Here is a 71,068-nt window from a genome sequence, read left to right on the forward strand (position 1 = left end):
ACTTTCAGCCCCTGGTTCATGTTACACTTTTCTCTGCTAGACTGAAGAATCCATTTTCAAATATGTGTTCCTCACGTAGGTACTTATCGATTGTAATCAAGTCACCCCACTAACTTTCTCTTTAAGCTAAATGGATTGAGTTCCTTGAGGCTTTCACTATAAGGCATGTTTTCTAATCCTTCTCATGGCTCTTCTCTGAACCCTCTCCAATTTGCCAACATCCTTCCTAAATTGGGGGTACCAGAACTGGACACAGGATTCCATCAGCGGTCGCACCAGTGCCAAATACAGAGGTAAAATAACCCCTACTTGAGATTCCCCTGTTTATGCATCCGAGGATTGCTTTTGGCTACAGCGTTGCACTGGGAGCTCATGTTCCTCCCAAATCTTTTTCAGAGTCGCTGCTTCCCAGGATAGAGTCCTCCATCCTGTAAGTATGGCCGACATTCTTTATTCCCCAAATTGACTTACATGTATAATCTGTCTCTTACACATCACTGAGGATTTCCTAAATGGGATCAGAATCAAGCCCGTGGTTTGCAGCTGGCAGTGGGCCTTGGATTTCCCATTCTAACCAGAGGCTCAAGTGATGTAATAGAGGGAGTTATCATAAATCCCTTGTCTAAATTCCACCACCAGATTAAAGGGAGGTTTGGGGCTGATTGCCCTGTCTCTGTTAGCATTCAGCCCTTCTCTGGGTACAACTAAATCATCCCAGCTAGGTGTGATTCGTATCCACAGGGCTCATTTAAAAAAATAGTCTCTGAAAAGCAATTTTGTTGCCTTTGGCCTGCACCGGTGTCAGGGATTTTAGAAAAAACAATGCCCTTGGGAAGGTTATCCCAGGATTCCTCTGCAAGGTCTTCACCCTCTGTTTCATATTGCACAGCTTCAGTGGGGTGCTCTGTGGGTGTGAACATGTATGAATGAAGAATGAAGTTTAAGCGTTTCCAGCACATGGCACTTAAATCAAGTGTCTTTGCCAAGTGGTTAGGCCTCCCTTCTTGGCTAGGGTTAAGAGAGCGTGTTTGGATTTTAAGTGGCAAAACCAGTTAATAGATTCCTTCCTGCATCCTCCCTTGTCTTTGCAGGGCGCGCACACACAGACCCCAGGGGTTATCATAAAGGTAAAGGGAGAGGAGGAGAGACACATCTGGGGAGTTCCTTGTTAAAATACAGGTGACCTATCACTAGGGCCTCTTGTAATTCTGGAGGCAAAATGTCACGTGACACAGATGCTGCCCCACATACCATGCGACAAGATGGGGCACTGCCCCATTTGCCACCTGTAAACTCAGTGTTACTCTCGTTGGTGCCAGCGCTGGCTTAACGCTAGTGTGATTCTCCATTGACTTCAGTGGAGTAACTCCTGGCTTACAGAGGTGCAGTGACATCAGAATCAAGCCCATGGATTTCAGCCAGTGATGGGCCTCCCCGACTTGTGACTCTAGAGGGCAGCAGGGAGCTGCTGTATGGCTACATCTGGGGGGATTGTCTGCTGCTGATGGAGATGAAGATCAGTGACCTGAAGCTGGATTTCTTTATGGTGAATTACTGAAAATGTGCTATGCCACCAGGGATGCCCCCCCCTTTTTTGGGGGGTGGGGGTGGATTTTGTTTTGGTGGCCAAAAACTATTTCAGAAACATGGTATTGTGTATGGCCTGTAGCAACTAAAGGTCCCATAGCATTTTTTTTAAACAGGAAAGGAATGTTTATGTTGGTATCCTGGCAAAATTCCCATATGGGTAACTACATTCTATCTACCCCAAAATTCCCCATGCAGCATCAGCGGGATGTAGCACTGATTTGTTGTGTAGAGTGGTTATGCACTGTTATAACAGTTGCCACGTTCCACTCCAGAGACAGCTGCATTGTTTGTTCTGGTAGATACATAATTGACAAAGTGCTTTGGAATGGAGGTAAATTTAAGGTATTAATCTAGTCAAGAGAATGATTTGCTATGCTGGAGAATGTTTTTCAATTATTTCTCCCCAGGGGTTCCTCCCCAAATTGGCTTGTTTGATAATCTTGGTCCAAGAAAACTCTAGAGAGAAGAGACTTCTTGCTTCTGCTCCAAGGTGGTTGTGGATCTGACTTCTCTTTCATCAAGAGCAAGGACTCTAGGAAAAGCCCCTTCTCCCCCACATCTCCATGCCTGGAGGCTTCCCAGCTCTGATCTGAAGGGACTTACATTTCACCTCCATACTGAGGGAATGATGTCTCTAATTTCACCTCCCTTCCTCTGCCGAGGCTGAGTATCATTTCATAAAAATAACACAGAAAGCAACTAGACTCTGGGAAAAAAAAATAATTATGGGAAAAACAAATCAGTGCCAAAGGGGCTTTTGTGAAAATATCAGGTTTGGAGAGAAGGCTGCTGAGTTTGGGACATGCGCCCTTCTGTCCTTTCGCTGGGCAGGTTAGGTCTGCAATACAATCTCAAGCATGTTTATTTCCTTTCAAACCTCTGGCTTCCCATGGAAATGCTACCCTCCCCCATTTATTAGGAAGTGTTTGGGTATCTTTTCCCTCTTTGTGTTCAGTGTGTGTGGGGGGGAAACACATTATTATGCTTTATTTTCTCAAGAGTTTTCTCTCTCAGCCCTGTTTTTTTTTATGTGCTCCCAAACGTCATCACTTGAGCCGTCTGCCTCTGCTAGCCCCTTTATCCCACTCTTAATCTCATCTGTAGACTGCAGAATTTGCAGGGCAAGTTTGTTTGATCATTTATTTGTAAATTCCTCCATGCAGGGCCTCATGTCTGTCTGTCTCTCTTGTAAAGCGGTGTGTGTACATTGATGGCACTAACAATAAATCTGTAGGAGAGGGAATTTTGATCTTACTCGGTCAATCTTTGGTCTCTCTGTGGAGATAGTGCCATTTGTGATGGGAGTTCATGTGATGTGGATGTGCATTCATTAGGAATTGGACAGCAACTCACCAGCTGACTTCATGGGGGGTAATAACTTTTGGTTAGGAGGCCAGATTTGAACCACCAAACTAGAGAGGAAAGGGTTCATGTTTTATTAGCAATCTACCATAGTCACGCCTCCGTAATGATTAGCGCTGATCAGAAATGTTCGGATGAAACCGTTTAGTTTGAAAATGCCAATTCATAGAACCCCCAGGGTTTCTTGGAACCATGTTGGATTCAATGGACTTTCAGCAAATCAAGGGCAGGGTTCAATGGGAAATTTGCGTGGTTTCCTGCCAACTCACTGGGTGGGCTGCTGGGGGAGCTTCCTCTTCCAGTTTCCAGGCTCTCTGCCATGGAGTAGGAAGTGTGGAAGTCCTGGGATGAGCTCACACAGTCCATGGGTGTGGGACTCAGGGGCCAGCTAGGAGTCCAGCAGCTGCTGAGTGAAATTGACATTTATTACTGAGACAAGATGGATGAAGTAATCTCTTTTGCTGGACCAACTTCTGATGGTGAGAGAGACAAGCTTTCATTCCTGCGAATACAGAACAAAACCACATTTTGAAATAACAAAATTTCCCGTGAACCGGAAATCCCACATTTCAGCCAGCTCTAACAAAGATGCAAGGTAAGCATGCACTGATGCAATCTAATGGCCCCAAGATGTAAAGTTTGCAGATATCAGCATTTCTTATGCACCTCCTGTAGTAATAACGATGTTAATGCAAAAAATTAAATTGGACTTACCAGTCAAACAGGATGACACTTTTGTTGGGGAGGATTAAAGGCTTGTCTGCGTTTTCCTGGAACTGGACAAGAAAGGTCAGTTTCTTGGAGGGCAAAGAGGGATCAGTGCCAGTTTAGTCTGGAAGGGTAAGAGGCTGGAATCTCTACAGATAGCTGCTAATAAATAAATTTGATCGGGAGTGAAAGGCTGGGAATAAGAAGGTCTCTAACCATGAGAGGAGGGAGGTTTTTGGAACAGCCTCCCAATAGGAATAGAAGGGGCAAGAAACCTACCTAGTTCTACGATGGAGCTGGCTAAATTTATGAATGGGTTTATATGATGTGGATGCCTTCAATAGCAAGGGACTGGACTCTATGACTCAGGAGGTCCTTGCCAGTCCTATGTTCTTATGGATGGAAAAACACCTAGCAGTGAACCTCAAAGAGTTGAAGGCTTATTTGGGCCCCAGAAGTTTGGATGAATCTCTGCATACTGCGGTGTCAGGATGGAGGTTTCAGAGGGACAGCCTTTCTCAGGACAACTTGAAATGTATGTGAGGAAGCTAACTAAACACTTCTGAACCTGAACATCAAACCAGTTCTAGTATGGGGAGTAAAGGTCCAATACGTTTTCTCTGATGTAACCAGCTCATGTATCTGTCTCTTTCATTGTACTGGGATTGCAGAATCTTACTTGCTAGAGATGGAGAAGACCAATAAGATTCCATTCAGCCCAGTTCCCAGAGGGCCAGTGCAGGTATGTTATTTTTTTCAAGTGAGTAGTCTGGTCTGGTTTTATGTCTCTTGCATGCAGGGCTTCTACCACTTCCCTTAGGAGACTGTTCCGCACCCTCCTCGCGCTCATTATTAGGGAGAATACTTTCCCTAATATTCATTCGTTATCCCCCCCTTCTTAATTTCATCCTAGTTACATATTAGTTTCTAAATAAGGTCAAGCAGCACCAGCCAAAACTAGTTGAATTGCATAAAATAGGGCGAGGCTTGGGGTTTATTGCAGATCTCACGCCAGGTAATGTTCTCTTTAAAGCTCCAGCTGCTGGAGTCAAGTGACTATGTTAGAATCTCAGCTTTCGTTAAAAAAAGTATTGAATTCTCCTGGTTGCAGAGAGAGGCCTGAACGTGCGGTCAAGTGCACCCGAGAGGTTTGGAAACTAGAAGTCAAACAAAAAACCCCAAATGTACAATTATTTTGGTAAGTCTCATGATTTTTAAGCCAATCTCCTGACTTTTTGGGGGGCCTGACTCAAAATAGTTGAATGTGGGGGTTGGTAATCCTGGGGCTGTCAGAGGGGGGGCGGGAAGAAGTGATCCTAAAATCGAGGGTATGTCTAGACTGCAATCAGAGGTATGACTGCTGCTCCAGGTAGGCACCCGCTCTAGCTAGCCTGGCTTAATTATAGCGGTCAAGATGCAGCAGTGAAGGTTTCCCTATGGATTGCACAAGCCCACCTGGAAACTTACTTGCTTTGCTAGCCCATACTGGGGTCCATGCTGCTGTGTTTTCACTGCCATTTTTAGCCATGTTGGCTAGATCAAAGTTAGCGCAGGTATGCCTGTAAGAGCTGCAGTTTGCACTTCCGATTGCAGTGTAGACGTCCTCTCATAGAAATAATAGAATATCAGGGTTGGAAGGGACCTCAGGAGGTATCTAGTCCAACCCCCTGCTCAAAGCAGGACCAATCCCCAGACAGATTTTTGCCCCAGATCCCTAAATGGCCCCCTCAAGGATTGAACTCACAACCCTGGGTTTAGCAGGCCAATGCGCAAACCACTGAGCTATCCCTCCCCCCTGAGTGTAGCAATCCTCCGCCCTGCAAATGATGGCTCTGTGTGGTACTCAGCACCATGTTGAGGCAGGTCAAACCGCAGCTGAGATGGTATAGCCTTGCCCTAGCTGGAGGCTGCAGTGAGAAATACCCACTCCTCCCCTCTCTGCTCCTTCCCTTTCCCCTGGGGCTGACAGCTGAAGCTAAACTGTCAATATTTGTTTACAGCTCTCTCTTCCCCATACCTAGCAGGTCCCGTCAGCCCAGGGAGTGCCACTGTTGTCAGTGAAGCGCAGCGGAAACTGTCCATCTGTCTGAATTAAACAGCGCGGACGTGCTGATCCATGGAGGGCTAGATTCTGCATCTCCAGCCTCCTGGTTGAGCTGGTCCAGGCGGGGGATTGTTTTCTGAACAAACACATTAGCGTGTCTTTGTTTCTCTTAGCCAGAAGGTGACCTCAAGAAAGTCAGCTTCACACTCTCAGCCATTAGATAAGCGGAGAAAGGGTGGGTTTTTGCTGCCTTCCTTTCATTAATCTCCTTTCTTTGTCTCCCCATCAATCCCTGCCTTTCTCTCTGTCTCTTTTCAGTCTCAGCTGCCATGTCAGTCCTTGGTGTTCCCATCCCTCCCTGAGCTGGCTGCAAAATGAAGATAAGCGCTGGACCGGAAGCCATATAATAATAATACTTCGTGCTAGAGTGGGTCAGAAATGGGTGTCCCTCCCGCACCCCCACGACAGGAAAATTTAGACTTTTTGTTGAAACATCAAAAACCGCAAAAGAGAATGTGGCTGAAAACTGCTTAAAAAAAAAATGAGGGCGAGAAATGGGGATTTGTGTTCATTTTTCCAACCAACCAAATAAATAAATCCACATTTTTTTTTCTGTAGAGACTTCCATTTAGTCAAAAACCCAATTTCCCATCCAAAGACGTTCCAGCTGAAAACTTTCACCCACCCCTGCACAGCTCTTACAAATCACCTTTTATCCCTGGATCTCGGAGTGCTGCCTCTGAGAATTAGTTTGCCCAGTCCAGTGCATCCTATGCATCTTCATTCCTATGCTGTTCAATCCATGAGCAAATCTGTTTATTTGTGATTACATTTGCATTCCAGTAGGAGTTAGAGGCCCCAGCCTCACGTACCAGGTGTTGCACACAGGTAATCCCTCCTCTGTTTGCTTTTTCTGCTCTCTGTTAATGTCCGTCTTCATTTGACCCTGCAAGTCAGTGGAAGTGAATAAGCCAGAGGATTGACTACATGGTGTCAGTTTACTCATGGATAAAACTGAACTGAGGCTCTGAACTGAACCTGCGTTCTAATCCTAGCTCTGACTTTAGGAAAGCCTCCCTGGTCCTCAGTTTCCTCATCTTTAAAATCAGGTAATGATTCTGCTCTCCTTTGTAAAGTGCTTTGAGATCTATGGGCGTGGAGAAAGTAAATAAGGAAGTGTTATTTACTCCTTCTCATAACCCAAGAACTAGGTGTCAACCAATGAAATTAATAAACAGCAGGTTTAAAACAAACCAAAGGAAGTATTTCTTCACACAACGCACAGTCAACCTGTGGAACTCCTTGCCAGAGGATGTTGTGAAGGCCAAGTTTCAAAAAAGAACTAGATGAAGGTCCTGGAGAATAGGTCCATCAATGGCCATTAGCCAGGATGGACAGGGGATGGTGTCCCCAGCCTCTGTAAGCTGGGAATGGGTAACAGGAGATGGATCACTTGATGATTACCTGTTCTGTTCACTCCCTCTAAAGCATCTGGCACTGGCCACTGTTGGAAGACAGGACACTGGGCTATATGGACCTTTGGTCTGACACGGTATGGCCATTCTAATGTTCTATCTAAGAGCTAGGTATTACTACTATTTCCTTGTGCTTCTCTGACTCTCTCTCTCTCTCTCTCTCTGCATCCACCTGTTATCTCTTGTCCTACTTAGAGTTTAAGCTCTTTGGGGCAGACGTGGTTTTTGTTCTGTGTTTGTACAGCACCTAGCACACTGGGGTCCTGGTCTGTGACTGGAGCTCCTACACGCTACGGCAATACAAATAAATAATAATAATAAATCCAGGTAGGCTTCTTGCTCGGATCTGGTGCTAGTGATGGCGGGAGAGGGGAAGATGGGTGTTGAGGGGTAGTGGTGTTAAGGGAGTTAGGGTTGGTGAGATTGCATGGCTGGGTGGTTAGAAGTGCTGGGAAGAAAATGAACAGACAGTGAAAGTGGAGACACCCACCCATTAGAACTTGGTTTTACAGATTAACTTCTGAACTCCCAGCCTCCCAAAGCACACTGCACTGCATTGGATTAGATGTTGGTGATTATTTTTGATATACCATGAGACAAGGTTCAGGCCAGGGAAGAACAATAACTTCTGACCCCAGTAAGCAATTCCTCCTGTGGCTTGAGCTGTTTGGGGGGATTTTGCAGACAGGGTCGCGATAATAGTGCTGCCTGTATTGTCCCATTCCTTGTTTTTGCACACGGGGATGCTAGAACACTTCGTGCTCATGGGATCCTTTGGCATGCCTAGTTTGCAGAATTCCAGATTGAATTTTTCTGTGGCATTGAGGCTCCGAGGTGTCCCTAGCTTCTGTTTGCCAGAAGCTGGCAATGGGCAACCGGGGATGGCTCACTTGATGATGACCCGTTCTGTTCATTCCTTCTGAACCACCTGGCATTGGCCACTGTCGGAAGCCAGGATGCTGGGCTCGATGGACAATTGGTCTGACCCAATCTGGCCATTCTTATGTTGGTATCATCCAGGGCTCCAGCAGTACGGCTATCCCGGACCCTGGCTTAACTTTCAAGTGCTTTCCATTATCTTTCTAGCAACAGAGCTGTTCATGGGGCAAGCCTCATTATGCCTCCTGCAATTCCAATTTCCCCATGGCCTAGTCCAGGGGTAGGCAACCTATGGTATGCCTGCCGAAGGCGGCCCGCGAGCGGATTTTCAGTGGCACTCCCCCGCCACTGCCCGGGTCCTGGCCACTGGTCCGGGGGGGCTCTGCATTTTAATTTAATTTTCAATGAAGCTTCTTAAACGTTTTAAAAACCTTCTTTGCTTTACATACAACAATAGTTTATTTATATATTATAGACTTTTAGAAAGAGACCTTCTAAAAAAAGTTAAAATGTGTGACTGGCCCGCGAAACCTTAAATTAGAGTGAATAAATGAAGACTCGGCACACCACTTCTGAAAGGCTGCCGACCCCTGGCCTACTTTCTTCTCACTGCTGGGAAACATTGAATCTAGAGGACTGACAGCTTCCTGGAAAGCAGATTCCCCTTTACTCCCTGTTGAGACGACACTGCTACAGACTAGGGACCGAGCGGCTAGGCAGCAGTTCTGCAGAAAAGGACCTGGGGGTTACAGTGGACAAGAAGCTGGATACGAGTCGATAGCGTACCCTTGTCACCAAGAAGGCTAGCGGCATTTTGGGCTGTATAAGTAGGGGCATTGCCAGCAGATCGAAGGACGTGATCATTCCCCTCTATTCGACATTGGTGAGGCCTCATCTGGAGGACTGTATCCAGTTTTGGGCCCCACACTACAAGAAGGATGTGGAAAAATTGGAAAGAGTCCAGCGGAGGGCCACAAAAATGATTAAGGGGCTGGAGCCACATGACTTATGAGGAGAGGCTGAGGGAACTGGGATTGTTTAGTCTGCAGAAGAGAAGAATGAGGGGGGATTTGATAGCTGCTTTCAACTACCTGAACGGGGGTTCCAAAGAGGATGGATCTAGACTGTTCTCAGTGGTACCAGATGACAGAACAAGGAGTAATGGTCTCAAGTTGCAGTTGTGGAGGTTTAGGTTGGATATTAAGAAAAACTTTTTCACTAGGAGGGTGGTGAAGCACTGGAATGGGTTACCTGGGGAGGTGGTGGAATCTCCTTCCTTAGAGGTTTTTAAGATCAGGCTTGAGAAAGCCCTGGCTGGGATGATTTAGTTGGGGATTGGTCCTGCTTTGAGCAGGGGGTTGGACTAGATGACCTCCTGAGGTCCCTTCCAACCCTGAGATTCTATGACACATTTTGAGACGAGGCTGTCTGTAATATGCAGGCCTAAAATCACAGTTTGGTTGTGTCTCGCTCACGCAAGCCATCTGCACATGGGGTTACTAGGCAGTATAGACATACCCAGCGTGAGCAGCGAGCAGGCTCACAAACTATTTACAGGAAAACCTGTCGAATCCCTGTACTTTTCCCTGTGAAGTGCTTACTTCACCTCCACTTGACACCAAGCTCCAGATCTCGAGTGGAGCATTACTTTCCTGGAGCAGCCGTTAGATGTTCATTCGCAGGCTGGAACGTTAGCAGCTGTTCCATTCAGAGCCGGGATGTTATCCAGGACACGTTCCTTTCTGTTCTCCTCCCCGCCACTCCTTCAGGGGCAGGAAAACCATTCCCTTCTAAAGGCTTTTATATCCTAATAAACGCCCGGACTCTGAAGGCACCCAATCCATTTACGGAGGCCAGAGTGAAAACGGAGACTGGCTCCCTTTCTCCTGTCTGCTTTAGCTCAGGTGACTGGGGGGGACGGGACCCGAATTGAAGTAGGGCCATTAATAGGTTTAATGACCCCGTTTTCCCTTGATCTGGTAGGGCGGGGGAGTGAATCATGTCGCTGTAAACTCACTGTATTGGCAGCCAGCTGCCTCTGTCTTGCTCGTAAAAGGGGCTGCGGGGATCTGCATTTTGTTTCAAACCTGGGAAGCTACTTGTCTTTGAAGGGAGCCAAGGTGAAATGGATGGACGCTGCGCACGCCACATGCCGGAGCTGCCATCTCCACGGCACGCTGCACTGGGAACCTCACGGGGCGCTAAAGGACTGCGGGGGGCGGCACATCCAGAAAAGCCCTTTACCTATTGTTTTTTTCCAAAGCACGCGACTGGACTTTTAGCGTGCGGTAGCAGGATCTGCACGGCAGCTAGTGCACTGTCAATCAAAGTGCTGTGTAGATAAACCCTGTGATAGCACTTGTGGGGGAGGGGGAAATCCTACCAGGGACCAAGGCAAGACTGTTCCCTCTACTGTGTTTTCAAGGGTTTGGGCTCATAGGAGATACCAGATCAGACAACGGCCCATCTAATGCATTTGTCTGTCTCCTAGAGCAGACAGTATCACCTGCTCAGAGAGACGTATTCAATCCCTCAACCAGTGCTTTACCCAGTACGATATTTAATATAAGACCCTAGGATTTGCCCTATTGGTCGATCTAGTCTGGAACCACGCCTCTTGCTATTATTATTATTAAATCTTTATGTTTTATTAGCATCCCAAGGCCCCAGATGGGAAGAAGGGCCCATTGTGATGGGTGCTGTGCAAACACCAAAAGAGATCCTCTCTTCCCCCAAATGGCTATACTGGCCCGCACATCATTGATCTGTTCCCCTGACTGTAGTCAATACACAATGCTTCAGAGGAGCTGAAACACCCGAACCAACCCATGATGTAACAGTCCAGTTGTGCAGTGCCTAGCAGATTTCTGTCCAACCCCTCCGGTGATCGGTGTATATCCTGAAGCCCAAGACTTGAATATCCTCATCTTAGGGTGTATAACTGCAAATGAACTAAGTGATCTCCAGATTCCTCTGTTGTCTCTTGTCTTATATTTGGATTGTAAAAGGTCTGGGACAGGAGCCATCTTTTGGTTCTCTGTTCGGGCAGCACCTCACCCAGTGCAGGGACCTGGTCCATACTGAGGATTCTTAGTTGCTATGGTAATACAAGTAATAAATAATGATGGAGCTTCACCATCCTTTCCTTGGACAACTGCCTGTTCCGCGGTCTAGAAGTCCTCACTGGGATCTTTGTTCTGATATTCACCTTTGATTTCCCCCTGCTCAGTTTCAGCCCCATGCCACCTGGCTGGGTCCTATAAGATGATTGTGGGTGGGGGGTATCAAAGGCCAGGGCAGGCCATGACACCACCCATGTTCCATCCAGCGGCCCGTCCCTCCCTTTCCCTCTACCCTGAAGCCAGTGGCGGCCTGGGGCAGCCCAGGGCAGTGTTGGAGGGGCTGGCCCAGTGCTGGGTGGGCCAGCTGGCACAGCTGGGGTGGGCAGGCTGGGGCCCCTCCAGCTGTGGGGGAAGGCTCTGGTGGGCAGGGGTGAGGCCTCAGGCAGAAGGGGTGGGGCCGGCGGGCTAGCCTCCCCGAAGCGGGGAGGTTCACCTCCTGCCCATGAAGCTGATGATGGGGGGGGATGTTTTGTTTCATGTGATGCCCGAAACAATAAAAAAGAAAAAGAAGAGAAAAGAAAAGCTTCAGAACGAAAAAGATCAGAGGACTGTGGGCTGCAGGCGTGGCTTTCCCAAGGAGCATGGCAAAGGGCCAGTGAATGCAGGCAGAAGACTGGTAGAGCAGAGGCCCATGGAAGAAGTGGGGCCAGCCTGCTGCAGGCTAGCATGGTCTTTCCAGCGCTCACACCCCATCAGCAGGCTGGTCTGTGTCCAACATGGGGGCAGCTTGGCCCTGGCTGAGCACTGGGCTTGGATCTCTGTGGACTTTGGGTCAGAGTCGTTTTCCGTTCTGGGGATCACGTTGCCCATAGAAAGGGCTGTGTTGGCCAGGTGTCTTGAATTCACACCTTTGAGGGAGCGGGATGGATTTTTCTGTTGGCGTTACTGGCAGGTTTGCCGAGGGCTTTGTTGTCGTGGCCAGGAGAGAGGGGGGCAGGTGCTTGGTGCCTAGCAAACAACTGGACGCATGCTTGTTTAACGGGGATTAATTGCTTGGCATGTGCGTCATTCAGCGATCTTGCTGCCTGACGTTGTCCTCATTCGCCGTCCTGCCCTATTATTTAGGTAACAGTAACGCCTATAAGCCGTAATCAAGATGGGTGGGGTGGCCACGGCATGGGTGCTATACAAAACATGAAGCAAGAGGCGCTCCCCCAGGAAGGTGAGAGCCAAAGGGAGGGAGGGGGAACAGCGGCAGAGAGAGGGGAAGTGACTTGCTTGAGGTCGCCCAGCAGGTCGGTGCAGAGCCGGGAACAGCAGCCAGGGATCCTCACGCCCAGTTCCACTCCACGTCCTGTGCACGAGCGTAGGGATGAAATTTTCAGAAGTGTCTATGTCCCACTTTCTGAAGCGACCTAGCCACTTAGGAGCCTACATCTCATTGAAAGTCAATTGGCCTTAGACTCCCAACTGGCTAAATCACTTCTGCAAATAGGACTTAGGCGCCAAAGGCCCCGATCGTCGGGAATTAGGCACCTAAATAACTTTGATCTGTGCCTAAGTCACTAAGGCACTTCTGATAACTTTACCCCTGCCTCTTAGCAGGAAGCTCTCTCTGTTCCTCCTGGCCTCACAATGAAAGGGGGCTACCTATCTCCCATACATAGGCACCATCATTTGAGTTGCCGGAGGGATGCTCCACAGGCCCCACCTCAACTCCACTCCTTCCCACAAGTCACCACACCACCTCTTCCCACCCCCACTCCATCTCACCCCGCCTCTTCCCATCCCTGCTCCACGCCCATCCCACCCTGTCTCCCGGGCATGCCCCACCCTTCCTCCCAGCACCTCCTGCACGCTGTTGAACAGCTGATCACTGGCGGGTGGGAGGCACTGGGAGCAGAGGCAAGGAGCTGATTGGTGGGTGCTGAGCACCCGCTATTTTTTTTTTTCTGTGGGTGCTCCAGCCCCGGAGCACCCACGGAATCGGCGCCTATGCTCCAGGCGGGTGCTGCTTGCCAGAATGTTAGGAGCAACTTATGAGGTTTGCATGGTATTTTCCATAAAAGCAAGTCCCTAAGTCATGGCTCCATGTGCGTTAATTCCCTTAGTGACAGGCGCAGAGCATCTGAGTCAGCCGAGAACTCTCTACCTGAGACCCGGGCAGCCCTCCTTTCCCCCCCCAACACAGGCAGCGCCCAGCTAGACAAGTTTAGCTATGCACGTTTTGACACACACACGTCTGCTGAGCCATGCACCATCTACAGTGGCACTTTAGTGATCTAAGGCATTGTCTGAAGCGTAAGCAGCTCACAAGTCGGTGAAAAAACCCGCAGCTTGGGAAATGCTGGCTTTTAAGGGCATGAAAAACGCATAGAAATGTGCCTCAGGTGACGTGTATCCTCAGGCATAGCTGGAACAAATATGCATTAAAATGCCGAGTTCCTGTCAAGAGCGTAGCTACACACCCAACTAACCTTCACCCAGGCCAGGAGTTGCTGGGAAGCAGATGTACAACAGTGCCGTATTTCACACCTATACTATAGCCCCTTCTAGCCAGTGGTCTCCAAGGTGCTTTCCAAATGCTAATGAAGCTTTAAAACAGTAGCTGTTGTCCTCTAGGCCTGTGCAGATCGTGAAAATCAGGCACAGCAAGTTAAGCGACTCGTCCAATGTCACGGGGCAAGTGGGAATGCTGGGAACACAGCCTGGCTCCCAGACCTGTCTTTTAACCATTAGACATGTTCCCTCTTTGATATGGGATCCTGACACGCTCATAGGTGTATCCAGCGCGGCGCATGGACACTCACGTTCTGGAACAAGCTAGGGTGACCAGACAGCAAGGGTGAAAAATCGGGACAGGGAGTGGGGGGTAATAGGGGCCCATAGAAGAAAAAACCCCAAATATCGGGACTGTCCCTATAAAATAGGGACATCTGGTCACCCTCGCACAAGCAGATACGAATGGCCCTTTGCACATCCAAGCCCTAGAATGCTAGTGGGGTGGATGCGTCACAGCCCCAGGGAGGGGAGGCAAAGGATCGGAATTGCTGTTTGTGTTCCCAGAAGCTAGAGTACGACTGTATAAATAAACATGAGAACGTGGGTGATGGAAGCAGCGGGCTGCCACATCCCCTGGTTTGAAATGGGTTTCATCAGATACAGGGTTTACAGTTTGGGTCAGTGCACCCCCACTATACAAATTGTTTCAGCTCCCTTGCATGAATACCAGGTGCCGAGAGAGCACACAGGCAAACCTGTCAGTAAATATTTCCCCCTCGAGCTCCTGAATGCTGGGAAGTTGTGCAAATCTGAACAGCTCCTCCAAAAGGAAACATTTTAATTCCAGGCAGTTCACACGAAGGTTAGCTCGACAAATATTACTCTTGCCATTAAGCAAGGAGCCCCTTGCGCCTTCCCTCCCCAAAACTCCACTCACCATCCAAGGTCGGGGCTAGTTTATCCCCTCCGACGTGCGGTAAATCTGACGGCATAAATCATTCCCCTGACACCTGCACTTCCACCTTCACGCTTACTGCTTTGTTTTGCCTTTCGCTGAGAAGTCCGGTCAGGTCCAGGAAGTGGAACAGCTGCGATGGGTATGTTGAAAGCACATTTCCCACCCCTCGTCCTCTTCCCAGCTCTGCTGTCTGTGGGTGGATATGGCTTTAAGACCGCTATGGTTGATGAGTGACTCTCACCCAGCCTCTGCCCTCTCTGGTAGGTGTTGCCTGGGCAGTAGAGGTGCTCAGTTTCAGAACTGTTGGTTCAAGGGCTTCCAGGGAAGCCCTTCCTTTGTCTCCCTTTTTGGCTGACTTGACTTTTAAACCTTCCTGCTGCCAATGAAGGGGGCTGGGTGGGGTGTGAGACACCAGAGAAACGAGCCTCGGCTTAAGAGGCAAAGCCATTTCAGAGTTATAAGCCACTCAGATTGCCCATGTTTAACTGCAATTAGCTGCCTCTTGCCTATATGTCATACAGGCTTTTATATTTGTTTGTGTTCTTCGAAGGGTGGAATTACTCATTCTGCTTGGAAACAGAACCACCCTGGGGCTGCTGAACTTTGCCCCCCGTGGTCCGGGCCTGGTAGCAGCCACTGGAGTAAGGCTAATCTACATCATCTGAGGATCTGGCCCTTTGGTGGTACAGCGGTAGGGCAGAAGACTTGATGAAGGTTGCCTAAGAGTGTCTTGCCACCACTGACACCTCGGTTTTTGTGAATGGCACCAAAACCTGCTCATGAATCTAGGAAAACGGTTTACTTTGACACTTCATAGAACTGGAAGGGACCTCAAGAGTTCAGCTAGTCCAGTCCTCTGCACTCATGGCAGGACTAAGTATTATAGACCGTCCCTGACAGGTGTTTATCTAACCTGCTCTTAAAAATCTCCAATGATGGAGATTCTACAACCTCCCTGGGCAATTTATCCCAGTGCCCCCCTGACAGGAAGTTTTTCCTAATGTCCAACCTAAACCTCCCTTGTTGCAATTTAAGCCCGTTGCTTCTTGTCCTAGCCTCAGAGGTTAAGAAAAACAAATTTTCTCCCTCCTCCTTGTAACAACCTTTTATGTCCATGAAAACAGTTATCATGTCCCCTCTCAGTCTTGACAAAAGACAATTGTTTTTTTTCTGTTTTGACTGAAACCGTTTGATGAAATTGACACATGCTCATGAACCGTTTTGGTCAATGTGAATCTCCATCGTTTTGTCAAAAAAAAAAAAAAAGACATTTCGGCCCAAAAATCTTCACCCAGCTCTATGTCTTAGTAGTAGAGAGATGAATCGCAGAAGATAAAAATGGGAACCATCCAACAACACTGTAAATATTGGACCATCCAATCCATTTCCTTGTGAATGTAGGATTGTTCCCTGCAGTTGGTAACTGATTGAAATGAAATGAAAGGCAAGGATAAACTGGAGATGGGGAACAACTATCTAGTAATGAGATCACACACTGAGGAATAGTCTCCCAAGGGAAGCAACAGAAGCTGCATTTCTTGAGACAAATTGCTGCAGAACATACCGTGGTCGTTGGAAGCAATCCTTCATTGACCTGGTAATGGAGAAGAAGTTCAGATAGAAGACGCCTGTCTCTGATATCTATAATTCAAGGAGCTTCTAGGATTCTAACTTCTATGGGTATGCTTACACTGCAATTGGACACCTGCGGCTGGCCCGTGCCAGCTGACTTGGGCTTGCTGGACTCGGGCTAAGGGGCTGTTTAATTGCTCTGTCGATGTTCAGGATCAGGCTTCAGCTGGAGCTCTGGGGTCCTCCCACCTCTCAGGATCCTAGAGCTTGGGCTGCAGCCCAAGTCCGAATGCTACATCACAGCCTCGCCCCAGCCTAGCAAGCCCAAGTCAGTTGGCACGGGCCAGCCGTGGGTTTTTAATGACAGTGTAGTCGTACCCTGTGCCAAGGAGGAGGAGTTAGCTCATTAGCTCAACAGGTGGGGATGCTTAGGAGACAGATGGACAAGTTGGTGAGCAATAGAGGCCTTCAAAGCCAAAAGCTCCCCTAGCTAATTTTCCTACTTAATCTAAGGGATCAGTGATTCACAGCTGTTCACTCTCTCGTTCCTGGAAGAGTTATAGATTCTAGGACTGGAAGGGACCTCGAGAGGTCAAGTCCAGTCCCCTGCCCTCATGGCAGGACCAAATACTGTCTAGAACATCCCTGATAGACATTTATCTGAGCTACTCTTAAATTCTCCTAGTCACTTCTGAAAATGCAGACCTACTAGCACAGTTGGGGGCCATCAAATTTTGGGCGCACAACCTGAGATTCCTTAAAGGGAGCTGATTTTCAGAAAGAGACGGCCATAGACGCCTAGATGTGAAGGCCAGACAAGGACCATTATATCATCTAGTCAGATCTCCTGCATGACACAGGCCAGAGGACATCCGTGATCTTTGCATTAAGCCTGTAACTTCCAGTTGAGCTGGAGTATGTCTTTTAGAAAGAGACCCAGTCCTGATTTAAAGACATCGAGTGATGGAATATCCACCTTGTTCCAGTGGCTACTTGCCTTCACTGTTAAAAATGTGTGCCTTATTTCTAACTTGAATTTGTCAAGCTTCAGGTTCCCAGCCAGGGGATCTCATTATGCCCTTTCCTGCTAGATTAAAGACCATCCATTAGGAGAAAATTAACGTGGCTCAAACTGCCCCACCAACTCCCATGTTCCCTCCCCCCAAAAAATCACTAGTTGCTTTTGAAAAAGTAGGCCATAATTTCTAAGTAGGCCTCCATCTCTTTGTTTATCACTCTTAAGCTCCTGGGATGGGCTCAAGGCTGGCTCCTGTCAGTTATCACCTTTGACCCGAGACAGGAAAGAAACAGTTTGTAGGACTGAGCCGCATTGTGGCTTTTGAGGTTTTAGAGAATTAAAACAACAAATTGTCCATTTCTGTGAAACTGACACGTTGCTGGAGCTCCCAGAGGAATCCGAGCTCCCAAGCCAAAATCCGAAAGAGCGGTGGGAGAAAAATCAATCATTTTTTTCTAAAATACTACCCTCGATACTTTTCCTTCCGCAAATCCCTTTTTGGCTCAGATTTTAACATTTCCTTTTCCAAGTGACACAGAGATGCAGACAAACAGCTGTCTTTTTTCCCACTCCACTCAGTGCAGCTCTCAAGGACAGGGCATTGTATTCAAAACCAAAAACTCTCTCCTCTAGTCGTTTTAATAGAGAGAAATACTATGCTGGTTGCTTAACTAAAGACCTTTCCCAACCCAGCAAATGTTTTTTTGAACTTAATTGGATTTGCTCTCCATATTTCTACAGCTTTTATGTTTCTTATTTTGTGTTTTTTATAGGAAACATCTGTCCAAGTGGGAACCTGCCTTTGCTTAAGACCCTCTAAGAAATTCTGCTCCTAGATTAAAGAACATCCATTAGGACAAAATTAACGTGGGATCTCCCAGCAGATCCAGGTTTGTCTTCCATTTTCTATGCCACAGAGGTGGATTAATCCCCATCAGGTACAGGATTAGACCAAGTGAGGGACTGAAACATCAGTGGGGGACTGGTGCTGAGGCAGCGGGTCTGGGAGCTAAGGGGGTAACTGCTGGGAACAATTGGCACATGATGGAACCTGCATCTTGAATTTCTTCTGGGCACTAAATACCTGGGATGAAATCCTGACCCCACTGAAGTTAATAACAAAGCTCCCAATGACTTCAGTGGAAGCCGAAATTCACCCTGATGGGTTTCATGTGGTTAAGGAATGGAAGCCATCTATTGACTCTTTCACTGTAACTAACTAGGTTGCCAAGAAGAGGGGAAGTGATAAGCCATCGTCAAACAGCTGAAGAAAGCGGGTGCCCATCAGTTTACTGTATCTGCAAATGAGTCTCCGAGGGAATGGTGTAGAAGCTCCTGTTGCTTGAATCATTTAATTTAGATGGGAGAAAGCACTGGAGAATAGACTGCAGGGGGGAAGGAACAATCCAGCAATGGACGGGGAATGGGCTAATAATAATAAATAGTTACATACAATTAATCTACGCAATTAGCATACATAATTCATCTCGACTTGATTAAGTACAGTAGGCTCTGAGATTTTCAAAGCTGGGCAGACGTCTGAGCCACATAGTTCCCCTTGAAAATATGAACTCTCCTAGCTGACTTTGAAAGTCTCAGACTGGCTTTTCCATCTTTCACTTCTGCAAAACCAGCACTCAAGTGTTTTGTACCCGTGATGACGATAACATACGTAGACGGTGCATCTGCCGTTTCCTCCCTCTGAGGCTCTTCCAGCCCTTTGCAAACAATGAATTAAGCATCTTGCACAGTTGCAAGTGGGGGAAAGATGAGCCCAGGGAGGTGAAGTAACTTGCCCTAGGGTCATGCAGCAAATCTGTGGCTTGAACACAGGTCTCCTGACTATGTTTTTTCCACAGAATCGTCCTTCCTCATTCTTCTGGCAGCTCAAGAGTAACCTCTGGTGTTTTTTCAGGGTGTGCTGGGTGCTGTGCAAACATCAGGTAGCCCCTGCCATCGGAGACCTTATAGTCGAGGTTAAAGACAAGGAGGGTAACACAAGCAAATGTGTAGGGATGGGCCCATCTGCCCTTTTTAGCACTGTCTTATGCTTGTAAAACCACTAATGGCACAGGCTAAGATTTTCAAAAGTGATCAGTTTTGTGGCCTGGGGTTTTGGATGCCTAACTTGAGACACCTTCAAGGGGACCTAATTTTCAGGCTGCGGGTCCTGAGCGCTTGCTGACAATCAGGTCCCATTCTGTGCCTCAGCTTGCCCATCTGTAAAATGGGGATAATGAATGAACCTTGACCACCTTTGTAATATGCTCCAAGATCTACTGATGACAAGCACTAGATAAGAGCTAGATGATGTTATTTGTTTCTTTTATTATTTGAAGGCCTGTCAAGTTGGGCACTCACAATCACTAGTCATGTATGACCAATCTTGGCCAGAGCAGTTTTCTTGCAAATCAAAAGCAGCAAACCAGCTTCCTAAGGGGGCAGTAGAATTTTGTAGGCTGCTTTATCTGCGCATAAAACCAGTTGCGTGCTTCATCATTTCCACCAGGAACTTTGAAAGCGTCAGAACAAAGCGGTGGCATATCAGCTGTCCCTCCCCAGGCTGCTGTCCGGTCGGCGGCGTGTTAAAGGATGACGAATAGCAGGACGCTGCCCGCATGTCCATGCGGGAGCTCTAACTGCCCGCTGAGTTTCTGCCTTGCTGTTGTACGATGTTACACGAACATTTTAATTTGTCTCATGAAGCACGGCTGACAAATGGACGGATCTGTTTGTGAAAAGAGGATTGGCTACTGATGATTTACAACGAGGCTTATGCACACCAGCTCAGGAGTGTTTTAACATCATGGCCTAATGGTTATTAATTTGGCTGGAATTTACGGCAATGCCTTTAATCCTGATGGACTCATTGGGTATTTAATATAAAGATTCTAAGTGCTTCTGTGGGATTTTCTCCTAGAACTTGGCATTTAGCTAAAAGGCCCGTGTACGGCAGCTACTGTTTCGTTGGAGGCTTCTCTGTATTTTCTCCCGTTGGGCAATCATTGGGCCAGATTCTGTGCTGTGTCTCCAGAGAGATGGAACGCACAGAAGGCACAATCCAGGCAGGGTCAACGTGGCTTTATCCCACCTTTGCTGCCCAGATACCAGGCTGCTGCAGGGGCCAAAATGGTCCCTGGCATAACTTAGAGCAGCCCCCAACGGCTCCAACTTATGGCAACCTTTTCTGGGAAGCAATGCAGCTCAGAATCTCCTTAGCATTGAGGACTACGGTTACTGCCCCTCCTGCCCCAGTGCAGCCTCTACTCCTGGGCTTGTGAGGATGGCAGTGAAAAGTCAATTACGTCCGCTCTGCACTGCTCTGCTGAGTTCTACCCGATCGCATAATGCTCTTTGTGGCTCCGATCCACTGCTGGATCGGTGCGTAAGGGTAGACGTGGGGGTCCGGAATGGGTCTCATTGAATATTAGGGTACAAGAAGTCCGGGAGGGGTGTCTGAATTTTGAACGCAGACCACTCCCCCTAAATTGGCTCCAGGGATCTGTAAATCTGTCCCCCTCTTCGTTTGGCCTAGTTCACAGCAGTGTGTGGTTTTACTAAGGTTTTTAATTTCCTCTCCTTTTTGTGCTCTGAAAGTCATTTTTCTCCCCCCCTCCCCTCCAAGAGCCACCGAATCTCTCATATTCCAGGTTTGCTCTGGCCCTGTCTAATCGATCCCTGATCCAGGCCTTTTCCTCACACAGGTTGATTTTTTTTCCCCCCCTCCCTGGCAAGCCAAAGTTCAGCCATGTGTTTCTGTTTAGGGGAAGTTGGCCTGACAGTTCCAGCCCTCCTCCTCGGTGGGAAAGACTTTTTCCAAAGGCCTGGAAACGTGTGAAGGCTGCAATCTGACTCCTTTGGCTTCCACTTCCCGGCAGAAAAAGAACCGCCGGTGCCAACATTTCAACCCTCCCGGGGAGGCTGGAAATATTTAGGACTCCGTCCAAGGATCAATAAAAGAAAGAACAGGCCAGGATTGTTGGGCTCCTTCAAACAATAAATTCCCGGCCCTGGGGATTCAGCGACGGTGAGGAAGGCCGGTCCAGAAGGCCGATGTCGCCATGATTCTTGGGGCATCGCAGTCATGCTGGAGAATTCAGGCCCCGATGCCTTAGAAAGCCCATTGCTGCAGAAGGGAAGAGACAGGATGTTCAGTTAATGCTGGGTGAGTATGTGTTCCCTATGGACATCCAAGGGCAGTAGTCCCCGGTTCCTACTGAAAGGGGGTAATTAGGTTAACCTCAGGTATGGGATAGTTGTGGCTCTCTCAGGTGTTCACACATTGTTTAGCTGCATTAATGGAACGCCTAGTAGTTCCAGTCATGGGGCAGGCCCCCGCTGCGCTAGGCGCTGTACAAACACAAATAGTGCTTGTCCCAAGGGCTTACAATCTAAGTATAGCTGGAGACATCATCCTTGTGTGGGCTCAGAGAGCGAAACCCCTTCCAAGGAAGGAGAGGATGGGGCTGTGAGTAGCGTCTCCTCTCTGTATGGGGAATAATTCCCCACTCTTTGCTCTCTGACTTCAACTGTGGTGTTAGTGGATTGGGCTGGGAGTTGGCAGACCAGGGTCCTAGCTCTGCCACAGACTCGCTGTGTGACCTTGGGCAAGTCCCTTAATCTCTCCGTGCCTTCATTTCCCCCAGCTGTGTACTGGGGACGATACTCGCCCCTTGTAAAGCGAGTGGCTAGCCAGGGATTAATGAGCGCTATTGAGGTACTAAGCTGTGTGGGAGTTTCAGGGGACGCAGCTGCTCGTGTACTTGTGTCTCTGTGGCCTGGCCCATCTCTAGCTGCTGGAGACAGAGGAAGGTAAAGCAGAGCAGAGCATGAAATCCAGAAACACTCTTTCCCTGCTATTTCCACAGACACCCAGAGCAGTTGGCATGTACTGGGCCCCCAACTCTACCTTACCTGGCCCCCTGGATCTAGGATTGTCACCAGCAGTCTGCACCAGTCCCACCCTCCCCGTCACTCCAGAACTGGCTTCTTGATTGGAGATGTGTTGTGGCACAGTGATATCTGGACCAAGAAGAACTTGGCAGTCTAGGTCCAGCAGAGCCCCATCTTCCCTGGTGCTTCAGGTTGGCTAGCTCATTGGGGTGCTTGCTCTCGAGTTGGCATCTTGGCTTGGTCCCATCTTCCTGGCATTCTAGACTTGCCAGGCGCTGGGTGCATTCGCTGGGAAATAGCAATCAGAGCTGATGCCCTTTCCTTGGTTCGTCTCATTTGCCATAATTCTGTTATATTTGTCTAATGTTATGTTCACAGCATGATTAGGTAGTAGATGAAAACATACACCCTCTTGCTGGAAGACTGCCACGTAGCACAACTTTATTTCTTAGAATTCAGAATGATAGCACCCAAGAAACCAAAAACAGAGAGAGAGAAAACAGGCTGCTCCCTAAGACGGTGAGGGCACAACTCACCCCACCCCACCTTTCTTTAAACCTGTTTTTTTCCAAACTGAATCAGATGACCCAGTTCACATGGATTTTGTCAGAGCGCGGCAAGCAGGACCAGGAAATTCCTCACACGTATTGATGGTGTGTCACTGTTAACCAGTTTCCCAATAGGCCGCCTTTAGGAATTCATGTTTACCCAAAATGGGGGGCCGTGAGGCTCCTCCCAGCATCCGGTATGCTAAGGCCCCAGGACACTCAGGATCAGTAGCCTGGACTGACTCCATTGTTCCCCCTTTCCCAACTCCCCCAGCCCTGCTGTGTCCAGGCCCTAGTCATTCAGGGACTTACACCTCTCTTTCCAGGTCTCTGCGTAGCCCAAGGCCCTCGGTCATTCACTCAAGGAATTGGTCTGAGCTGGGATAACCCATGTTGGAATTTGATGGATGAAAGAAACAAATGGATGGTGATGATGATACATGGGAACCAAAGGACCCTTTGAAACTCCTTTGGCTTGCCAATTCATGTCCCGGTCTTCCCCTGTGACGGATGGAGAAGGGTGACCGAGTTATCTTTCTTCTGAGCTAGCAGCTTTATTCTTTTTCTCGGTGCAATCTGGAGCTCCTTAGCCAAAAGTGAATCCAGCTGCCAGGCAATTTCATCCATTTATCCCGTAGGATCACAGCTCTCTCTCTGTCACCAAACTTGACCACTGTCCAACAGCCCATCCCCACCCCAACCCCCTGGCTGCTCTCTGTCATTCCCCTGCATCTGTTTGTCTTCCGCCCCCCTCGATGTACAGGTTGTGTGTGGTGTGCACTTGGCCCAGCCCCCTTCGAAGTGCTTGGTTGTGTGTTTGGCTTCCCTTTCCCTTTTCTCTCCACACCCCCTGCCTACCCCCGTTGTGTGCATCTCTGGCTGACCCCCTTCCTCTCCGTCTGTGCTGGCTGAAACGAAGAACACGGGTCACCATCTGTGACTTCCTTTATGAGCCAAAATTGTTGGGGTTTGGCTTCTGTTACAGCTGGTCTAATGCAATCGCTTCCTCCCTGTCCAACAGAGACACCCTGGGAACGAGGAGGAGAAGAGAGGCTTTCCCCAAAACCTTTGAGGTATGGGGCCTGAACGGGTCTAGAGATTAGAATCCAGAATTGCATAATTCACCACCGGACCTCCTCCAGCGAGGAGATCTGCACCCACGGAGAAATTGACAGGAGTTGGAGGTGAGGCATTTTCAGTGCTTATTTCTGAGGCCTTGTCTACACTAAAAGAACAGGAGTACTTGTGGCACCTTAGAGACTAACAAATTTATTAGAGCATAAGCTTTCGTGGACTACAGCCCACTGCTACTCTGAAACTTGTCTACACTGGCGTTTTAGCCCAGACTGTAGCTGCTGCAATGGAGCAAACCCCTAGCGTAGGCCCAGTTTGCACTACCGAAAATTCTGCTGCACCGCTGCAAACTGTCTACACTAGGGCTTCGCCTGGGTGTGTCTTAAATCTTGCTGTGGGCGAGGCTGAAGGGTATATCTGTAGTGGAGTTGGAAGGTGTCAATTACTGCTCGGGTAGACCTACCCCTGCTAGCTGGGATTGAGCGGATGTGCTAAAAATAGCAGCCGACCCATGGCTAGCTGTCACAAGTACGTACCTAGGATCTTCAACAGGATTGTATTGAGGGTGACTCCTCCCTCCGGCCATTGCAGCTCTGTGGCTATTTATAGCACACTAACTCAGACACAGCTAGCGTGGGTATGTCTACCCGAGCTGGAACTTGTATCTTCCAGCTCCAGTCCAGACGTACCCTTCGGCCTGGCCTCCATCAAGTTTTAAGATACACCAATGCAAAGCCCTCGCGCAGAAAACTAGCGCGAGTATGGCCTCCCTCGCTGGCAATTACACATCCAGCTCCCGTGTAGACATACCTTAAGTGACGTGGTACCAGGAGCGCTGCCAGCTTTTTTGCCGCCCTAGGCGGTGGAAGGTCCCGCCCCCAAAATGCAGCCCCTGACAGAGGCGGTGGAAGGTCCCGCCCCGAAATACCGCTGGTGACCGGGGCGGCCGAAGATCCGGCCGCCGCGGTCGCCACCCCCCAAATGTTAGTGCTCTAGGCGACCGCCTAGGTCGCCTAATGGGTTGCGCCGGCCCTGCATGGTACCAGAGACAATCAAGACCTACTCTGATCTAATCACCGTGGACCCCAGGTGCACAAACCCCACCTATGATAATAGAAGCTAAGGAGAATGAGGAGGGAGATTAAGAGGAAGCAGAGGAAAGAGACACCCCTGAGAAATCCTTTAAAGGGCCAACTGCCATCAAAACCGTGTTGCTCCCTTGGCCAGCGCTCTGTGCACACAACTGGTAAACAGCTGCCGAGCCTCTCCCCAGAGGTGGTTGCACGTCACTGGTGCGCTTCTGAAGTTTACTGCCTTGTAAAGGCGTTCGGGGGCCCCTCCGGATGAAAGGCGCACTGTTAAATGCCAGCTCATTATCACTAATGTTGTTGTTAAGTTCCAAGTGAAACACTTAAGGCCCAGCGTCCTCTAATGACGGGATAATTAGAGAGGCGGCTCGGTTGCTGTAGTTTTACAAGGCTGTAATGAAGCTCTCACAGGGCTGGGCTCTCGCTTCAGGCGGGGTGAGGGAATTGGGTTCTTGCCAAGGAAATGGTGAACAGGAGCCATCTTACCCTGTCTATTATTATTATTATTATGCTGCAGCTGTAACAATGAGCATCATTAATAAGAATCCAGCTTCTTCTCCAACCCACCCCTTTTCCAACACCTCAGGAGTAACCACCTTGGTTTCATGGCCAACTGGGAGATGCGTGGAGGAGAATACATCGAAGGGCCACTTGCACTCTCCCTGCTGTGGTTTCAGCCTTTGCCTGGAGTTCAGAAACCCGCTGCAGTGCTGGGAAGAGGGTGGCCTTGGGGCGTAGCAGAGCGGAGATGGGGATGGGGCGACAGTGATGGGCTTTGCTCTTTCCTCCACTCTCTCCTCCTCCGCAAGTGGGGAATTGCGGAGCAAGAATCAGGGTTCAGCATAGCCCTTCCGTCCCCGCCACCCCCCAACATTAAATAAGTGGGCACAATTTGCTAGTCCATCCGCTGTGTCGAGCCAGCTGTAAAAACTCCCTGACACCAGCCAGTCTTCTGCTGACCTAGCGCTGCCAGCCAGTCTGCCGTGCAGCTTTGGAAACGTTTGGCCGTCTCTGCTGTCCGCCAGATGTTCTCATTCCAGGACACTTGGTTTCCAGCATTTGGTCCTGATGTCAGTGAGGGCTTCGAGGCTCGCTTCCCACTGGCAGGAAATTCACTGGCACGTCCACTCCAGCATGCGCCGGCGGTGCCAAGAATAATACATGAAGACCCCCAAATCTCATGACAGATAAAGGACTGTGGGAGGAAGGAGACTTAGAAATACTGTTAAATCTTGGATGGGGATATGGAAGAAGCAGGGAGGCTGGAGAGAGCAGCAGATATGGGAAAGAGACGGGACTGTCTGTCTCATGGGATCCACAGGCAGTGAGAGTTTGAGATATCCATCTTAAGTACTGATATGGCGCTCATCTGAGCACCTCACAATCGTTAATGCATTTATCCTTGCACAATCTCTGTGTGGCAGCCCAGTTATCCCCATTTTACAGTTAACCCAGTCACGGAGAGGCCAAGTGACTTGCCCAAGGGCATCCAGGAAGTCTGTGGTGGAGCTGGGAATCGAATCTGGGTTTCCCTAGTTCTAGGCTAGTGCTCCTAATCACCGGACCGTCCTTCCCCTCTTTAACCCGCTAAGGGATTGTGTCTTTGGGCCTAACACAAATGGCCAAATATGAGTGCTTGTGCCACACTGAAAAGGGAAGCTGTGGGATAGTGTAAAGGAAATTGAATGAGATGTCAAAGTACATTGTACAGATTGTATCAATCGCTGCTGATGAAAGAGGGATCGGATGTTTACATGGATAACCAGAAGAGTCGGAGTTAGAACCATTAATACTAACAAAAAGATGTTGGAAAAGAGAGAAACCTCAGGCTTTGGGTTTTAAAGCCGTCTCTAAACCAGTCTCTCAATCCTAATCTAAAATTAGGGTGAGGCCTTCCTGGGGGGCAGGTTATCCCACATTTGTCTTCTGCAGGATTCTTATACCTGCCTCTGAGCTGGCATCTGCTGATGGCCACTGTCAGAGACAGGGCGTGGATCTCATCCACTCTGGCAATTCCTCTGTACATCTCGAATTCACTAACAACCTCCATTTTAAACAAGATGTCAATCATTGCCTCTATTCCCAGAATTGCCTCCAGTTTGCCAGGGTCTAGGGACCCTGGTGCTGAATGTAGGTACCAGCATGTCATGGAGTGCACAGGGCCCTGGCAGTAACCTATCAGGAAGCAGGATTAGATGGGTCCTGCTGATAGGTCTGGAGATGAGATACCGCAGCAGGTGTGAACACCTGGTTTGAGATGGTACTGGGTATCTGGAGGTGGCACGCCAGACTAGCTGGTCTTGTGGTAGTATGGCAGAGCCAACTTCTGAGATAAGCTCTGGAGTTTACACAGATCTCTTCTTCGGGTCTGGGAAATGTCTTGCATGGGGAGCAGCTCCCAGTCCCAGCTGAAGACCCCGGCCACTGAAGTTCTGCATTTCCCTTTGTTTTAATTAATGAGGTTATTTGCATGGAAATGGCAGCCCCGCTGCTTCGGGGTGTCATCTGTTCCTGCTGCTTATTTCTCGCTTGAAGTAATAATCCTCACGTTCTGACATAGCCGTTTCCACTGCAACTAATTGTGATGGCACATAGACAAGTGTGTGTGTGTGTGTGTGTGTGTGTGTGTGTGTGTGAAATCAGCAGTAGGGGAGCTAATGAACTCCACACAAGGATCAAAGGTCCAGCTGTCCCAAATAGGAGGGGGAGAGGACAACAGAAAACATGATATGGAAGAAGAATTGATTCAGTTCAAAGTTTTCTCCATGTAACGTCATTGGTTCACTGAGAATAGTCTCCTTCCTCTGTTGCACAGTCCCTCCCTTCCCATGCTCTTGCCACTCGCAGCTTTCTTCAAGGCAGTGTTGTCTAGTGGTTCTAGCAGGAGTTTGGGAATCTGGAATCCTGCATTCTATTCTCAGTTGCTCTGTGATTTTAGGCATGTTCTCCGGTTTTAATATTAATGATTATAGAGCAGCTCAATTTGGGGGCGGGGGGGTGACCTATCCTCCAGGAATTTATCTAGTTCAAAAAAGAACCCTGTTATAGTCTTGGCCTTCACAACATCCTCTGGCAAGGAGTTCCACAGATTGACTGTGCATTGTACTTCCTTTTGTTTGTTTTAAACCTGCTGCCTATTAATTTCATTTGGTGGCCCCTAGTTCATGTATTATGAGAAGGAGTAAATAACATTTCCTTATTTACTTTCTTCACACCAGTCATGATTTTATAGACCTCTATCATATCCCCCGCCCCCCAGTCATCTCTTTTCCATGCTGAGAAGTCCCAGTCTTATTCATCTCTCCTCATACGGCAGCCATTCCATATCCCTAATCATTTTTGTTCCCCTTTTCTGAACCTTTTCCAAGTCCAATATATCTTTTTTGAGATGGGGCGACCACATCTGTACGCAGTATTCAAGATGTGGACGTACCATGCATTTATATAGAGGCGATATGATATTTTCTGTCTTATTATCTATCCCTTTCTTAATGATTCCCAACATTCTGTTCACTTTTTTGACTGCCCTGCACATTGAGTGGATGTTTTCAGAGAACTATCCACAATGACTCCAAGATCTCTTTCTTGAGGGGTAACAGCTAATTAAGACCCCATCATTTTATATGTATAGTTCGGATTATGTTTTCCAATGTGCATTACTTCGCATTTATCAACATTGAATTTCATCTGCCATTTTGTTGCCCAATCACCCAGTTTTGAGAAATCCTTCTGTAGCTCTTCGTAGTCTGCCTGGGACTTAACTATCTTGAGTAGTTTTGTATCATCTGCAAATTTAGCCACCTCACTGTTTACCCCTCTTTCCAGATCATTTATGAATATGTTAAATAGGACTGGACCCAGTACAGACCCATGGGGGACACCACTATTTACCTCTCTCCATTCTGAAAACTGACCATTTATTCCTACCCTTTGTTTCCTATCTTTTAACTAGTTACCAATCCATGAGAGAACCTTCCCTCTTATCCCATGACAGCTTACTTTGCTTAAGAGCCTTTGGTGAGGGACCTTGTCAAAGGCTTTCTGAAAATCTAAATACACTATATCCACTGGATCCCCCTTGTGCACATGCTTGTTGACCCCCTCAAAGAATTCCAGTAGATTGGTGAGGCATGATTTCCCTTTACAAAAAACATGTTGATTATTCTCCAACAAATTATGTGTCTGACAATTTTGTTCTTTACTATAGTTTCAACCAGTTCAGAAGTCAGGCTTACCAGCCCGTAATTGCCAGGATCACCTGAACAGCCCTTTTTAAAAATTGGCGTCACATTAACTATTCTCCAGTTATTTGGTACAGAAGCTAATTTAAATGATAGATTACAGATGACCGTTAGTAGTCCTGCAATTTCACATTTGAGTTCCTTCAGAACTCTTCGGTGAATACCATCTAATCCTGGTGACTTCTTATTGTTTAGTTTATCAATTTGTTCCAAAACCTCCTCTAATGACTCCTCAGTGTGGTGGGGAAGGGGAAAGATTTCATTTCACAGGAAATTTAGAAATTGTGAAATTTCCCAGAAAACAGGAAACCCAGTTCCCGTCCAGCTCTGCCAGGAGTTCCTGGATCCAGAACCTTTTTGCTTAGTCCACAAGGCCCCTCCACATCTCAGAAGTAAGCAAGGATACTTATTACCTGACAATGTGATTGCAAGTCTTGATCTCTGAGAAGCTCTTTGAGATCCTTGTGTAAAAGTGGCTGTGGATAATTATTAATGTCTATGGGCTGAGATGTTCAAAGGGTCTTAAGGGAACGAGGCACCCAGCGCCGCTGAACATCAATGGGAGTTGGGGGCCCAAAAACCGTTCAGCTCATATGCAGTGAAAGGCCCCCTACCTCAGTGTAATGTTGTCCCTTTGGCCCGAGCAATTAGCTAATATTTGGGGCCTTGCAAGGTTGTTTCAGCTAGTGACATGAATCTGATGTATTCTTGGTGTAATCTATTTACAAAAAAATGTACATAAATCCTGTTTCCCCTAACATACCAGGGAGGCAGTTTCCTTGCTCCCAAGTCTGCCACTCCCATGAGCTCTGTGCCCAAGAAGTGCCATCTCTCTGCTTCACTCTTACAACCTCTCCTGGGTTTCTGCCTCCAACAGACACTACTGGCAGGGCCAGGGAAAGCCCTGTTAATCTACCATTGTCTGCAGCCGTTTTTACCACATAAAGGGCAGCGGCGTATTATCGCCTAGGCGGACAAGGCCTAGGCCTAGGGGGGCAAATTTGCAGGGGCAGCAAATTTAAGCACCCACGGAGAAGATCCCCGCCCCGCCCCCCCCTCCAGCTTGCCTCTGCCTCCTTCGCGAGCGTGCTGCTGCGTCCTGTTTCTCTCCCCTCCCTCCCAGCGCTTGGGCCGCGAAACAGCTGTTTCGCGGGGCAGGGAGGGGGGAGGAGGGGGAACACGGTATGCTGGGGGAAGAGGCGGGGCGAGGGTGGGGATTTGGGGAAGGGATCCAATAGGAGGGGGGTGGAGTTGGGGCAGGGACTTTGGGGAAGGGGTTGGAATGGGGGCGGGAAAGGGTGGAGTCGGGGCGGGGCCAGGGGCGGGCGGGGCGGCAATTATTTCAGGGCCTAGGGGTGGCAAAATCATTAATCCACCACTGATAAAGGGGCCTGAAAGAAAGGGCTTGGTCACTGAATGGCTGGCTTTAACGAGGTCTGTGGTTGTCCTTGGATCCAAGACTCCTCTGATGGCAGCCCTTAGTACCTTTTAGCATAACAAAAATAAGCATCTCTCTTTACCTCCTCTCCTGTACTCCTCTTCCTCTGGTACCATTCCCACCTCTCCACCGACCCCACGACACACAAACCCACTGCCTTTTCCTTCAAGAATCGCCCTCCTTTGCTTTTTCTTTCACTTCTTACTGACAGGTTTTGGAGGTCAGCCCTCTGAATACTCATATTTGTAGATCCCAAGGCCAGCAGGGACCCCTGTGATCACCTCGTCTGACCACCCGTGCCACACAAGCCAGAGGACATCCCACAGCAGCAGAATCCCTAGAGCAGAGCTTTCAAAAAACAACAACCCACGGTTGGTGGTGGAGAATCCACCATAACCCTTGTAAATTGTTCCAGTGCTTAATTCCTCTCACTGTTAAAAACGTACACAGTCTGAATTTTTCTAGCTTCAACTTCCAGCCACTGAAGAGCCCATTATTAAATAGTTGTTCCTCGTATAGGTACTTAGACTGTGACCATATCACCCCTGAACCTTCTCTTTGCTAGGCTAAATAGATTGAGCTCCTTGCGTCTATCACCATAAGGCAGGTTTTCGAATCCTTTAATCCTTCTCGTGGTTCTTCCCTGAACCCTCGTCAATTTATCAACATCCTCCTTGAATTGCAAGCCCCAGAACGGACGCAGGGTTCCAGCCATCATAGCGAATGACTGAGTTTTCCAAAAAAGATTAGCGACGGAGAGTGCTCCAATTTTGAGGGCCCAACTTCCACCACCTTTAAAGGGATGGATGCTCAGACCTTCTGAAAACCAGGCCTCTTTAAGAGGACCTCAGCAGGCCCCCAACATCATGAGTCAATTTTGACCGTGGATTACGACTCCCTGTCTCAGACAGGGTTATGCATGGGAATGCGGCACTGAGCAGTGAGGATATTGTGAGCTGCATTTCCCCTACACCTGGTCTGGTCTCAGTTGCCCCTGGGGAGACCTGAATCCCATCTGACGGTTCTTTTCCTGCTTATGAAGCAGTGTGATCTCATGGTCGCTGGGCGTCAGCTGTCACTGGCTGTCTTGCAAGATGCCAAAATTCTATCCCCAGCCCCAGCTTTGCTGTCTTGTCTTTATCAGCCTGGCGCTTTCCCCTCAGTCTACAGCCTCCCACGCCATGTTACTGGCTCAAGGCTGTCAGCTAGCCTGAGCCATGCTGCTGGTGCGATGACAGTGGCAGGCCTTTCAAAACATGGGTGGTCTCGCCAGGATTGTTGCTGGCTATCAAACAGGGCCTGCTTGTCTGAGCTGGTCTCGTTAGAGCTCCCAGCAGGCTTCCTACAAACCACAGATCTGTCCTGAACCCTTTAAAAATCCCATCAGATGGGAACCGGGGAGGATCTGTGTGAGGGAAGGCCGGGCTCATGTGACAATCTGCCAGGCAATCAACCTGGGAAATCGCAGCCATTTCCAACAGGAAATGGAAAAATTCAGGCAGGTGTCAGTTCTGGAAGGAAAATGCAAAACCTTTAATGCTGCACAGTGCTGTCAGGCCAGGATCCATATAATAACATATGGATGCTTCTTTCCCATACCCCCTATACTGAAGGAGGCTGTGTGGGCTGTTGCAAGGGCACCGGACTGGGAACTAGGAGAGCTGGGTGCTATCACCCGCTCTGCCACTGACCTGCTGTGTGACCCTGGGCAAGTCACTTCTACTCTCCGTGCCTCTGTTTCCCCTCCCAACCTTTGTCGTGACTCTCCAGGGACAGGGCTGGTCTCTCACTGTGTCTTTGTGAAGCGCCTGGCACAATGGCCCTCTGCCGCGGTTTAAAGGTGCTACTATAATACAAATACTCTCTGCAGTGCCTCCTTTATACAGCACTATTCTAGACTCTAGCTACGATTCTACTTACAACCCGCCCCACTCCCCCGCTAGTGTGCATACACTGATGCCCAGCCATGGGCAGGGACACCCTCTTTACAGGGGAGGAGACAGGCTTCAGGCATTGAAGATTGGGTTGGGATCCAGCGTCAATTCCTGGCTCTGCCACCGACTTTCTTTGTAACCTTGGGCACATCATTTAATCTCTCTCTACCTTGGGTCGCCATCGGTAAGCTGGGGATATACTGGCTGTCTCTCGTTAGATTGTAAGTTCTTAGGAGGCAGGGACTGTGTGTCTGTGCCTGTAGGCGGAAAAAGGGATGTATGTAGCATGTGATGGGGCATGCCCAGCCCACACTGGCCAGGAACAGGGTAATGATCAGCTATCGCTGCAGTAAGTGTCAGTTTTGGATGGAGGGGTTCAATTGGGAGCGGGGAGGGGGGTGGAGAGCCCAGCTCAGCTGGGAGCTGGCTGGCTGGGAGGGGGAGCAGCCCGCCAGCTCCCTCTCTGTGAGAGGAGCTGGGAGCAGGCACTGACTGCAGACTGGGGCCTGCCAGAGCCTCCCAGAGGAAAGACAGGCGTGACGTGGGGCTGTTGGTTTGATTTGCTCCCAGTGACTTTGCCTATTGTTGCTGAGTAAGGACAGGAACAGCCAGATAAACACCCGCTGGCTTTTAAACCCAACCGGGAATGCAGCTCGCAACAACCATCACGCAGCCCTGTCTGTACAGGGCCTTGGTATCCATGTACACCCGACACCCGTGCATCTCAGCCCACACGCATGTCGTCCTCCTTCCTCCAGCATTTCCCTCCCACGCTGATGCACGTGGCCCACTTCCATTTCACCCAGGCTGCATCAGAGCCCCCTTCCCCCACATTCAGACTCTGGGATGGAGACTTTATAGGTTCTCGTACAACGCTTTCTCCTTCTGGATGTCGTCCTGGGCTATTTTGCAATGATTTCTTGCTTTCATTTGCTCGCTGGCTCCAACGATTGTGTTTACTAAATGTATTCTAATGTAGTCACCTTTCACCTCCCGACTAGACGCCTATTGATCCAGTATAGATCCCAACGAAAGGCTGTTATGAAAACAAACGCGCCCCGGCTCTATCAGCACCGTCAACAGCTTCACTGGAGAGAACGGGATCTGCGAATGGAGGCTTCTGGGATGGCAGCTAGCAGCAGAGGGCACTCTTGCCAACCTTTAGTGTTCTGTTCATAGCATACACCCAGAGAAGCTGGATAAAAATCTAAAATACTCTTGCTGGAAGCCTGCAATGCAACATGACTGTCAATCTTGGAATTCAGAATGACCCTCAAGAACCCCAAAACAGAGAGAGACAAAGCAGGCTGCTCCCTCAGGCCCAACTCAGCCCACCTTACTCTAGGTTGGCTCTCTGCAGACTGGTTGCACAGGGCCCAGATCACACAACCCTTAGCGTTCGAGCAGGACCAGGAAATGTGATGTCTTGTAATTTTAAGACAGCTTTCAGTGTACCATGACTAGCTGCTCAGTCGGAAAGGAATCACAAAGGCTGAAGTACGAGGGATGGAAATGCCTTCTTTTTGCCGGCTTGATCACCGTGGGAGAGCAGCCCCGAGGGCTGAGAGTACAAAGGATGGCCATGCTCCCTGGGGTCAATACAAGACATGCTGAGACGGATTAATAAAATGTCTTAAGCACCCGAGTAACCAAAGAAAATTGTCTTATTCTCAGAGCCTGTGACTCTAGAGATCTGGGTTCAATTCCCAGCTCTGCCACAGACTTCCTGTGTCACTCTGGGCAAGTCACTTAATCCCCCCCGTGCCTCAGTTTCCCCCTCATCTGTAATATAAGGCTGATAACACCAAAGAGTGATGGTACCAAAGGACACATTCAGCAGTGGTTGTGAAGGACTCAGATGATGCAGTGGTGGGCGAGGAATAAGTATAGAGAGAGAGAGAGCAAGTACTGAAAGGACCACGCTGCAGAAGCGTGCTGCAGAATGTGAAAGTGGACGACAGGAAAAGACTGTGGGTGGAGTAACGCCTCACCCAGGTCACTGAAGAAGCCACTCGGGGGCTGTTGGAAGGCAGGGCCTGCCAGTTCCTGACATATACCGTATGTTACTTGCACCCTCCGGTGTCCAACTCTGCTTGGGTGGGAGGGCTGTTTCAGTGCCATAAAACACTCTGCTTTCTGACAGCTGTTTCCTGCCAGAGCTGCAGTTGGTGAGGAAGAGGGGATCAGTTTTCGATGGGAGACCCCTTGCACGTTTTTAGACTGGAGAGCTTCCATTGGTCCAGTGGAAGGAGCCTCCGGAAAATACAGCAGGGGTCAGGGGCCAAGTGGAGCTACTGGACAAAGCGACTGCACCCAGGATACTGCAGTGTCTCTTGCTGCCTGGAGGGTGGGTCCCTGCTCCAAGCCGGAGTGGGCACGTGCAGGGGAGATTTATCAATGGGGTCGTTTGCGATTCTAAGGTCCTGGGAAAACCGAGCAAGTGCCCCTTGCTGCCTTATGCACAGCCCCTACTGCTCCCACACATTCACCGACGATGCACGCACTGCAAACTGCAAACACCTGACGACACACACAGTGCTGACCTTTCCAAAGCAACCTGGCAGATCACCTAGGTGAATACGCCGCTGAGCCAGCCTGCCAGAGCTGGAGTTACTTTGTACTCCTTAAATAGCCATTCAGATGCACAGGTTCAGGTTGGGCCCTGTAGATCAGCATCTGAACAGGTGTGCACGGCTGGCTCGTGTAGGGGATGGGAGACACAAGAAGACTGGCCCTGCTCTTGGGAGCAAGGTGTGGTGGGGCACCAGTCGAAGGGATAAGAAAGGGGGCAACTTTCTCCAGCTCAACTTGTGCTATAGTGAATTCTACAGCCGTGGCCCCTCCATGGACAGTGCATCCTCCCCACCCCTGCCGACGACTGTATGTGGCCGGAATCTTTGGATAAAGTGCTGCAAGAAAGGGCAGGAAGTAGCCATCAATCGCTTTTTATTTAACCTCTCCTCCCCTTCTCTCCCCAGCATCTCTCCCAGAGGCAATGGAGAGGTAACCCACAGGAGAAAGAAGGCTCCTGGAATATGCTGCGTGGCTGCCAAACATCAACATGTGCGACCATAAAACGCAGCCCCGGGAAGCGGAATGCGATAATCTCGGACCTGAAATTGTGAGCCATGGGAGGTGAGAGATGGAAGAGGTAAGAACCGAGATGTACCAGCTGCTTCTCCCCAGGTGTCCTCCTCATGGCACTGGGAAAGGGCCCTCTCTTGGGGTGTTAAGAATGATGTCATGTCTAGGCTCCTTACTGTCTGTGGGGCAAGTAGGAGGGGATTCTTCCTGGAGGTTGTCGTATCCTAATTCCTTCCCCCTTCTCCCTCCCTTGCCCCCCCCCCCATACAAAGCCTCACTCAACCTCCTGCCACACAGCTGGGCTGCAGCCCTGGGAGATCAGAGCACATAAAATCCCTTTCCAGAACGAATCTGAGGGGCTTTAATCTCTTGGCTCTTTCTCTGAGCTGCATCAGATACTTGACACATTTAAACCCTGTGACCCTCAGCCCCGCTCTGGTCTCCTCTCTTTAGCAGTTCCGAATGGAACAAAAGGGTGGATGTTAAAGGGAGGCCAGATAGGACCACTGAGCAACTTGGGGCTTACAAGGAATGGTGTATGGAGAGCACAGTAATGCTTCAGCAGAGGAAGGGGATTGGAGAAATCTCTCTCTCTGGTCTAAGAATCTGTCTCCCTCGGCTGATGTTTTGAGTGACTTGGTGGTTGAGCCCAGCTGCAGAAGAGCGTGTGATGGGCCATCTCCGCTCTCCCCTGCCCAGCAGAGGCTGTTGTAGTGACCTGGTGCCTCTGGAGACAGAGGGGTTCACAGGAGAACTTAACCTTCCATGAAAAGCATCAATGTATGTGGAAAAAATATGCAGGGCTGCTAACAGCTAACGGCTCCCTGGAGATCAGTGTGAGCCCCTAAAGGGCAGCTGGCCAGGGGTTTATCCCCACAACTACTTAAAAATCAAACATTTCTATTTTTTTGCGGGAGGGAGCCTTTCTGGGTGAAGTTTAATGCTGGTGAATATGAACCTGCTGGTGGGAATCGTGCCAGGTGGAGATTAGAAAGGGGCCATGTCACAGGCTTCTTCTGTTCCTCAGATGCTACACTTCACTGTTGCCTGGTAGCGTCCCGGGCTGTTGTTTCAATCCTTCGCCCTTAGGCAACCTAGCTAGTGCCCCTCCATCCTGACCTGCAGCCACCGCGTTCTGTCTCGGGCTGGGCAGAAGAAAGCGGCGATGCCTTCAAAGCGGCAGGAAAGGAGGGTTGAGCAGTGGCATTCCTGCTTGGACTAGAAGTGGGGAGCGAGAAGCAGCAAGAGTGGAGGGAAAGGAGAGGCAGTGAGTGATAAAGCCAAGAGAGGATCAAAGACCCGGACAAGAGAGGCGGGACCGAGGAGGATTTTAGTGACACCAAAGAAGGGACAGGACTTCACGAGGGACAGACGATGCGGGGAGAAGGAGAGAGCTGGAAGTGGACAGTTGGCGACAGAGAAGGGCAGCTTGGGATGAGGAGAAGAGTTTTCCGGTTTTGAAGAGCGGGTGGCAGCCTGTCTGGCATGCCAGGCTGGAGAGCAAGTGGCAGGTGGGCGCTGTAGATAACGCGCTGGGAGCCAGAGCTAAATGGGAAGAGTTGTAGGTAGGGTTGGCAGGGACTGGAGGTGCAAAGGTCTATCCGGAAAGGTGTGAATGGAGAGAAGAGATTGATCGTAAAGTGAAGGATCTCAGCAGAGTTTGAGCAAGAGCGGAGGGAGCGAATGCTGTGGGTTAGTGGCACAGAGGAAGCAATGGGGCCAGACTGCATATGACCAGGAGAAATAGATTCGGTGTCCGTTTCCACATTATTTCAGCTAGGAATCCTTCTCCAGCCTTTCTGACCCTGCACCCCTAGGGTGACCAGACAGCAACTGTGAAAAAACAGGACAGGGGGTGGGGAGTAATAGGCGCCTATATAAGAAAAAAAAAAAAAAAAACCCAAACAGGACTGCCCCTATAAAAACGGGACATCTGGTCACCCTATGCACGCCTGCTGTCCCTCTCCCACCCTATTCCCTTCCAGCCAGCCTCTTTTCTGACCTGCAGTGACCCTGGTCAGGGCTGGTGGAAAAAATTTCCATCAACCCTTTTAATTTTTTTTAACGGAAAATTGGATTTTCAACTGAACGGAAAATGGTCGCGGAAAGTGCCTGCTTTTACTGAGAGAAATCCAAACACTTTTTGTTGGGAAACTGAAAATTAGCGTCTGAAGGGCACCGAAATGACCGTGTTTTTCATTGCCAAAAATGGAGGGAAAAAAAGATAGTTTTCAACAACATTTTTCGGGAGGGGGGGGGTTGCAAACACCCTCCCCTCCCCCCCCCCCCCCACTTTTCCAACCTGCTCTGTTTAGGTCAAACCTGGGCCTTGCCTGAATGGAGCCTGAGAATTGCCCATTGCTGTGCAGGGATTTTGACATGGATGACAAAGGGCAACTGCAGACTCGACGGAGCCCATCACGCTCTTGCTAGCCAAGTTCAATGTGTCTTATCTGGGGGACGCTTCCTGGATCAGCCTGGGGTAAGCGTCAAACTTGAAACACCCAAGCCCCAGCTGGCTTTGTGTTTACCCCAAACTTGGGCTGGAAAGACCTAGCACTGCTCTTCTGCCTTCAGCCCCTAACTAAGCTCGGAGCAGACACTGGGAGGAGATGACCAGATGGCACAACCGCCAGGGGGACGCTTGAAGCTGGATCTTGGGGGGGTGGGAAAGCAGATAGTTACAAACATTCAGTGAATCCCAACAGCCCCAGGGCAGAGGCAGCGGGTCTACAGCAGGGAGGATGTGCGATCACTGCCTTGCACGGTTCTTCAAACCTCGAGGGAAAGGGCGGCCAAGTGGCCTGAGACTTGACAGACCCTGGTTCTATCAACTTCTCTCTCACAAGCTTCCTTGGGCAAGTCGCTTAGTCTCCCAGTGTCCCAATTCTTATCCCTCTGCCTATCCAGATCTGACCCAGGGCAGAGGCTCTTTGTCCTGTGTTTAGCGGCGGCTCTAAGCACCAGCGCAGCAAGCGCGTGCCTGGGGCGGCAAGCAGCGGGGGGCGGCCTGCCAGTCGCCGTGAGGGCGGCAGTCAGGCTGCCTTTGGCAGCATGCCTGTGGGAGGTCTGCCGGTCCCGTGGTTTCGGCGGCAATTCGGCGGCGGGGACGCCGAAGGCGCGGGACCGGTGGACCGCCCGCAGGCATGCCACCGAATCAGCGTGACCAGCGGACCGCCCGCAGGCGTGCCGCCGAAAGCCGCCTGCCTGCCGTGCTTGGGGTGGCGAAAAACATAGAGCCGCCCCTGCCTGTGTTTGTACAGTGCAAGCACAGAGGGGGGCTGGTTCATATCTGGGGCCCGTAGGTGTGGCTACAATCCAAATAAATAACAATCAAAGTGGCGGTGCTGCGTTCGCATTTGCTCCCCGTTCTCCGCTATCCCCTGCAGTCGCTGTGGGGAGCTGAGAGAGCCACGCTCCTCGGGGACCAACGGCATCCCTCGGCTTCCAGCACTGGAGAAAGCCAGGTGTCAACCCAGCTTAATTTGTTTTAAATTAATTTGCAGAGGAGGGAGCCGGAGGAGGCTGAAAGGTGAAAGGGGCTTTTCCTGGAGCCTTGCCAACTGGGAAATATCCTTCGCAATTTCTTTGTGAAAGCTCTGGTGGCTTCCTGGGGAGGGAGACCCAAGTTCTATTCAATTAGGAGTAATAAAGCCATGTTTTCCTGCCTCCTAATCCCCAACAAGGTAGGGAATTTACATGGGCAATCGGTTTAACCCACTGCTTGATCAGTTAATCCATCTCCCAGCCTCATCGCCAGCCCCTCTGAAGCACGGTTTTGCTTTCACGGCACACAGGAGCGGAAAGTTTCAGGTTAGAAGTCCTAGGCTTACATTTAACCACGGGGCAGGCTTTACGGTGAAACTTGCCCACCAAAGTAGCCTGAGTTGGATTTTCTGCCGTGCAAGTGTTCAGTCCCTGATCATACATCTGCGACCTTTCTTCCAGAGAGAGCTCTTTCCAGGGTGAAAAGAAGCACCATTCATCAATTCCAAGACCAGCAGGGACCCCGTGATCATCCAGTCTAATCTCCTGCGTAACACTGGCCAGAGAACTTCCTCAGAACAATCCCTGTTTGAATCAGTGCCGATCTTTCCCAAAACTGTCCAATCTTGATTTAAAAACGGCTAGTGATGGAGAATCTGCCACAGCCCTTGGTAAGTTGTTCTAGTGGTTAGTTACTCGCCCTCGCTGTTAAAAATTGACACCTTATTTCTAGTCTGAGTTTGTCTAGCTTCAACTTCTAGCTTTTGGATCCTGTTAGATCTTTGCCTGCTCGACTGAACTATTTGTAGGTGGTTATGAACTGGAATCAAGTCACTCTTTAATCTTCTCCCCCCCCTCCCCCAGCTAAATAGAGCGAGTTCCTTGAGTCTTTCACAAATAAGGCACCATTGTAGGCAGAAAGCATCAGCTGGGAAAGGTCAGTCCAGTCCTGGGTGGACTGAATCCAGGGTGAGACGTGATTAGTTCTTGGGTTCGGATCCTGGCTCCGCCACAACGTCCTGTGTTCTCCGAATCATGTCGCTGCTCTGTGCCTCAGTTTCCCTATCTGGAAAAGGGCGCTAATGCTACTTCCCTACCTTATCTGTTAATGTTTGTGCACCGCTTGGGAAATACAGCATGTCCTACAAATGCTAAGGATTATTTTGTAACAGATCCATGCCCATCTAGAACATCACAGCTGTCCCTATACTGTATGGTGTGAACATCCTTACAGCAAGGTAGATGGGACCCATATCCTCCTGCTCTACGAAGCACAAGCCCCCACTACACCTGAATTTAAAAGTGACTCTCCATTATCTATGAGCTGTATAGGGCCTATGATACACCACAGAGGAGTTCCGATTCTGATCAGTAGAAGACCGCACTAGCCAATTAGTTACAACACAGGTGCCAAGGGGTGGTGACACTTGTTGAATTTCCCACACTCGCATGCCATGCTATGTAAGTGAGGCACAAGATGGGAAGAAACACAGTAAAAGAACTAAAAAAGAGCCACCGTGGCTTAACAACCATGTACAAGAAGCAGTGAGAGATAAAAAGACTTCCTTTAAAAAGTGGAAGTCAAATCCTAGTGAGGCAAATAGAAAGGAGCATAAACGCTGCCAAATTAAGTACAAGAATGTAATAAGAAAAGCCAAAGAGGAGTTTGAAGAACGGCTAGCCAAAAACTCCAAAGGTAATAACAAAATGGTTTTTAAGTACATCAGAAGCAGGAAGCCGGCTAACAACCAGTGGGGCCCCTTGATGATCGAGATACAAAAGGAGCGCTTAAAGACGATAAAGTCATTGCGGAGAAACTAAATGGCTTCTTTGCTTCAGTCTTCACGGCTGAGGAGGTCAGGGAGATTCCCAAACCTGAGCTGGCTTTTGTAGGTGGCAAATCTGAGGAACTGTCACGGATTGAAGTGTCACTAGAGGAGGGTTTGGAATTAATTGATAAACTTAACATTAACAAGTCACCGGGACCAGATGGCATTCACCCAAGAGTTCTGAAAGAACTCAAATGTGAAGTTGCGGAACTATTAACTAAGGTTTGTAACCTCTCCTTTAAACCGGCTTCTGTACCCAATGACTGGAAGTTAGCTAATGTAACGCCAATATTTAAAAAGGGCTCTAGAGGTGATCCCGGTAAGTCTAATGTCGGTACCGGGCAAATTAATCGAAACAATAGTTAAGAATAAAATTGTCAGACACATAGAAAAACATAAACTGTTGAGCAATGGTCAACATGGTTTCTGTAAGGGGAAATCGTGTCTCACTAATCTATTAGAGTACTTTGAAGGGGTCAGCAAACATGTGGACAAGGGGGATCCAGTGGACACAGTGTACTTAGATTTCCAGAAAGCCTTTGACAAGGTCCCTCACCAAAGGCTCTTAAGTAAAGTAAGTTGTCATGGGATAAAAGGGAAGGTCCTTTCATGGATTGAGAATTGGTTAAAAGACGGGGAACAAAGGGTAGGAATTAATGGTAAATTCTCAGAATGGAGAGGGGTAACTAGTGGTGTTCCCCAAGGGTCGGTCCTCGGACCAATCCTATTCAACTTATTCATAAATGATCTGGAGAAAGGGGTAAATAGTGAGGTGGCAAAGTTTGCAGATGATACTAAACTGCTCAAGATAGTTAAGACCAAAGCAGACTGTGATGAACTTCAAAAAGATCTCACAAAACTAAGTGATTGGGCAACAAAATGGCAAAATGATAGCAGATCAGGCAGTGGGGAATTGTTGGTACCGGTCTCTGCGGTGCAGCCACAGCCCTCCCCCTCCTCCACCCCCCCAGGGCTGTGCAGGGAGGCGAGAAACATCCAGCAGTCTCAGTGCAGGGATCCCCTCGTGCTCACGCGTGAAACAAGTGCTGCCTTATTTCAAAGGAGCTGGGGGTGGGAATGGAAGCGTTGCAGGTGGGAAATAGGCCTTGCTGGGCTCCGGAGAAGGAGTGAGAATGAGATGGGAGAAAAGGGATTTCTCAGCTGCCGGGGCGTCCCGGGGGGAGATGATTTCTTGTTTGACAAGCACAGACCAGCTTGTCAGGAACGGAGGGAGAGGTGTGAGATGATGTGAGCTGAGGGCCGGGTGGAGAGGGCCGCTGGCCTGATTGGTGGAGCACTGCTTCATCCCCTGGGCCGTAAACAAGGGAGTCTCTGGGATCCATCCACACAGCTGCTTTGATACTGGGCTGTGACCTCAGGGCTGGGGTTCAGAAATTCCCATCTGCTTTAGCCCATGGACAGTAGAAATAAAAGGAGCCTGCCAGTCCCTAGTATCACACAGATCCGGGTTCAACAGAGCCCTGGGGTGGACAACAGGGGTCCTGGATTGAGCCAGTGCCCAGCTCCTATTCGCAGAGTTCCCCTGACTCATCACCCTCTGCAGCGTCCCCCCGTCGCTGTCATTGACATGAAACGTTGCATGACCATCCCTGCTGGTTCCGAGCCCGAGAGCAGAGATCGCCATCTGTTCCGTCCTCTCCACTGGTCTCTGTTCTTTAGGGCCTTTGCCATGATCACCTCTCTACCAGATCACTAACCCCTGTCTGGCGCTGATCTCTCCATCTCCTTCACCACGCCATCCGGCCTGCCCCCACCCCCACCGTCGTCATCTTTGCAGCCCTATGCCAACACATCACGAAGCAACCTCTTGGTTCGCCTTAAACAAAGGAGTGATTTCCAGGGAGGGGGAGAGAGCTAGCCAGCCTGGATGCTGCTCTGCCACGCCTCTTCTCAGCATTGCTTTGTCTCTAAAGGAGTTAATGAAACGCAGGTGCAGGCTAGAACATGAATTGCAACAGTGCACTTGTGTCTGTTTCCAGGCACCAGGTGTTCTAGTTAATCCATGTGCCACAGACTTGTATAATTAACTCTTCAGCTGCTGAATAAAAAATACAGTGCAAAGGACGTATCGCTCTATCGCATGTTTAATTCCCACCCGTACCATTTGCCCACTGCGGTGTGCAATCATTTATACCCATGCAAAATGGCTATAACATGTCCCAGTCCAACCTGGTGGCGTTTTGCGCTGGCGCAAAGACTACACAAGCGTGGCGTCTCTTTCCTTCATCGTCCCTCGCCGACTGTCGCCATCAGCATCCATGTGTCTGTCGCTCTTGCTGTCCTCTAATGCATGGTGCAAATGCTGCCCGGTGGGGATGCTACGTCTGTGGGGTCCGCCTTTAATCTGCCACTCAGCACATCGGCGCTCTCCACTTTGAAAGAGGCCCAGGCTTCCCGAGGAGGTCAGCACAGAATAATTATGGGGAGGATGGGGTTTCAGAGGAGGCTGTGATTTAGGAACGACTCTGATCCATTATTATAATAATAAACTCAAGCCGGGCACTTTGTCTGTCCCTCCAGAAAGCTCTCGGTGAAAGGCAGGATGGGCAAATGGGAGCTGTGAGATGAAATGAGGAGGTCCCCCGGGAGCCAGGGCTGCATCGCTCTTCCTGGAGCTGATCTTTCATAATTGGGTTTCTAGAGGCCGCCCGCTCGGCGCACTCCTCCTCCCACCTCCTTGGGCCTAATTTCATAACGTGGCCGCTGATGGTGGGAGCAGAAGACAGAGGAACGTCATTCCGAGAAACTGTATCGCCTCCCATTTGATCAGTGAGAGAGGCACAGAACAATCAGACTTAGGAAGTCGGAGATAAAGTTACCTTCATTTGATCCATGGATGGAAAAGATTTACCTCTGAAAGCAGGAAATTTCATACACTTAAAAGTATATATATATAATGTGTAAACTGAGTTCAACCTTTTAAATGCTTTCTGGCCCCTACTGATTCACAGGCAAACAGGTCCAGGCAGAGGGCCGGGGAGGGATTCCTCAGGTTGGATCGATTTTGATGTCGCTTTTCAAGTCCCATTTTTGATTTCTCTGTGTGTGGGGCTGCGTAAAAGGCCTGCCGAGAAACTCAAAACCCTGTGAAACTTGCCGAGGGTTGGAGATTATGGTGAGCACTAAACTCAGAGCAGATTTGCACAGAGGGTTCAGTAAAGTTCACCGGTCTTTGGAGCAGCGTTAGACTCAAAACTGGGGCTAAGTCCACAGATGCTGCTGCAAATCCGCTTATTTTATGTAGTGCGGGCAAGAGTTGGTCAAAGAGCAAAATGACAAACCTGATCTCTGAAAACGTTCCCCAAGAAAGGAGTTGATTTTTGCCGTGGGGGTGTGTGTGTGGGGGCCACCTTCTGTGTGTCTGTCCAGCCAGCCCCTGGCTTTTTGTTAACAGTGAGTGTGGCACAGATGTTTGTTTGATAGAAAATTCATGTAAGAGGTTGATTATTTGTCATTTTCCTGTTACAATTTTTGTAAAGTTTGTTGACCAATCAGGGAGCGAAAAAACAACAACCGAAACCAACACCCAACAGTCACAACAACAACAAAAACAATTTAACCACTTGTCATAAAAGTAGTATAAAGAAAAGCCTTAAACTGTTTGGGTCCTTTATAGGACCCTGGTATCCGAGCCCTTCACAATCTTTAATGGGTTTATCCTCACAATCCCCCTCTGAGGTAGGGCAATTATCCTAGTGGAAAGAGGGGAAACTGAGGCACAGGGAGACTAGGTAACTTGCCCAAGGTCATGCAAGAAGCCTGTGATAGAACAAGGACTTGGACTCTCATCTTTCAAGCCCTCGTGCCTGAGATGGGTCAGAATCCAGGTCTTTATAGTCCTAGTTGAGTGTACTATCCACTAGGCCACATTGTCTCCACCTCAGTATCATTCCACCCCACCATGATTATTCTTTATTGTATTGCAGTAGTGCCTAGGAGTCCAGTCATGGCCCAGAATGCCATTGTGCTAGGGGCTGTACAAACACAGAACAAAAAGACGGGGCCTGCCCCAAAGAACTTGTGCAGAGAGCACAATTCTTCACTAATTTTTCACTCCAATCAGTTGGCTTTTTTGAGCCCTTATTACAATATGCTCCCGTTTCGCCAAAACCCTATTGTGCAAACCTCCACCTTATCCGAATCCCTTCCTCGTCCCCCAGCCTGAGCTATAGGGCGATAGATGCCCTCTGCAGCACGTATCTCATGCTAGGGGACATGGAAGGGATAATGCGGAGGTTTGGATAATAGAGCAGAGACCAGCGGCCAGGACTGCGCGGAGAAGGGGGACCACAAAGAGCCCAAGGCTGCGGGGGAGGTCACAGCAACCCCCTACTCCTGTCACTGAAGTGAATGAGTGGGGCTGTGACAATGGAGCTCCAGAGGGGAGTAGTAGCGGAGGGCCGGCGATAGCTGATCCCGGCAGGTGCGGGGTGCTGGAGGTGGGAGATCTAGGGAGACTGTGCTCCTGGTGGACAGAGCAGACCCACCCTGGGCAAGACTGCCAGGAGGAGGGAGAGGAAGACTAGCTCCCCGGCTGTGGGGGAGGCCCCCCTGCTGCTGAATGGCTCAGAATAAAATCTGTGTCCCACATGCTCTGCAGGTAAGCGGGAATATGCTGGTAATAGTGTATTACAGGGGTGGCCCACCTGAGCCTGAGAAGGAGCCAGAATTTACCAATGTACATTGCCAAAGAGCCACAATACTGTAATATGTCAGCAGCCCCCCCTCAACTCCCCCACCCACTCCCAGCGCCTCCCGCCCACCGGCAGCCTCACCGATCAGCACCTCCCCCTCCCTCCCCACACCTCCCGATCAGCTGTTTTGTGGCATGCAGGAGGCTCTGGGGGGAGGGGGAGGAGCGAGGGCACGGCAGGCTCAGGGGAGGGGGCGGGAAGGGGTGGAGTAGGGGCAGGGCCTGTGGCAGAGCCAGGGGTTGAACAATGAGCACCCCCCCCCCCCCGCCGCCCAGCACATTGGAAAGTTATCGCCTGTAACTCCAGCCCCAGAGTCGGCGCCTATACAAGGAACCGCGTATTAACTTCTGAAGAGCCGCATGAGGCTCCGGAGTCCACAGGTTGGCCACCCATAGGCGCTGACTCCATGGGTGCTCTGGGCCTGGAGCACCCACGGGGAAAAATTGGTGGGTGGTCTGCACCCACCGGCAGCTCCCCAACCCACCCCTCTGCCCCAGCTCACCTCCGCCTCCGCTCTGCCTCCTCCCCTGAGCATGCCGTCTCATCCTGCTTCTCCCCCTTCCCTCCTAGCCCTTGCGCCGCGAAACAGCTGTTTCACATGGCAAGCGCTGGGAGGGAAGGGGGCGGAAAAGGAACGCGGCGCGCTTGGGGAAGAGGCGGGGCCGGGATTTGGGGAGGGGTCCAATAGGGGCAGGGAGGGGGCGGAGTTGGGGCAGGGGCGCGAGCACCCACCGGCGCCAAGGAAAGTTGGCGCCTGTGTGGCCACCCCGGTGTATTATGTGTATTGTGATAGACTCTCTCCCCGCCCCCCCAACACAACCATGATGGAGGCCCTGTTGTGCTGAGGACAATGCCGAGACAGAGCGAGAGACCGTCCCTACCCCCAGGAGCCAACCGGCTCAACAGGCAAGACGGAGAAAAGCTGGGAAAGGCTCTCCACCATTTTACACAGGTGGAGAGCTGAGCCCCGAAGAGAGAAAACAACTTTGCCCCAGGCAGACTGAGGGAGAGCCAGGAACCGAACCCGAATCCTAGGCCAGTGCCTTGGAACAGACGATGAGCGAGCGAGCGAACGACTGTGCTGATTTCACACAAAATTGTCTCTTCTTGTGAGAAAAAGCTTGTGTTCCCAAAGCAACGCCTGGCAGGCACTTGGTCTGTGATAATAATAATAATCGTAGTTAATAATGCTTGGCTGTACAATGGCTCGGTGCCTTTTCCTGGCCCCTGCTTTGAGCTTAAATCCATGTTATTGCAGCTGAGACATAACCATTTAAAAAGCAGTTAAGTAGCCTGCTCGGGGAGCGTTTTTCATAGTTCTAGCAAATCAAGGGTTCGGCTTCACTAAGCGTGGTGGAAAAACATGCGATGGAGGGATTCCCATGAGCATCCCTAGGACCTACAGATCCTATAGACCCTGGGCGTTTGCCGTGTTTGAGGGGTCAGGCAAGTTCTTCCCGGGTTATTAGGAGTTGAAGACGATGCCATGGGTCATTTGGGAGTTTATTTTCCATAGATCAGCAGTAATGTCCTGGATTCAACCCATGGGAACGTGCTCACTTGTACTGTAAAATATACAGGGCTCCTCATAGAGGGTACCGGAGAACGTTTGATCAAGTGGGCACAAGGAGAGGAGTCGTCCTGAGCTGAGAAAAAGCAAAGGGAACCGCTCCGAATGGTGTGGGATGGGACTGTTGTGCCTAATACAGTCGTTTTCAGAGTGGCTACAGCTGAGCTCCAGGTTCCATGGGGCTCGCTGCTGGACATGCAGTAAAACACAGTCCAGAGAGTTTACAGGGCCATGAACTGAGGTGTCTCCTCCACACTTCTTTGCCTTAATGCCCCCCACTGGGAGCCACCTTTAGACTGAGCATCAGGAAATAATAATTGCCCCCTTCCTGTGCGAGGCTAAGCCCCATCTCTTGGGCGCCTTCAAACCTACATTGGACAAAACACTAGACCAGGGGTTCTCAACCTTTTTCTTCCTGAGGTCCCTCCAACGTGCTATAAAAACTCCACAGCCCACCAGTGCCCCAACAACGGTTTTTCTGCATATAAAAGCCAGGCCTGGCATTTGGGGGTAGCAGGCAGGTCAATTGCCTGGGGCCCCACGCCACAGTAGGCCCGCAAAACTAAGTTGCTCAGGCGTCAGCTTCATCCCCAGGTGGCGGGGCTCAGGACCCCAGGCTTCAGCCCTGCACGGGGGGCTTCGGCTTTCTGCCCTGGGCCTCAATGATTCTAACATTGGCCCTGCTTGGTGGCCCCCCAGAAACCTGCTCGTGGCCCCCCAGCGGGCCCTGGGCCCCTGGTTGAAAACCACTGCACTGGGCAATCGTCAGCAGGGAATAATCTTGCATTAGAGGTTTCAAAGTAGCAGCCGTGTTAGTCTGTATCGGAAAAAGAACAGGAGGACTTGTGGCACCTTAGAGACGAACAAATTTATTTCAGCATAAGCTTTCGTGAGCTACAGCCCACTTCTTCAGATGCATCTGCATTGCAGGGTGTGGGGGTGAGGGAGCTGGAGCAGGTGGACCAACCGGTCTTTTCCACGTCTATTGAGACTCTATGACAATGGCTGAGACCGTGCAGGTGTCCAGGTTTCCCTTTGTCTAATTAGACTGTAAATTCTCCAGGGCAGGGACTGTCTAGCGCTGTGTGCCTGGCACAATGGGGCCCTGAGCGATCTCTGTTGAGGCTTCTACGGGCAATGGCAATGAATAACACTCCAGGAAAGCTGGACACGGGGAGCCGTGAAATCCTCTAGCTGAATAGGGGGGCCCTTTGTTTTGAAAAGGATCTCCAACCCTTCCAGAGGACAGGCTGAAATGTACCGGTGACTAATCACGGAGCAGTGCTGTTCATTGTTCCAGGCAGAGGAGGAATGGGAGCGGAGCAGGAAAGGAAGACTGAAGGAGGGTGCTCTTCTCTTTCTCCCCCTGCTTGAGTGGGAGCTCAGCATTGTAAAACTGGCCCTGATCCCTGAACCTATTTATGCAGCGTTAGACCGGGATGATTTGATTTGCAGCAAGAGCTCACTGCAAGCGGTTGCGACGGTAGCAAACCACACTTGAAGGGTGGCGGATGGTACGTGTCCTTCACAGAGGGAACCGGTGGAATCCTCAGACCCACATGTTATTGCTGACGTACTTGGCCGAGCTGCAGCTCTGTATCAGAGCATGACGCAGCCAGGGCCGGCTCCAGGGTTTCGGCCGCCCCAAGCAGCCAAAAGAAAAAAAAAAAAGCCGCGATCGCGATCTGCGGCGGCAATTCGGCGGGAGGTCCTTTGCTCCCAGCGGGAGTGAGGGACCGTCCGTCAAATTGCCGCCGAATACCTGGACGTGCCGCCCCTCTCCGGAGCGGCCGCCCCAAGCACCTGCTTGCCAGGCTGGTGCCTGGAGCCGGCCCTGGACGCAGACCTGAAGCTCCGTGGCTGCAGAGAAATTCTGCTGGGCGGCGTAGGGGAAGCACATGTGCACGGAAAGCTTGTGTTCGCCTTGCCTCTCATCGTCCTGGTGGGGGTTAGAGGATGTCAAGTCCTCTGTGTTGCATAGAGCTCTCAGCAGACCTGCATTCTAGCCACGACTCTGGCACTGAGCTGCTGGGGGCCCTTGGGCTTGTCCCCTAAGGGAACAGGGCTCTGTTTGCGAGACCCTTCCCCAAAGAGTTTACAGTCTAGGTTGTGCTGTTATTGAAAGGCAGCGTAGGCTAGAGGGCAGGCCAGCGTCCTGACTCGGTGGAGAAAGCTCAAACAAATGGCAGCAGCAAAGGGGAACCCCCCGCCCCACCCAAGTCGGCAGCTGGTTTGTATCTTCCAGACTGGGTGGAATGGGATTGGCACGGTTCCACAGTCGCCTCCTTGGAGGATTCTTCGCATACAGGGAAAGCCACATGTCTCCCCACAGACCACGTGGGCTGGAGACGCATTCCAGATTGCTCGTGTTTAACCCTTTCACCGCAACTGCCCTGCAAGGGGCCGGGAGCCAGAAGAGATACTCACGAACGCGCGTTCGCTTGCCTGGCAGTCTGGGACCGCGCCGGTGTTTGAAGGGTTACAGCCTCTGCCTCGGACACGCCGCGGCTCTGATGGGTGGTGGGGATGTCTGTGGCGGTGTGAGCAAGGGGAGAAGGAAAAGGCTGAATTGTCCGAGTGCTCACCATGTTTGAGGGACGCCTGCCCCGTTCCCAGCAGGAGTTCACAGAATCATTGTGATGTTCTGTTGTCACAAGCCCTACATGCTGGACAGAGGAGTAGCTCTGGGCCAGGGTCCTCGGCCTTTTTCATCCTATGACCTGACCTTCAGCTGTTGGCATCGTCAGAGCCCCATCCCAGGATCCTTTAGGCCGGTCCCCAAGAGATGCTGATGGAATCAATGCAGTGGGTCATTGGGCACGAGTGGCTGGGCAAATCCTCTTGGGTGGAAGGTCGCAGCGGGGATGGGAACAGCTTGTTCCTCTTCCCCACAAAGACACTGGCAGGATTTCCTGCTAAGGACCTCCTGTGCCAGGGGCGGGATCTAGGAACGAGCGACGAGGCTTCCCTCCAATGATGGGGCCTAAAACAACTTGCTACCACTTCCAGCTCGGGGAGTTCACCTTTGGCTTGAATGGCAGGGACCTGTAGCTTGGAACTGAAGGACGCGGGTGCTCGTCCTAACCTGGCACGTATGATTGGTAATGGCAGAGGCTGCCTATAGCAGAGCATCTACGCGGGGGATCATGAGCTCCGCCACCCCACGCAACGGCCCTACAAGTGCAGGGCTGAGGCCAGGGCAGAAGGTGGAGCTGTGATGTTTTCTGGAGCATCAGCAGAGGCAGCTGATGGAGCGGGGGAGACGGATCTCTCAGGCTTCCCCTATGGAACAGGAGACCCTCTGGCTGCAGCTGTCCTGTCCACCTTGAGGTGAGCTGGTTTATGAAAGGGCCGGGCTCTGTCTACCTGCTCCCTTCTGATCTTATCTCACCACCGCAGTCTGCTCTGGGCTCCCCAGTCACCATCCCCAGCTGGTGGGGAGTGGATCAAAGTGGAGCCGGCGCTGACATGTCCCAGTTACAAAGAACTCGAGCCCTCTGCAATGAGCTAGGCCCCATTGTCGGAGGAGTAACCTTAGCCAACGGACGAGACGGCTGGAGAGAAAAGAGACCCAGGAAGGGGATGGCAAGATGGGTGTAATTTTGTAACCCGACCTCCTCTCCATTCACTCCGGACAAAGCGGGAGAGAGCTCCGGTGATTACTGCCGCTTCATTGTCCAGGTGCAGACAGCCAGCTTGTGTGCTAGGGCCGGTGACCCGATTCCATCCTCTTTCGGATACATTGTAACAACACGACTTCCTCTGTCCTCCATGGGTCTGAAATGCCTCCGCTCCCGCCTGGTTTGTCCGTTGGAGTCGGCGGGATCAATACCCAGCTGTCACGGTGATAATGCAGCCCGGGGGGGGGGGGGGGGGCGGGAGCTGATCAGGGCTCTTCCACCTTCTTTGTCAGGACAGACTCTCCTCCCCATGTCAGGCGATCTCTTGTCTTCAACTCCAGGGTCCTTGATCTTCCTCGCCAGTGAAGCAGCCCTGATTGGGGTAACCCCACACCTCCGCCTCTAGTATAGATATTGTCCACCGTGGTTTAAAGCAGATAAGAACATAAGAATGTCCATACTGGGTCAGACCAAAGGTCCATCTAGCCCAGTATCCTGTCTTCCGACAGTGGCCAGCGCCAGCTGCCCCAGAGGGAATGAACAGAACAGGCAATCATCGAGTGATCCTTCCCCTGTCGCCCGTTCCCAGCTACTGGCAGAGGCTAGGGACACCATCCCTGCCCACCCTGGCTAATAGATGTTTTCGTGGAGTTCTTTGTGCAGCTGTAAGCCACCTCAGAATGGCATATCATCCTAGCACCATCGCCTGGCTGCTTCTGCCCATCCACCCCAGCCGGCAGGGGACTGGCACAAATCATCTTTAGATACTGCAGTATCTGTGCTGGGATCCTGCAGAGACGAGCGCTAGAAAATTTGCAGATCCATCCAGGCCCCTTCTGACAATGGAATCCCAGGTTGCTAGGAACTGACCCTGAAATCGGCTGCTGCTGTCCTGTCTCAGAATTCTGTCTCTTTTCCCACGATTCCATGACCAGTGCCCTGTAGTGCTCCACTGTTCCAGTCCCATGCCCAGCAACACCCTCCATCTCCTGCTGCAGCTACCTTTTATAGTCAGCGGAGCTGTTCATTGTAGCACCTAATCGCATGTGCCTCTTCTGTGAAGGACAGATTGAACTGCCAAGCCATGATCATCCATCGAGGGCAGGGCAATGAGGAATTCCCGGGTGGACGGGCACCAGCTGAGAGGTGCAAAAGCCTCGCTCCTGTTATCAGGGATTCTGGCTTCTAATGCCTTTCGGAGCCACTAAGTTACTACATCCAGCCTCAGTCAAGTGACTTGACTCCAGCGGTGGCTCCAAGCACCAGCACTCCAAGCACGTGCCTGGGGTGGCAAGCCGCCGGGGGCGCTCTGCCGGTCCCTGTGAGGGCGGCAGTCAGGCAGCCTTCAGCGGCTTGCCTGCAGGAGGTCTGCCGGTCCCACGGTTTCGGCGGCAATTCGGCAGCGGGTACGCCGAATCCGCGGGACCGGCAGATCTCCCGCGGGCAAGCCGCTGAATCCGCCGGACCGGGGACCTCCCGCAGGCAAGCCGCTGAATCCGCTGGACCGGGGACCTCCCGCAGGCAAGCCGCTGAAGGCAACCTGCCTGCCGTGCTTGGGGCGGCAAAAAAGCCAGAGCCGCCCCTGCTTGACTCCTTATCTGTGTGTCAGTCAACCCCAGATCCAACCAGATTAGAGAGAAGATGAGAGCGTGAGTGTGTGTGTGTTAGGTGGGTGGAACATTCCTTGCATCCAAGATGGCGCTTTCCCAGGGGGACTATGTTTTGCTTATTTGTTTTGTACAAAACTTCTATATTGGATGCTACTTGTCAGCCAGGAGTCAATTCCTTTCAAGTAAACATTCAGGCTTGGAAGGATTCGATTTTTATCAGTAAATGTCAATTTCAACACACACACACACACACACACACCTACAACAACAACAACAACAAAGATTTCCATCAATAATAATCAAAATGTCCAGATAGGCAAAGTCAGGGAAATGCTGCTTGAGAACGTGGTAGAGTTTGATTTAAGGATATGGACTTTGTATAGTTGGATGTGATATTGACGCAGCAGGACAAATGGTTGGGTCTGAGCTAGAACAGAGACGTGGTTTCCCCTTCCCACCCTCCCATGGCATGTGCCCCATTGGACCACGTCTCAGGGACTAAACCAGTTCAGCCTGTGGCACTTTGGTGACCCGCCTGAGCTGTGTTTCTCTTTGACAGAAAGCCGCGCCGCTGTCTCAGCCCTGAATACCCAGTAATCGGAAGGAGCTGGTGTCTGCTGGAACACTCGGTGCTGGAGATGGGTCCCAGCTGGCCTGGCTAGCAATGTAGCTCTGGGTGAAAAGGGGGGAGGTTTGTTGTGGGAGCTGGGAGGGGGGTACTGAGTGAGCATCAAACAATATGTGTGGGGACTATTGGCCGGGTGAGATTAAGGGATCGAGTTGGAGCCGAGAGAAGGAAATTAGAATCAAATCGGCTTCCAGGCGCATTGATGGCTTGTGGGGGCAGCTGAGGGCACAGAGGGCCGAGCGGGGGATGCGGACACAGCTTGTCCCCGTCTCACTCACTTGATCTTCCGCCTGGTAGCAGTGAACCCCATGGGTTCCTAGAGGGCCCTTCTCTCGCTGCCCCACGGCTTTCTCCTCCTTCCTGAAGCTGAAGGGCATGCGCTCCCACCCCACCCATCCTGAGCAGGGTGGGAAGCAGCTCCATGTGTTTATTGTTTCAAGAAGAAAGACGATCGGGCTGGAGCTGGTCTTTTCTTAACCCTCGCTGTCACCGCGTGTTCTCAGTGCCGATGGAAGTGGAAGCACATGGGCAGGCGGTAAACACCCGCCAGCCATCTGGAGTTCCTCAGCCAGGAGGAGGGCTGTCTCTGGCTCCCCTGTTCTCTGTGCATCCCTCAGGCTGCGGGAAGCAGAGGATGAGCGGGAAGGCAGAACCCCTGCAGAGCTGGGTCATCCCCTCTGCTCTGGGCAGAAGAGGGTGAAGGGCCTCTCTGTAATAATAATGCTGTAGCCCCTTCTTCCGACGCCGATTGTCCTGCTCTGACACCAGCACCAGTTGAGCAGTAGCAGGGGCCCGGAGCCTTCTACAGCAGCTTCCTAGCGAAGGAGAAATCAGGTATATTCTAAATGGAAGCGTTTTCTTTACATACCCACACCCAGTCCTGGAACAGAGGTGGTCAAACAGCATGCAGGGCCAATCCCTTCTTCCAGGAATCTCAGCTCAACACCAATGCCCGCTCCCCAGAGAACCCCTCTGCCTCAAGAACTGACTTTCAGCAGAGACCGAACCAGAGTGCAAACTCTCCTGCTGCTCACCCAGCCCCCTCTCCACACAGCCACTTATAACCCAGAACCAACCATTCTTCTAAGGCTAAAATCTGGCTTGACCACTAAGAAAAAGAACTCGACAGACCTAGGGTATGTCTACACCACAAATCCCTACTGGCAGTGAGTCTGAGCCCAGATCCACTAACTTGGGCTTGAGGAGCCCAGGAGGCCAGGCTAAAAATAGCCATGTCGACGTTCTCGTACGGGCAGGAACCAGGCTCTGAACCCTGGTGCGGTGGGAGGTTCTCAGAGCCCGCGTGGCAACATCTACATGCTATTTTTAGCCCAGTAACGTGAGCCCGAGTCAGTCGAGCCTGGCTCTGAGATTTGCTGCCCCGTGGTTGTGTATTTGCAGTGTAGATGTAACAGCACCGCTGGCCAAGGCCTGCCAGGACAAGGCTTCGCATTTTGATAGTAACTTTCAGTCAAAGCATTTTTGCAGACACTGTGGGTCTGATCCTTAGCTGGTGCCAATCAATATAACTCCATCGGCTTGCACGGCGCTATGCTTTTATACACCAGGCCCTCACTTGACACTTCAGTCTCTCGCCCCCTGCTGATGGAAGTAGGTAAGCATTATGTATCCCATTTACCGCTAAGGGGCAGAACAGTTAAGCGACTTACCCGAGGCCACGCAATGAATCAGTGGCAGGGCCGAGGGTGGAACACAGGAGTCCTGCGCTCCTGCTCCTCATCCACATTGAGGTTCTTTATGGAATGTGTTACGTGACCCCTAAGCCTTGGGGACTGGGGAGGTTATGAGGTTCGTGCACCCTGGAATGCCAGGGAGGCATTCTGTGCCCCACTCTGGCCCCTATATGCCACTCAGCAGCGTATAGGGACTATAAATAGCTCACAAGAGAACAGTTTCTCTAGTGCAGATGATGTGCTAGGAAGCCATAGGTGGTTTTATGCTGCCCCCCATTATGCAAGCCCCCGTATAGGGGATATGCTGGGGTGGATGGGGTAGGGGCCACCGCGCTGGCTGCTCCCACCATCTTGGCTTGGGCCACAGCACCGGGGAGGCTGCAGCAGCCCAGAATCTTACTGGGAGGGACACACAGAACTTCCCGGAGGTACAGCCCAGAATCTATCCCCAGGTCTTGGGGCTGGGAACTAGGAGGGTCCTGAGGAGCGTCTGGCTGGTTCGTTGGGTTGTGGTGAGGGGAGCGCTTTGTCGAAGGCCGAGCTGGGCTGAGGGGGGCCTGATGTGACAGGGAATCCCTGGGATTTGTCTGGTTTAGTGGGATTAGGGGAAATTTGGTGAAGGATTGGAGATTTTTCTGGGACTGCCTAGAGACTGAGGGAGGAGAAGAGAGTGGCTGGTATGGGACAGAGAGCAAGAGGGAGTAGGAGATATGGAAGTGAGAGGGGGGCAGCTCAGAGCCGGCCCAGCAGAAGCAGGAGCGCATTAGCACCCTGGGAGGTTGTTTCGGCCTAATCCACCCTGTCCTACATCTTCCCCACAAGCCGCAGAGTGAGCAGGGAGAGCTGGCCACGCAGTAACCACGCTCCGCCGCATGGGGAAGAGGAGGCCCTCAGATGCTTTTGAAGGGTTGGGGCTGCGGTTTTGCAGGCGCAGGGTGTGAGGGGGGTAGGAAGAGCTGAGGCCTGCGGGGAAGCCGCTAATGAAACCCAGACCCCAGTCGCTGTAGGGTGGGGGGAGGCAGCGAGTCGCGACTAAATGAGGGCAATTAAATAAAAACAAACCACCTGTGACTCCCCTGCTCTGCATCTCCGTTTCTCCTTCGCTCTCTTGCTCGCCTCACTGGCTCGCTCTTCCCCTTTCTCAGCTCCTCTTTGGGGGCTGGATCCTTCTCCCACTGACTTCTACGGGCGGTGGAATGGGACTCGGCAGACCTGGGTTCTCTGCCAATGACCTCGGGCAAGTCACGTCCCCTCTTGTCTACATAGACAGCAAGCGCTTTGGGGCGGTGACTGTCTTTATGTACAGCGCCTAGCGCAAGGGAGCCGTGATCTCAGTTGGACCCGCTAGGCGTTACCAAATACAAATAGACCGAGAACCGAAGCTTTCGTTCCCCTTTTCTCGTTGTTTTGCTTTTCCTCTACCCCTTTTTCTTGCTTTCTAGCGCCTGCTATTGCTGATTCTTTCTCTTTCCCTTTATCTTCCCCTTCTCTGTTCTCCTTTTCCTTCCATCATCATCCTTTTTCTGCTTTACCACTCACTGGCTCCTCCTCTCCCCAGCATGGCACTTGGGCTCCTGCCCATCACCGCCAGCCTTGAGGATGGGATGGAAGAATAGAGGCGTCTTCTGCGTAGAGAGCATCACTCACCCATCCCACCTCTTCCCTTATAGCCTAATTCAAGATCCAGCTATCTGCTACCCATAGGTAGCTACATCTCTTCTCTCTCTTTCAGTATAAGTGTGTTTGCGGGGGGTGGGGCTGGGCTTGGGGTGTCAGGAATGGCCTGTAAATGGCGAAAGTTAATCACAGAGATAATTGAAACCAGAATCCTGACAGCTATTCACAGACAGTGAGCAGCTTTTTCTGACCCAATTAGAGGGTTGGTTGTTTAAAAAAAAAAAAAAAAAAAAAAGACACAAAGCAAATCCATCTGGTTGGAAATCCATTTCCCAGGAACTTTGGCCTTGGCTCAATCATAAATGTCCCAACCTTTTTTCACTTGGAGTGTGAAATGAGGATGTTTGAAGGGAAATAGTTTGTTTGGCCTTGCCGAAATGCATGCTTGCCCCTGGGAATCTCTGCCACCCGTGAGCACGGCGCTGTGCTCTTCCCCCGCCCCGCCCGGTGCCCATTCAGTGCAGAGGGCGTAGCCAATCATTGCAGGAAGAAGGATCGCTGGATGATGCTGCAGATTGAACAGGGAAGCTATTGGTTAAAGTACTAAGCTGGGTTTTTGGAGCCAAGGTTCAACTCCCTAATCTGCCACAGGCGTCTTGGGTAACCTCTGGCAAATCACTTACTCCCCACAATCTGTAAATACCAGGCTAATACCTGTCTGAGGTGCTCATACACCCCTCCCCCCCATTCCCATAGTAGCTGAGTGCTTCACCCTCTCTAATGGATTTAGCGTCACAACCCACCAGGGGAGTTTGCGGATGGGGAACTGATGCACAGAGAGGCTAAGTGACCTGGCCAAGGTCACACAGGTCTTGTAGCAAAGCAAGGACTTGAATCCATGTCTCCTAAAGCCAGGCAAACACCCGAACCACCGGACCAGCCTTACCTGGCTGGTGCTACAAGGATCAACACTCGATGGTGAATTGCCCAGATGCTTTCAGTCTGTGTGAGGGCCTAGGGAGGGGTTTCAGTGCAGGCGATTCATGGGCAAAGGCGGCTCCCCTGATCCCCGATTACTAATAGGAATGTTCTGATGGATCTGCAGAGCCAAGGTGTGACGCCGGGCTCTGTCCCTCTCTCTGCCCCCTGGAGGCCAGGTGCTTGGCGGATCAAAGGGACCGGGGGACTTCGTTCCGCAGAGCGAGTTCCTGCATTTTGATTATATTAAATCTCCCAGCATCCCCTGTCTCTGTGGGACAGGGTTTGTCCCCTCCAAGGGCCAGAGCGCTCTGCTTACGAGCCGGCCTTCACCCACGACCGATTCCTAGCTCCTTCCACGCCCTCCTTTTCCCTCTGAGAGATGGTGACTTCCCCATGGCCCCGCAGGGCACGTCAACGCAGCAAGTAGGAGCCCATGACAGCGAGTCTCAGAGCCTGGGACTACAGACTGGGGCTCAAACTAGAGCGACAAAAATAGCCGTGTGGCCATTCAGAAGCACCCCTCGCCTCGGCTTCAGAGCCTGAGTTCCACCCCCAACCCAAGCATCTGCACAGCTGTTTTTCAGTGCCACCCCTTGAGCCCAAGTCTAGAGACGTGGCCTCTGAGACTTGCTACCCCAGGCTGCTGCTGGCTGTGTGCAGGAGTCCTGCTTCCCAATTCCCTGCCTTAAATATTCCTCCAGGGCCAGGCAGGCCGTTGCCCATGATGTGACAAAGAAAAGGGATGTTCAGAGGTGCTAAGCACGCTTGAAAAATCAGGATCTGTCTAAGCAGCCGTGGCCAGGTGGACAGAAGTCGCCGACAAGTCCCATCAGCTGCGGCACAGCCAGGGCCGGTGCAAGGAAGTTTTGTGCCCTAAGCAAAACTTCCACCTTGCGCCCCCCCCCCGCCCCGCCGGAGCCCCCTTCCCCCCCCCCCCGCCCTGAGGCCACCCCGGCGGCAGCTCCTCACCCCCCCGGCCCGGGGAGCCGTGCGGCAGCTCCCCACTCCAGCTCACCTCTGCTCCGCCTCCTCCCCGAGCACGCCGCCCCCGCTCTAATTCTCCTCCCCTCCCAGGCCTGCGGTGCCAAACAGCTGATTGGCGCTGCAAGCCTGGGAGGCGGGAGAAGTGGAGTGGCGACCGCATGCTCGGGGTGGGGGCTTTTTGGCGCCCCCAAATCTTGGCGCCCTAGGCACCCGCCTAGTTTGCCTAAATGGTAGCACCGGCCCTGGGCACAGCTAAATCCATTTCTAAGAACAGATCCTCATGGGGGGTAAGTGCTGCTTAATGCCGCTTGCTAATGGCAACTTCTCTATGACCCTGCCCTTTATCAACGCGGCACCGATGATCCAACTCCACTTTTCTGCCACGTGCTCTGGGTGATAGCCGCGGACGGAGGGGGTACCGAGCGCTTTCCGCTGAGCCGGCTGTCTGTCCCATACACTAGCTGCCTCCTCAGTGGAGCTGGGGGAAATATTTCGTCCACAACATTTTTGCAGAGGAAAATGCTGGGCCAGGGACACTGAAACGTTGTCAGCTTTGCTATGTTGTTCAAAACAAAACCAAAGAACGTTGAAAGGGTTTGACTTTTTGTTTTGAAATGCTTCTATTTGAAAGTTTTAAATGTCACAGAAATAGTTTTGTTCAACCTGATATGATTTCCCCCCCGCAACTTTTTCAACTTTCTGAACATGTAAAAAAAAAAAAAAATTGGTTTGGGGTCAACCTGAAACTAATTTTTTATTCTTTTTTTTTTAATTGCCCCCAGTGACCCCCCAAAATCAGTTATTTCCACCTCTCTACTCACAAGTAACCTGAAACTGACTTATGGGCAGAGGTGTGCATTTGGCATAAGTTTTACCCTCTCTGCTCCAGGCCACGGGGCTCTCTGCTTCTAATGTTACATACGCTGCTCTCTCTCCCGGTGTGGGGGCACCGCTGGGATTTTTTTGTTGCTGCGGAGATCTGCAGTGCAGACTGGAGAAGTTTGGTTCTCTGGGGCAGGGAAATGTTGTCTTTGTGAGGTGTCTGTATTGCGCCTAGCATGGGACAGCCCTGATCCTTGACTGGGCGGCCCAAGTGTTAACCTGGGAGCAGCTCATCTAGACGGGGCATATACAGAATGTAATTTGCCCTTCCGCACCGGGGGGTTCATTTCACCCACAGGCTTTGCTTGACCCCGCTGCCCCCCTCCCCTGCTCCACTCCAGAGCTCAGGGTCCTGCCATGTCATCCATCAAGTTCACCTTTCATTTCATTTCTCTTTCAGCCCCAGCTGCGGCCTGGGGACACCTTGTGCCCGTGTCCTGCAGCTGTGTCAGGGAGGTAAGCCGGTATCTGGAGGGGCTCATTAACCACTTCCCCGCAATGGGGGTTGGGGTGGGGGCGGGAGAGGTAGGCTGATGTATCCCCAGAGCTTTGTCCTCTCCTTCCCATATGGGGTGAGGGATTGAATCCCAGGAGACGCACGCAATGCCCCATGTCAGTGTGTGTGCATGTTACCACATCCCTCAGAAATGGGCCCCTGCCCTGCGGTAACGCCGCTGCAAAGGCTTTCAGCAGCACACATCCAAATGGCTGCGGCGGAAGAGAAAGATGGGCTTGTGGCGAAGGTGTTGGCACAGTCAGGGTTCAGTGCCCGGGTCCACCCTGGACCTCTTGTGTACCCGAAGCATCTCTGCTTCTTCCCTTTTGCTTCAGGATCCAGTTGGAAGCTGCCCTCCTTGGGTTTCTAAACTAGTCCTTCACCTTTCTCTGTCCCACCGCATTGACCGTGTCTTCCTATTTCCCACATGTGGTGGCACAAGAACTTCCACCTATGCTACTCCCGAGAGCAGCTTTTCCGTATCTCTCTGCCCTCTTTTCCCAAATCCCGTTGGAAACCTCCCTTTTCCTCCCCTTTGCCTACAGCTCCTAAATCTCCCTCTGCTTTTGGCTTGTGATCCATCTCTGTAATTGCTTGTTTGTTTTACTCACCTTGCCGTCTGCCTCCCCTCTGAGTAGTGGTTGTAGCTACCTGCCCTGGTGTGTCTTGTGACAGACTAAATTTGAAGTGGGCTGTAGTCCACGAAAGCTTATGCTCTAATAAATTTGTTAGTCTCTAAGGTGCCACAAGTACTCCTGTTCTTTTTACTAAATTTGTAAGCTCTTTGGGGCAGGGGTTGTCTTTTCATTAGGTATGCCTGTTCAGGGCCTCGCACCCAGAGGTCCTGAGCTCTGGCTGGGTCCCATAGGTGTCACCTCAAGATAATAAGAGTAATAATTTGTACGGATGATGCTCTGAGCTCAAAGCGCAGTGTTGTCTGTCACATGCTTAGGCTTCCGTTCATCTTTTATTAGCCCTCGCTAAATGTGTTAGGGTTGCCAATTTTGGCTGGGCGTATTCCTGAAGGTTTCATTGCACGACAGCACCTTTAATTCAAGATTAATCATTAATTCCTGGAGACGCCAGGACAATCCTGGACGGTTGGCAACCCTGAAATCTGTCCTAAGTATAAAACTGTTTTCTTGAACTGGAGACTGATTTATAAGGAGCCCACCTTCCGCTTGCAGACACCAGCCAGGACTTGTGTGTTTCTCACCGGGCACGTTTCACTCTCGTGCCCCAGGCTCAATGACACCAAACAAGCCCCGAATGGTTGACTGCTCTTTTCAAGTCTTTCCCAACTTCCCCCTCCAACGGCAATTAACGCGTTTGGTTAAGATGCCGCATCAGGTGATGAGAGGTGTTTCCCTTTCCCATCAGAATCATGTCGGTGCAGGGCCGGGCAGGACACGCTGCAGTCAGAGGTGTCACCCGCCCGGCTGGGAAGGGGGTGTCTGGAATGTGCCTGGCGAGAATGCAGCTGGATTTACAGCTGACGGGTCTATCTGTACTGTAATCACAGGGGTGATTGCAGCTCAATCAAGCTGGCTTTCATCTAGCTAGTTTGGATCAGTTCAGCTGCACCATCACTGCTTTGGGTCCCGAGCTAGCTCAGATATGTCTACTCAAGCTGCTATCATCTCCGCCTGTGACTGCAATATAGACGTATCCCAAGAGAAGGGCGCATGCTTTCTTTTTATGGGTGTTTGCATCTCTCTCTCTCATTTGTTTCTCTTCTCTGTATTTTCCCCCATAATCCCACCGTCCTGCTGAGAGAATGACCCCAAAATACATACCCATTCACTGACTGCCATGTGTCCTTTGCCAGCTCACGCGAGCATAAGAACGGCCGGACTGGGTCAGACCAATGGTCCTCTTAGCCCGGTATCCTGTCTTCCAACAGTGGCTGAAGACCGATGTTTCAGAGGAAATGAACAGAACAGAGCAATTTGTCAGTGATCCCTCCCTGTCATAGAATCATAGAAGATTAGGGTGGGAAGAGACCTCAGGGGGTCATCTAGTCCAGCCCCCTGCTCAAAGCAAGACCAACACCAACTAAATCATCCCAGCCAGGGCTTTGTCAAGCCGGGCCTTAAAAACCTCTAAGGAAGAAGATTCCACCACCTCCCTAGGTAACCCATTCCAGTGCTTCACCACCCTCCTAGTGAAATAGTGTTTCCTAATATCCAACCTAAACCTCCCCCACTGCAACTTGAGACCATTGCTCCTTGTTCTGTAGTCCACTCCCAACTTCTGGCACTCAGAGGCTTAGGGCCACCCAGGGCATGGGGTTGCGAAATGAAAGACAACTCATTGGGATGATCAAATGGAAGAATTCCGCCTGTCGTGGGAACCCCTAGTAGACGGAAGGGCTGATCCAAGGCTCCACAGGCATGGGGGTGTTCCCAGGTGGGTGAAGGCAGGATGGGCTTGTGGTTAAAGCGTTCGAGTTGGACTGCAGAGGGCTGGGCTCAATGCCAGCTTTGTTAGAGGCCTTGGCCGAGTCTTTGGGCAAATTACTTCCTTTCTTTCCGTCTCCTGAAGTCCACTCTACAGATGGGGAACTATTTCCCTCCTTTTTGGGGGTCTGGGGAGAGTCTATCCCCATGTGATGCAGGCAGGCAGACTAGATTAGGGTGACCAGATCACACAGGTGAAATATCGGGACGCAGGGGGGGTGGAGGGGAAAAAAAAAAAAAGCCGGCGGCGGACAAAAAAAAATAAAAGGAAAAAAAACGGCCACCAGTGCTCCACGCCCCCGCCCCCCACAGCAGCATGCCTCCGCTCCGTCTCTACCTCCCCCCTCCCTCCAGCACTTGCCCCGCCATACAGCTGATCAGCGCAAGCCTGGGAGGGAGGGGGAGGAGGAGGAATGTGGCGTGCTTGGGGAAGAGGCGGGGCCAGGGTGGGGATTTGGGGAGGGATCCAATGGGGCAGTGAGGGGGCGGGGCTGGGGGCACGGGGCCAGGGCGGGGATTTGGGAAGGGATCCAATGGGGGAAGGACGGGGCGGAGTCAGGGCGGGGGGGGGCGCGAGCCCCCTCCAGGCTCCGGTCCGCCTGTGAGCGGAGGCAAAATATAGGGACAATTCACGTCCCGACTGAAGGTAGGTCGGGACCTGGGACAAATAAGCAAATATCGGGACAGTCCCGATAAAATCGGGACATCTGGTCACCCTAGACTAGATGCCCATGTAATTGTCCCTTCTGGCTTTGAAATCTCCCAGGATCTATCCTTGAGATGGAGGTACTATGATGATGGGAACCATTTAGACACCTGGAAAGGTACATAGGTGTGTCCCTGTGTGAATTTAGAATCACAGAATAATAGAATATTAGGGTTGGAAGAGACCTCAGGAGGTCATCTAGTCCAACCCCCTGCTCAAAGTAGCACCAACACCAACTAAATCATCCCAGCCAGGGCTTTGTCAAGCCTTAAAAACCTCTAAGGATGGAGATTCCACCACCTCCCTAGGTAACCCATTCCAGTGCTTCACCACCCTCCTAGTGAAATAGTGTTTCCTGATATCCAACCTAAACCTCCCCCACTGCAACTTGAGACCATTGCTCCTTGTTCTGTCATCTGCCACCACTGAGAACAGCCGAGCTCCATCCTCTTTGGAACCCCCCTTCAGGTAGTTGAAGGCTGCTATCAAATCCCCCCTCGCTCTTCTCTTCTACAGACTAAACAAGCCCAGTTCCCTCAGCCTCTCCTCGTAAGTCATGTGCCCCAGCCCCCTAATCATTTTCATTGCCCTCCACTGGACTCTCTCCAATTTGTCCCCATCCCTTCTGTAGTGGGGGGACCAAAACTAGATGCAATACTCCAGGTGTGGCCTCACCAGGGCCGAATAGAGGGGAATAATCACTTCCCTCGATCTGCTGGCAATGCTCCTACTAATGCAGCCCAATGTGCCGTTAGCCTTCTTGGCAATGAGGGCACACTGCTGACTCATATCCAGCTTCTCATCCACTGTAATCCCCAGGTCCTTTTCTGCAGAACTGCAGAAGGGCGGCAGGGAGTTTCCAAGGGCCGGTCAACAGCTGGCTTCCTAGGCTTTTGAAAAGCCCAGCTTGGGTATATGTGTTAGGTTAGCGTGTGTACGCGGGTTTGTGTGTTTGTCTGTGCGTGCGTTGACAACTGTTTTAGACTCTCTGGTTTTTGACCTGGTCTTTCTGCTTTGGGGCTTTTCCAGGACTGCACTGAAAAGTCTCTGCAGAGCCTGTGCTGATTCTGCTGGAGAGAAAGGCAGGTTTAAAGCGATTAGAAATGGAACAAAGGCCTTCCAGCTGCTCCAGAAAACCAAATGAGTGTGTGGGATGCACGCTTGTGCTTCCATGAGCTTCAAGGCGGATTGCGCCTCTGGGGAAAGTGAGCTGTTCCCTTTCTGTTGGGGAGTGGGAACTAGATCCTAGCTAATGACTCCACTTCTCAGTTGTTTCTTTTTTGGATTCAGCCCCCAGTTGTGTTTGTGTGGGGGGTGGCTGGGTGCAGACAACTGTATGGTTGGGTGTACACAGCTAAGTATTTTGAAAGCTGTCTGGCTTACCTGCTGGGTGTAAAATCTGAGCATTGCACAGTCTCACTGCATCAGGTGATACTCCACCTGTGAAACATACCACCCAAAGACATGAGATCACTGGTGTGTGTCCATTGGCTTCCGGGGATGAATTTATCTTTGTTTTGCCGACCCTCCAGTGTTAAACTGGCCCGATGTCTTTTGCTTAAAAAAAAAAAAAGTCACGTTCAGAAAATCGTTACATTCCCAATGGCCAAATCTTGCAATCTTCATGCAAGCAAAACTCCTGTTGAGATTCACCTAAATAAATTAATGGAGATATGCCATTGTCTAGAACTGGAAGGGACCTTAAAAGGTCATGGAGTCCAGCCCCCTGCCTTCACTAGCAGGACCAAGTACTGATTTTTGCCCCAGATCCCTAAGTGGCCCCCTCAAGGATTGAACTCATGACCCTTGCGTTAGCAGGCCAATGCTCAAACCACTGAGCTATCCTTCCCCCAACATAGAGACTGCAAGAACCAGCTTGAAGGCTGTATTCCCTGAAGGTGACATTCAGCCTAGCACAATGCATCTCTTCCAAGGCTCTCCATTAGTGGTAGATTTTTCCCCTGACAGCCCCAGCCTCAGAGTTATGCTGCTTACCTGTGGTTACCTGTGGTAACTGCCTTTTCTTGGGTGTTAAATACCTCAGTCGTCCCATGTTTTCCCATTCCACGGTTGGGCTACCACAGCCCATGCTTACATCAAGCCATAGCAATATTAGGTACTTGGACAAGCCCGGTAGACCTGGGGATCTGGAAGCACCCTGCCAACATTAATTAACTAGACCTAAGGCGTTACAGACATTAATAAATTAAACCTGAAGATACCCCTGTGTGGCAGTGGCAGAACAGGATACAGCGCAGTATGTAGGAAGAACAGCTCTATTTGGCAGGTGGGGAAACTGAGTCACAAAGCAATGCCCAAGATTACCCAGTGACTCATATTTAGCTCTGTGCTCCAGGGGTGACATTTCCAAAAGTTCTGAGGGACTTAGTTGTTCCGGTCCCCATCGGCTCTCAAAATGCCCAACACCCAACAGCTCCGGCTATGACACCGACGGTCAGATTTGCACAAGAGCGCTGAACTCTTCTGAAGAGCCGGCCTCTCCCCGAGTCTAGCGTTCTACGGCATGCTTGCCAGTCCTTGAAGCAGCCGCGGGAATTGAAAAAACCTGTCTTACAGTGAGAGACTCAAGGAGCTCGATCGGTTTATCTAAATAAAGAGACGATTAAGCAGTGACTTGAGCACAGTCTATAAGGGCCAGGCCAGAGGATCAAAGTTATTTAGGCTCCCATTGATTTAAATAGAAGTTAGGGGCCTGAATACCTTTGAGGAGCTGGGTCAAAGAGCCTCCAGGTTATGCAGGAGGTCAGACCAGAGGCTCACAATTTCTGGCCTTCGAATCTATGAAATTCAAGATCTTTTGAAAACCTGGCCCTGTGCTCTTTCAAAAAGGATTGTGGGAACCTTTAGCAGAGGTTCCCAGCGGGGCTGCCCATTGGCTGCGTTTCCGCCTTTCTGAACAATACTTTAATTTTGCTGGGACTAAAACTCCCCCGGCTGCACCAGCCTGGCTTTGAAGGGGTAGACATGAATTGGAGTTTTCCGTCTCCTGCCTGCTGTCAAGGATTCTGTCCTCGGCTCTGCCTGGAAGGAAACCACTTTCTCCCGGCCGCCATAAATAATCTTTCCTTCTCCCAAACCAAACGAAAGGAAATCATTAAATTTCCGAGGCGGGGAGCTGCTGCCAAGCCCGTCCCAGTATTGCTCAGCCCGGAGGTATTTCACAGAGCGACGGGGTCTGTTCCGCCTCCTGCCCCCTCCATCAAGCCTATTGGCCTGAGACAACCATTTTCACTGCTGTTCTCTACAGGACTGGCTCCAGCTTTTTTGCCGCCCCAAGCGGCGAAGTGGGGAGGGGGAGGAAGATAAAGCCGTGATCGGCGTCACTTCCGCGGCAGCTCTACCGTGCCGCTTCATTCTTCGGCGGCAATTCGGCGGCGGGTCCTTCGTTCCGAGAGGGACTGAGGGACCCGCCGCCGAAGACCCGGACGTGCCGCCCCTTTCCATTGGCCGCCCCAAGCACCTGCTTCCGTCGCTGGTGCCTGGAGCTGGCCCTGGTTCCCTAGCGTGTTATCCTTAATTAAAGCCCCACTTAAAGACTGTCTGGGTGATTCGGTTTCCAACGAGGGCAGCATCTATTACTGCCACCTGGGCTGGGATGCCACTAAACCCCGTCCAGATCGGTACGTTTGAGAGCCAGCAGCAAATTCAGGTGGGCCAGCACTGTGGCCTTGTTTTCAAACACTCTCGGGTAGAGACATTGGCACTTGTGGCTATGTTAGCTTGGCCTTGGGACACCCTGAGCTTGGCTGAGTTAGGGTCTGGGGTTTAAGCCATTGGGTGAGGTTTTGGGTTCAATTCTTGGCTCCCTCCAGTGAGTGAGTCCTTTCCCTGCTCTGTGCCTCAGTTTCTCTATCTGTGGAATGGGGATAATAACCCCAGCTTCCCAGCAATCTGGTGATGCTCAATTAAGATACGGTGACGATGAATTTTATCTACCCCGCTGGGCATTTGGCATGAACGACCCTGAGGCCTTGGCATTTATGGGGCTGCCAGGCAGCAATCGGCTCTGACGAAGGGCTGAGCCGCTCGCGGAATCGTAACCTCCCCGGAGGCAGGGAAGAGAGGTGGGAGGAGAGATTGTTTAGATCCTTTTAATCTCCCCGTGGTTCATTTCACATTGTTTCAGGCTGGGTGTCAGGGCAGAGCATCGGGGAGATGTACCCAGATACAGGCACACCAGGGCTCAGAGAGGACAGTCGGGGCCATGCAGAGCATTCACCGGGGCACTCAGAACAGTCCTGAAAGTAGCCACCTTGGGGTAACAGAGGAGCTGACACCGGTGCTTCCCTTGACCTAGCCAGATGGGACTGCATGGGGTGGGGATACTGGATACAGCCGGGCTGGAGGCTCAGATAGGGGCAGTGGGAGAGATTTAACGTTCCCAGATGCCCTTTGGTGAGGGGTAAGAGTGGACCAGCAGGGAAGAGTGGTAGGTAGCACTTGCGATGGAAGCAGTATCTGAAGCGCTCGAAGCACTTTGCAAAGGTGGGGCCCTAGTAGGCCCATTTTATATAACTGGAAAGTGGGAGGCAAAGTGACTTGGCCAGGGTCTCACTACATGCCAGAGGCAGCATGACAGCCTGGCTCTCTGATTCCCAGTCCTGTGCTCTATTCCCAGTCAGTGCTGCCCGGAGATACTAGACAGCGAGGGTGAAATTCTGGTCCCACTGCAATCAGTGGTGAAATTGCCCTCGACATTCATAGAGATGAGATTTCACCCTTGGGCAGAGCTCAGGTATGTTCCCCTGGGTCCTAGGATATTAGGACTAGAAGCTCAGTGCGGCAGGGACTGTCTCTTATTATGTGTATGGTTTCCCAGCTCCCGGGCCTAGATTAAAGCCCGCTCAGCATTGTGTACATGAGGGTAGCCGTACCTATGTGTTTATTCAACACCGAGAACAACGGGGCCCTGATTTCCGCTGACGCTTCTGGTTGCTACTGTAACCCATGTAGTAATAACTCAATTCGTGCCTATTTTGATGGTTTTGCTCTGTGATTCCCTTGGGGATTGTTGGGGGATCTCTCTGCCCTTTCTTGCCTACCCCCATCAATCCGGTTCTTTAGATTAGAACGAGCGGCCCCCTGTCAGAATGGAAGCAAAGATGGATGTAAAAGAGTTAAAGGGCGAGTGGAGGAGGAAATATGCCTCTCTCTACGCTGCTATTTCACCACATCAATCCTGCCGTCCTCTGCACGGCCCCTGTGTTTATAAGACACTGAGCCGGCCTTTGGGGATGGAGTTTGACGCGAATTTGGCACGCTGCCGCCACGGCTGGCTTTGCGAGCGACCTGCTTTGCATTATTTGGGAATGTGCGTTCTCCTCCACATATGGCAGACAGATTGTGCCCGGGGGCATGATGGGGAGGCCAGGCTGTTCTGCTCAAGCCTCTGACCCCTGTGCCCCATTTTCCTCTGGCAAAACCAGGTAATAGCCTCAGTGGGGAGAGGCAAAGCTGGGGCCCTTTTGCCTTTGATTACAAATCGCTTCCTACCGTCACCTGGGTGTCAGGAGCTGAACTACGCCATGTGCGGTCTGGAGAGCGGGGTGAATCGCGGCTGGTGCCACTGCTTTCTGGGGCAGCTCAGAGTTGCTGTATATTCCATCTGAGTGTGCACGTGAGTCAGCGCTACGTGCCGAGAGGGACCGACACAGATGCTTCGACGAGATCCAGGAACAGAGGGCGCCAGCAGCAGGAACGAAAGCACGAGGGCGTTGTGCTTTGCAAAACTCTGGCCCAAAGCCGTGTTGCCAACTCATGCGATTTGCTCGCAAGCCTTGCCATAGGAAGTTCTATTCGTAAAGCCCCAGCACCTGGAGTCCTGTTATTTTTGAGAGAATCTCTGCTTTGGTTTAAAAAGAAAAAGGAAGTTTCAAGCGCTCCTCGAGGACCAAATCTTGGAAATGGGACCCAAGTGCACCTTAAAGGCACAGGAATTAGAAGACAAAAAGAACCTATAATGTCATTTAAAAAAAAATCTCCTGGGTCTCATGATATTTTCGGGCCTGACTCATGATTTTTGAACATTTGGGGCTTAATGGTTTCACAGAACCAAAGTGAGAGGGACTTGCCCAGAATAGGGTCCCACTTTATCCATCCCCTGCCCTCATTTCGAGCTGGCTAGGTAAGTGCTTAGGTAAATGCATATTATCTGAGCACCCCCCCTAATTAATAATGAAGTTTATTTAATTCTCCCAGCATCCTTACGAGGTAGAGAAGCATTTTGCCCAGAGTAGATTAAGTGACTTGTCCAAGGTCACACAGGGAGTCGGTGGCTGAGTTGAGAATTAGACCCAGATCTCTTGACTCCTTGCCCTGTGCATCATCCACTAGACCATCTATCCTCAGAGAGGGGTCAGCTATGGTCCTGGCTTGGGCCCATCTCTGTCAATCCCACCACTTGGGCTGTGCATGGGGGGAGAAGGTTCTGTGATCTTTGCTTCTGGGATGGGCGAGGGGACTGGGCAAATTGGGTGGGTGCAGATGGGAACTGGGGAATGCAGGGTGGCAGGTGTCTAGAGAGAACGGTGCCATGTGCTGAGTTAAGAGACATGACAGAGGACACAGCAACAGAAGAGGTAACCTCCCGGCCCCATGAAGTCAAATGGGAGTTCTAACAGTGATGTCACCGGGGCTGGGATTTCACCTGGTATATGTGCTGGTGGTAGGAAGAATGGACTAAGGGTTACTGGCTAAGGCAGATGGGTAGAGTAGGATCTGGGGCTAGGGGTGAACAGAGAATGCCTTGAGAGGGGTGAGTAGGGGAGAGCATGGACGGAAGAGGTATGCGAGGAGGCAGGTGGTAGGAGGAATCTTCTGTTGATTGAGCGTGAGACTGGGGATGCAGAGCTTGGGGAGGGGCCGCGGTTGCAGATGGTCTGATGTAGGATGGCAGCAGGGAATGGGACAAGATTAAGAGGATCTGAGAAATCAGACCTCGTTTGTAGCCTGGAAGTCTGGGACAGGGAATGGAACAGGCCGGTCTTACGAGAGCAGAGGGAAGACAGGGCACAGCTGGGGGGGATTTTGTTTGAGGCACAGAGTGTGGGGCTGATGGGTTTAGGAGCTGACAGGGTGCAGCGAATACCAGAACGTCAATAAAGGGCTGGGGGGGTGGGTGGCTCGGTCGGGGTCGTGCTCTTCAATCCACCACTCCCCCAGCCTCCCTCTTTGCCTTCCCCACCCGCCCGAATAAATTCCATCAGTCGCCTGACGCGAGGCTCGCTGGAGCTCATGACTGCACATGTGCGATTGAGCCAGGGGCCAATTTCTCGCTCCTCGGGGAGCAGTAAACAGCAGAAAGGAAGTTGTCCGAGTCCCTTTCCCCAGCCCCTCTCACCACAGCAATGGGAACCCCAGACTCCTTTCCAGACCTTATTGTTAATATTTTCCCTCCTGCAATAACCATAAATCGGTTTTGTTTCCAGGGGGGGGGACATATTACACAGCAATTCCCACACATCAAGACCACCTTGCTGAATCTCCTCCTAGCCCCCCACCTCTCCCAATCAGGGCTCTGCATCCGGGGAAGAGAAGCAGCAGGCGAGGATGCCATGACCCTCACTTGGAACCTTGCAGGTGGCATTGTCACCCTGAAACTTGGGACAAAGGCAATCCAGATCACGGCCCAACCCAACCCATCCACCCCGACCTCTCAAAGACGCCCACCCCCTTCCTCTGGGATTAAGGGGAAGCAGGTTAAAATCATGAATCGACCGCAGTTATTCACCATTTCGTTATTTGCTGTGTCAGAAGGAAGGTGCAAGTGGAGGGGAGGGACAGATCTATAATCCCGGGCTTCACCACAACGCCCACCAAGGAGAGGGAACTGAGGCAGCTGACAATCAAATCATTCAAGACCCCAATTACAACCCTGGGAGCAGAGCTGAGTACATGCTTCTGTGCGTGGAAACCACCCCCCCACCAAACCTGTGTGCATAAAGCCACACCACAGCCCCGCAAACACACGCGCAGTCCTACTGCCACATGGCTATAAACGCACTCTGCACCAAGCCCTGCCTTTATCTGAAGGGCATATTGTCTGCTGTGGAACCCGTGGCTTTTACCAAAGACCTTAGCTCCCCTTTAGACATGGTAGGTGCTGAATGATGGGAATCTGGCCCTTATTTCGGTGATTAAATGGGAGCAGAAGGCCTCTGAAAATCTGGCCTCTGTGGTGGTGCTGAGCCATTTTGAAAATCTGGCCCTGAGTTCTTTGGAAAACTGGACCATAACAAATAATAAACTCTGCCCTTATGTTTTTGTCAGGGTAGTTCTGTGCTCATTGACCTCAATGGGGC

The 71,068-nt window shown here is 51.0% G+C and overlaps 2 long non-coding RNA genes across 3 annotated transcripts; both read left to right on the forward strand.

Annotated features, from left to right (window-relative positions):
• The first annotated feature begins 408 nt into the window (after window positions 1–408).
• On the forward strand, window positions 409–6,770 carry LOC117869434. Its single transcript, XR_004643812.1, has 4 exons — window positions 409–3,547; window positions 4,332–4,402; window positions 4,772–4,858; window positions 6,023–6,770. It is a non-coding gene; the product is annotated as an uncharacterized LOC117869434 (long non-coding RNA).
• A 14,164-nt stretch (window positions 6,771–20,934) lies between these two features.
• LOC117869290 lies at window positions 20,935–42,614 on the forward strand. 2 transcript variants are annotated; one of them, XR_004643801.1, is made up of 5 exons: window positions 20,935–21,335; window positions 23,633–23,795; window positions 35,365–35,537; window positions 39,419–39,627; window positions 42,466–42,614. It is a non-coding gene; the product is annotated as an uncharacterized LOC117869290 (long non-coding RNA). The 2 variants fall into 2 exon arrangements; XR_004643800.1 differs by lacking the exons at window positions 20,935–21,335; window positions 23,633–23,795 and adding an exon at window positions 34,594–34,733.
• The last annotated feature ends 28,454 nt before the right edge of the window (window positions 42,615–71,068 follow it).

Source organism: Trachemys scripta, chromosome 23, assembly GCF_013100865.1.
Source record: "Trachemys scripta elegans isolate TJP31775 chromosome 23, CAS_Tse_1.0, whole genome shotgun sequence".
NCBI lineage: Eukaryota > Metazoa > Chordata > Testudines > Emydidae > Trachemys > Trachemys scripta.